This window comes from Condylostylus longicornis, unplaced genomic scaffold (genome assembly GCF_029603195.1).
Source record: "Condylostylus longicornis isolate FDR11 unplaced genomic scaffold, ASM2960319v2 ptg000003l, whole genome shotgun sequence".
NCBI classification, from domain to species: Eukaryota; Metazoa; Arthropoda; class Insecta; order Diptera; family Dolichopodidae; genus Condylostylus; species Condylostylus longicornis.
The window spans coordinates 1,083,733-1,142,500 of NW_026577972.1; the positions used below are offsets into that span (position 1 = coordinate 1,083,733).

Here is a 58,768-nt window from a genome sequence, read left to right on the forward strand (position 1 = left end):
AGGATTCATGCACGTGTTTTACACAAATGGTGCACATAAAAATAAAAAATTATTTAAAAAACAAGAAAAAAAATGTTTTAATTTTTTTTATTGAATTCAAAATAATTTCAATATTTTCGGTTTTCTTTGTTTTTTTTTTTTGGAAATTAAATTTTCAAACAAATCAGTTATATTTATTATTTATATTCTTTTAATTTAAGTTTTTACGATGTTGTTGATGGTGATGTAGTTGAACTTGAACTTGTATACGTACAATATGATGTGGTCTCTGGACATGATGGTGTAGTGGGTGTACTTGTATAACTAGTACCTGTAGAATATGTTGTTGACGTTGTAGAAGTGGGTGTTGATGAACCTGGTGTTGTATCCGGACTTGTAGTTCCCGAATAAGTTGTTCCCGTGAATGTATAACTATATGTCGTTCCAGTTATTGAACCAGTTGAACTTGTAGCACTGGTAGTTGAAGTGGTGGATGGAATGGATGTACTTGTACTTGAAATTGGTGTAGACGTACACATGGTATAAGATGTAGTTGAAGGTATTGTAGAAGTTGTAGAAGTTTCAGTTAATGTTTCATCTGAACATGTTTCAGTTTCGGAAGTTGATGTTGCAGTTTCAGTTGATGTTTCACCTGAAGATGTATCAGTTTCGGAAGTTGATGTTGGAGTTTCAGTTGATGCTTCACAAGAACATGTATCAGTTTCGGAAGTTGATGTTACAGTTTCAGTTGATGTTGCAGTTTCAGTTGTTGTTTCTCCTGTACATGTATCAGTTTCAGAAGTTGATGTTACAGTTTCAGTTGATGTTTCACCAGAACATGAATCAGTTTCAGTGGTTGATGTTGCAGTTTCAGTTGATGTTTCACCAGAACATGAATCAGTTTCAGTGGTTGATGTTGCAGTTTCAGTTGATGTTTCACCAGAACATGAATCAGTTTCGGTGGTTGATGTTACAGTTTCAGTTGATGTTTCACCTGAACATGAATCAGTTTCGGTGGTTGTACCAGATGATGTTGGTGATGTAGTTGAAGGCGAAGTGGTTGGAGGTGAAGTAGAATCATCTGCACATGGTAACGATTCTGCAGTATCTATTATTAAATCAATTATTGTTTGGAAGAAACCACCTGTAAAAACAAAATAAAATAAATTGTTTTAAATAAAAATATAAAATTATTAAAATTTTATTTTAAGAATGGTATAGTATTCAGTATTATTTTTTTAATAATGTGGGAAAACGAATATGTATATTCATTTTATAATTGCATAAATAAAGGTGTTTAACATAAAATGTATAAGAGTTATAAGTTTATTATGGCTTTACTAAAAACTCAAATCTAAAATTCAAATATAAATAAAATTAAAATTTATACATACTGATGTTATTGATAAGCATGAACATGAAATTTCCACCAGAAGCTAATGGTGGAATTTCGATTATTACACCACCATCACTGGTCACTTCAGCTTCCGTTGATGTGCTGTCACTACTAATTGTTGTTGAAGTATCAGTTCCTGATGAAGTAGTTGTTGGGATTGTTGTTGAATCACATGACGAAGTTGTTACAAGAGTAGTCTCAGTATTAATTCCTGTATTTGATGGTGTAGTTGGTGCAAAAGTAGTCGCAGTAATAATTCCTGTATCTGATGATGTAGTTGGTGCAAAAGTGGTTGCTGTGTCTATTCCAGTTGTTGAAGTAGTTTCCGTTGAATCAGGTGCTGAACAACAATGTGCACATTCTGTTGATTCATCTGATGTTGATGTTATAGATGAAGTAGGCGCTGGTGTTACGTAAGTTGATGTAGTAATATAAGATGATGTTTCTTCACTACTTCCCGAAATTGTGGAACCAGAATATGATGTTTCACCAGAACAGTCTGAATAAGATGTACCAGCTGATCCACTAGTCAAACCTGTTGAACCAGAATATGATGTTCCACCAGAACATTCTGAATAAGATGTACCAGCTGATCCACTAGTGAGATCTGTTGAACCGGAATATGATGTTTCACCAGAACACTCTGAATAAGATGTACCAGCTGATCCACTAGTGAGATCTGTTGAACCGGAATATGATGTTTCACCAGAACACTCTGAATAAGATGTACCAGCTGATCCACTAGTGAGATCTGTTGAACCGGAATATGATGTTTCACCAGAACACTCTGAATAAGATGTACCAGTTGATCCACTAGTCGAACCTGTTGAACCAGAATATGATGTTGGATCTTCACCAGTACATTCTGCATAAGATGATCCACTTGAACCAGTAATAACTGATGAAGTTTCTTCACTACTACCCAAACCTGTGGAACTTGTTGATGGTGGCGTTATAACAGTAGTTGTTCCTTCATTACTGCATACAGGTGACGAAGTTGCACCTGTACTACCCAATGAACTCGAGGTAACTCCACCTGAACTACTAATTGGGGCAGTTGTTTCCCCAGAAGCACGTGGCCTTCCAACAGTTGGGTCTATTAACGCGATAACTATATAGAAAGAATTTAAGTTTTATAGAACTATATAGAAGAATTTAAGTTTTTCTTTTTTGTAAATATGCAGGATAATATATTTTTTTTTAATTTGAATTAATTATTTAAATTTAATTTTAAATTTTTTCATATTTGATTAATTAAGTAATATTACTTGTTGCAACTAAAAAAGTGAGCCTGAAGATTTTAGAAATCATCTTGACGTGTCCTGTGGCAAATTTTTTGGTTTATGAGAAAATCTATCATTTACTTCTGTTTTTATATGAATCAAAAAATTTTGCAAAAATTCATACACTCAAAAAAATTTCTATTATCTATGTAAAATATATTTGTATACAAATGTTTTATTGCAAATTCATTACTTAAATTTTATAAAGAAAAATTTATTGTTGCTACGAGTATAAGAAATAAATTTCCCCTGGAAAGTAATTTTTTATGTATTTACGGCATTGTCAAAAAATTTGATACCCGAAAAGTTCTACTAGTGCTATTTTGCTAAAAATTAATTAATTATGACATATATTTCTTAATATTAAATCACAAACACTATGCTGGCAAGTAGTTTCTCGACGAAGGCTGTTAAACATCCCTGAATTTGTAATCGCATACACAAAATTACATATACATGTGCATATATATATTTTAAAAGATTTATATATAAACTAATCCGTACATTTTAATTACTGCTTTGATGCACCTTCCAATTTTTAGTTTTCATCCTGAACGTATGCAATAAAATAATGTTTTTTGTATTATTCAGAGAATAATGTTAATTGAAAAAATGTTTAACGAAACGTTATTATACCATAAATCGACAGAATTAGGTTTATTGCAAAATAATTAAAGTTAAATACGCGGAAACAAGTCAATTAGCTGAAAAATGAGACTTCGTAAATGTAAAATGCGCGTAAACTTTGTGAGTTTTTTACATACTAAATTTTGAGTTTGCATTTTTAGCTTTTTTTAATCTCGGCCATTCCAAAAGTTTTTGAACTAATGATATATGATGGCATTTCCCATTGCATCCCATTTATTAGTAGTTGCCAGCACGGTTTTCTGGAAAAGAAATCAACGGTGACTAATCTAGTGGAAGCTGCTTCTGTTTTTAAATAATATGGAAGATGGGTGTTAAATGGATGTGAATTACACTGATTTTAGCAAAGCTTTTAACGTTTTACCACGCAACTTAATTCTTTTTACATTGAGGTTATATGGTTTTCCCAACAATTTTGTAAGTTTGTTTAACTCTTATCTTTCTGTAAGGAATGCAAGGCCCTTTTTCGTTAATCGGTATCGCCCCCGCTTGTGGCTAGTTCTGGAGTTCCTTAGGGCAGACACATGGGTCCATTGCTTTTCATCATCGCTGTTAATGACGTAGCGTCCATTTTGAATTGCAGTGTAGTGTTAATTTATGCTGATGATATGAAAATTTTCAAGAGAATTCGTTCTGCAAATGATGCAGTTCCTCTACAGAGTGATCTGGATAACTTTTGCAGGTGGTGAACTAGTAACAACATGAAAATCAACGTTAGTAAGTGTGCGCTAATATGTTATTCCAGTCGGACACAGCCCATAATATCAGATTATACTTATGGTCAAGTTATTAGTAGGGTTGATTGAATTATGTACTTAGAGGTTTGCTTTGATAATAAGCTATCATTCGCCAATCGCTACAACTATGTGGTTGGCAAGGCAAGCTCTATGTTGGGATTTATTAAACGCTGGTCAAAGGAGTATATTTGTCTCTGGTTCGTCCTCATCTTGAATATGCCTCACAAGTTTGGTTGCCTTTTTACAATATTCATATTAATAGGATTGAGTCGGTTCAAAAGAATTTTTTGCGATTTGCGCTTCGTTACCTTCCTTGGGAGAATCCTACTTTTCTTCCTCCTTATGAGGACGGGCTCTATGATTGGCTTACCCACTTTAAGTAAAAGACGTGATGCTTAGACGTGATTCATTTTTCAACTTATGAAATCTGATTTGATCTCTCCTGATATTTTTAATAAGATCGTCAACAATTCTAATGTTAGGTCTCCTGATTTTTTTTTTGTTCCGTTTCATAGAACTCATTATGGGAAAAACGAACCTGTCAGTAGAATGTTGAACCTGTGTAACAAGTTCAAGAACATACTTGATTTCACTTTAACAAAGGACATTATAAAAAAAAAACACTTATTTTCTGTATTCTACATTTTAGAATACATATTACATATTCTATATTACAGATATTCTAAAATTACAGTACATATGTGTTGTAATTTTAGAAGATCTGTAATCTTTTGTATTGTTTTTATTTTCTGTAAGTCTAAATATGTAAATTGATATGTATATTATATTGTAATATGTTTGAGCTAAGCATGTAAAATAAAAAAAATAAAAATGAAAATAGCAATGTAAACGAAAAAATACAAAAAAAAAGTTTCCAAAAAATTTGACATTTATGAATTGATGTTCAAGTTTACAGCGCTTGTTAAATGCTAATTTTGGGGCAAACTTATTGTCGAATTTTGTGTACATTTTAAATTTACGAGAACGGGGATATATATTAAGATGTTTCAATGCTCTTCTGTATGATTCAGCGAAGTTATAATATATAACATCCAAGATTAAAATTAGAAATTCATTGATTTTAATTTTGAAGTATTTTTACTGTATAATTTTTTCTGTGTATTTATATAAAATAAAACATTATTTTTAATTTATAAATATTTTTATATTTTTTTATTAGTTCCTAATGGAACATGAAATAGAGAAAATATCAAATTTAAAATTGAAATTTTGTTTGACATCTGTTTAAATATTTGTGTCAAAAAATTATGTTTTTTTCTTCTTTTCATTTGTTTGTTTCACTATATTGACAATTTGATATGTTGTTTTTTTTCATAGAGCAGGAAAATTTCGTACTTGAAAAAAGTAAAAAAAAAAATTTTCTTTTTAATTATATAATTTTTAAAATAGAAGTATATAAAATAGATAATTTTTTTTCTATGCTTATACATAACTAAATACGCACATATACAGAGTATAACAAATAATTATAAACCTGCAAAACACTCATATTTACAAACATTTATATACATGACTTATGTATTTTCTATTTCTTTGTTGAGTAAATTATAGTATACACGCATATATTTACATTAAACGGTTGGAGGTAAAACCTGATGGGTTTGCCAATATACATTCGAACTAAACAATCTCAAGATTAAACCTTTAATATATAAACTAAATAAGTACTTTTATTTACAATAGAGAAAAGATTAAGGGAAAACAAATTTTGTATTTGTTTATGATATATGGCGATAACATTTTGAAATTCATTTAACTTTTAATTGACGAGTATTTATTAACTTTATATGTCTCCCTTTTCTCTCTCTGCCCCTTCATTCTATTTTATGTTCGTGTGATATTAATACTACCCCGAGGAATTTGTAATAATTTCACCTTGCATAGGTTAAAGGTTAAGAACCAGTAAATACTCTGTCATGATAAATCCGGACATAACGATAAGTTGTAATTGCTCAATTATTTAACAATATAACGTATATTCTAGTTCTGATTTGTATTGCAATTAGAATTGATATAACATTTTTTTTAAAGTAAATAAAAGTTTATTTCGTTTATAACATTTTAAGAAATAAGGCTTGTTGATGCTATATATAGGTTGTTCCATAGAGTGAAAAAAGTACCGGTATTTCTCACACAGCCAAAGTTATAGCTTATTTCTGATAAAGTCACAAAAACAATATTTGCCCTTTTTAAACCGGTTCGGAGGGGCCTACTGTTGAATAATTTTTTTCCATGCACATAAGGATCTACACGCTGGTGTTTATGGTAAATGCACTACTGTATGAAATTCCTATATAATAACATGCAAAATCTATCAAACAGAATAATGGATGTAATTGAGTCATCATAAGTACTGTTTGATGATATATTTCTATGTTTAATTTTCTATGTTTTTTTTCTTTGGCATTTCGTTAATAAATTTCTACAGCTTTGTCAACTTCATATCTTCTGTATATAGGTTAATATCTATTGAAATATGTGAAATATTGAAAAGGGTTATTATATGGTTCGCGAACCGGAAGAAGAAAACAAACGGGATAATGTAGGCTATAAAAATCACAACATTTTTCAAAAAATTTTATATTTAATTGAAAATTATTTCTAGTCACACACAATTTTTATTCGCCTAGTTTTGACATTTCTCTTGAAATAATTTTATTTGCTTCGCGAATCATTATACCATTTATCCGAATTCGAGAACAATGGTATTCGCTTGGCAAACCAAAATAACCCGATAGGATTTCTGTTCTCCAAAGTAAATCGATAGCCAATCTTGTTAATTGAGAGGTTAGAGCCTAGATAAAAAATGTGTGGGACGAGGGATGGGAAATTTTTTAAATAAACTGTATGGTAATCTATAGATAACCAAACTTTTTACGCAATATTATGCTTCTTTGAGTTTACAAAAATTGTTTACAGAAAAGCCATTTCTTTTTCTTTAATTTCTCATTCTTTTCCATTTTACTAAACAATAAAAAATTTCCATATTATACAACCAAAAAAGAAAACAAAACTAAAAGCAATAAAGAGTACAAAAAATCGAATCTTCGAAATTTCTAATGTTTACTATAACGAAAACATGTTAGACACATAGATTAAGTATAATAACCGCTTTCAAAAACGTTTTATTTGAATGTTCTTTTTGGATTATTGAAACCATTTACAAAATCACAGTGTAAATATTAAGAAAAGACTCTACAGAATCATAACCTCTATTAGAAAAAATGTAAATTTGACCCCAAAGTAAATGTTCAGGTTCTAGCAAGCACCTGACTCTTCGGCTCTTTGTTATTATTTTATGAAACAGAACTTATATATAAAATTTTAAGAAAAATTATTCATTCATTAAAAATATTCAAAAATGTATAATCGCGCACTGTCATATCGATTCAGTTTCTATGGGATCTGATATGCCACAAAAGTTGATCAATCCATCATATGTCAAAAGAGTATATAGCCCGATATAATCAAAAATAAACTTGGATTTTGTAAAAAACAGTCAAGCCGAAATGCTTAACAATTTGACTGTGCCGGCTACCTGACAAGTCCACAGATTGATAAACAAACCGAAAACTAGCATATATACAGACAGACTGGTAAGAAAACCGCTCAATCAGTAAACAAACAAATAGACAGACGTCTTTTCAACAACGGCATGTAAATCTTTCGTATCATTTTAATGCTTAAATGGTAAAAAGTACATAAATCCAGAATGTTGTCGCATTACCATTACAAACACAGTATAGTTCTTTACACACCCTGTCTAATGCTTTTGAAAACGAAAAAGGGTAACAAGAACACTTACTTTTTCAAAGTCCATTAAAGAATAATTCAAGGACAGTTTGGATTTAATTAAGTTAAATTTAAATTTTATTTAAATTCTATTTTTATGTTTCAAATTTTTATAGAGAAACATGTTTTCTTTCTTATGAGAATTCTGTTCTTCTAATATCGTTCTTTCTTTCAAGAACAGGCAGACATGCCAGTGATTCAGTGTTAAAAAAATTAATCTATAAATTTTTTGGAAAGATCAGGGTTCGGAAACTGATCTGGGGGCCGATATTACATTTTTTACCATATCTACAGAACGAATTGATGGAACTTCTTGAAATTCGATATTTGAGTTCTGGTTGTTACCAGAAATTACTGATAAACTGAATCACTTTTCGTGTAATTCGGACGGCAGAAAATGAAACTCTACTAAAAGCCAAATTAATATTTTTCTAGGTATGTTAACTAAAGGCTTCTTAGTGTCTTTACATCTTTTGAAGTACTTTTACTAATCTAGACAATATACATTGCGGTCGGTTATATGCTGATCACATCAGATTTTTTTTTATTATAAATTAATTTTCAATCCTATGCTTTTTTTAACTTTTTTGAAAAAAATTTTGTATTTAAATTTTGTCTATTACATTAATAATATTTTGTTATAATTAAAGTAAGAGAAAAAATATGATTCTTATGCGTCGTCACTTACCATTTATAGTGAAGTTTGCAACGTGCAACAAAAAACTATTTGGTAATTTTAAAAACTGTTTAGTCGTTTTAATAAATCAGTACTCGCAGAGTGGTCTCCGACATTTTTATTGTTTATAATGTGTAAAACTGATATATTTTTAAGTCTTTATCAATATTTTTTTTTGACATATTTAATTTATTTCATTGGCAAGCGTATATAATATAAATAGTTCAAATCTGTACCAAATTACTAAATACACTTCCTACACATATCATTACACTAACTTATTGGTATAACATAATAATATAAAACATTTCGTTGCGGAGAAAAACTTGGTAGTGCACCCATTTATTAACGTGCTGCATGTGACCTTATATTATTTTACACGGAAGTTTTTGATATTTAAAATTATACAGACGAGGTGGGGTGGTATGTACGAGTATATGAAAAAAATTGAAAATATTTCTTTACCTAGAGAGGATATTATTTACCTCGTAAAGACCGTTCCCAGATAAGAGCGTTTATTTTATCAAAGCGCTCTTTTGCATGTATTATACTTGAAGAGTTATTTAGAATTACATATATATATGCAGTAAAACTTGCGTCAAAACCGGAACTTCTGAAAGGCGAAGACTAATCCTTACTGGAAAAAAATTTGAAATTTTCTAGAAAATTTAAAACATTCCAGGAATTTTGAACTTAAGAAACGCTGGACATTTTATTTAAAATAAAAAGTGTTTATCAAAATTCAAAATATTTATTTTGAAAATGAAAAAAATATTTATATTATTCTTTTGATTAATTTACAACTCACGTATGAATACTGATGTGAAATTCGGAAATTTTGTTTGGTTTTAATTTAACAAAACTTTTGCTCATCAGGCCGTAAAACCGGCGTCTATGGGTCTGAATCTCCGACAGACATGCAAATTTTACTTTTGCAGCTCTTTGATTGGTTATTTATATTTCATACGGTTGTATTTCGTACGTTATCGCACTCAATTTGAATTGAAGCAATAGTTTAGTTGCTTAGATGTGTGCGGGGCAACGATTTTATAACGAAATTGTAAAATTAAAAATTGCATGTCTGCCTGAGCCCTAAGTCGTAAAACTAAACTTTAGTTAGTTTCAATTCCTCCTCTAATAGATTTTACTGCATTTATGTGTAATTATATGGTGTATAATCAAAGGTGATGCATTAATTTTTAATTAATTTAATTTCTCTTCAAATACAATTATAAGCAAATTTTTGCTTTTCCAATGATAATATGATATATAAATAGGAGAACATCGTAAAATAAAGCTATTTTTGTAATTATGTGTAAATGAATTTTTCCAATAATTTTGCACAATTTTCGATTTTCTCATATTATTTCGTGTATTGTGATGATTGGCCTCCTTTTTTTTTAAATTGCGCTATTATTTAATTAGATTTTTTTATTTTTATTATTTTTATTTTTTTTTTTTTTTGGGTTTTAATCAAATAAAGTTCAACGCCACGCTTAAGAAGTTTTATCAAATAATGTGTGTGTGTGTTTTTAAAAAATTATAAAAAACATGTTCAATTTTTTTGCAAATATTTTAAATATGAAATATTTGTCAATAATCGGGACTTAATACAAAAATATTTAATTATTAAATTATTCTTCATGAACTTCTGCTATATATTGCTTTCTTATAACAGCTCTCTGTCTGCTATTCTAATATTGACATATAATGTCAATATTAAAATTAAAGAAAAAAATAGTGTGTACGCGTGTTATACATATGTTAAATATTTTGATTAATATTTTAATATTGGAGTAAGGTGTGTTTCGTATATCCGTAACATCGAAATTTTATAAATTCAGCGCAAAATAAAGCCCATATGCAAACAAAATATATGTAATATGTTGATTAAGAATAAAAATTATCCTTTTCAAATAAATTGGTAATTTGGATCATATATCAAACCAGTTAATTGGTAATTTGATTCTGACTTGTTCGCCGCTTTACACGATTTTCAAAAAGTGCGCTAGCTACGAAGAATATCGGTTCGTATTTTTAAGTATGATTTTAATTTTAACTTGTAAGCTGCAATAAATTTACTTTTAAGTTGTTCTACTCATATTAAGGGTTTTTAAAAAAAATCGTATATCTTATCAATGTTGACATAGATTAAATTGGAAAAGAAAGAAGAAGGACAAAAACTGGTAACGGATTCATGAGAGAGACTGGAATCCTATAAAAATGCAATCGATTAATATAGGTAAATTTCTGCAAAATTGGCACAGAAGTTGAGTGTCCAACTCGGCCATAATAGATTGAATCATTCTAGTATGACCTAGTCAGAGTTTGACAAAGTATTTTTTTTTATGATTATTGAATGTGATGAAAGAATTATGTTATTACCTTCCCGGTTGACATTTTTGTATATGTGGCTGTAACTTATCTTATTATACTAATTCTTTAGATCTTCTGTACATTTTTTTTGAAGCTAATTCTACAAAAAATTTCTTACAGAATGGAATAAATGTGTAAAGAGCCGTTTTAATATTATTGTTATTCCCAAATAACCTAGGATCCACATTGGTTTAGTTTTCTTTACTTTCTCTCTCAACAATATTGTTGAATGTTTTTGATAGGGTTGAGTTTTTCATTACTTGAAATAGTGACAAACTGTCAGTGCATTTAATAAATTTGTCTTTTGTAGTTTTGAACTAGAAAAATTTTATTTCTCAACTTCGATAAATATCGTACAATTTTGCAATAAATATTTGTTTTACTAATATTCCTTGATTTCCAAAATACTGTAATACGGTATTAATACACAAATCAATTTATAAGTATGAATTGCTGAATTATGTAATGATACCGTAGGAATTTTTCTAGCATAATTTGGATGTCATGCCGGAAACTTTTATAATATAATAAATATACAATATTAAACTAAAAGGTTGTATGTTTCCTCACAATTTTAGCCATATAATTTTAAATATTAAATAAACTACGGTTATTTTACACACTCTAATACATACATATATGTAAATAATATTAATAATTTTAATAATAAATATTATATGTTTAATTATGACAAAGAAAAAAAATAATAATGCGTACATTATAAAATTGTATAAATAACAAAAAATATTAAATAAAAAAAAGAATATGCTATAACAAGAATTAATAACAGAGTTTAAAGAGTTCAAATTGATATTTGTATAAAAGGTTACTTTTTAATATGAAGAACAAATATAGTAATATTTTAATTTTTATACAACATTATTATTAAAATAATCAGAAATATAATAAAAATTACGAAGGACGAGAATGAAAAGAAGAAGAAAGAAACGGTGTATACGAGTGTTTACATTCATTCACTATTATCATATAGGCTTTTAAGCATTTTTCCAAAAAAAAGTCCTAAAAATGCCATTTTTTGTCTATTTATATTAAAGAACAATACTGGGTCACAACAAAGTTGAATGTTAAGAAAACAAAATTCACGTTAAATTTTGATCGTTTAAATTAGTTTTTTCAAATTTTTAACCCCGTTTTTCTTCTAGACCATTTAGCTATAGGAGTCTGAAATATTAACAGCTTTTAAATACAAAAAAAAAATTTATTTTGCTGGAAGCAACCCGATCTCTTCTCAAGTTATCGCCTCTCGAAGTTTCTAAAATTAGAATTTGTGGCACTTTATATTTCCAAAGCTGCAAGCTGTTCCAAATTTCTATAATCAAAAAATATAAATAATTATATTTATAAATATATTTATAAAATACGTATAAATTATTTTCCTTGACTAACGTAACTAATCGTTGTATTCATGCATTATGTTATCTCTCAATTTTTTCTTTGTTTTATCCCTAAGTTAATGCTACCTTTTAAAATATTTTGGTAGTGTTTTCACTTGTTCATGGGGAAACTGCTATTTTAGAAACCAACTGGTTTGACTCAATCTTATTGGTATTATAATAGCCTATAATTATGTATCGCGCTTTTCTCATCTCACGTTTTATTCATACTATCAAATCAGAATTCTACTTTTTTCTGTAATAGCTATTTTATTTTTCTTAATAAGAATTAGTCAATTTTTCAATTATTGGATTCTCTCACTTTTTCACAAAAAAATTAACCGATCCTGAGCGTGTGTGATTTTAAAACAAAATGTATGATTAAGGGACTAGATTTTGTGCAAATTTTAGAAAAATGTGACACAAGCGAAAAAATAAGGGACCTAATAGCTGTAATTATTGAAAATTATCTAATTTTATACGACAGAACAATAATGGCGTAATTTACAAATGGAGCCTGAAGAAATAAAACATATTTAAGTATATAATGTCGACCAAAAAGTTTTAGACTATGGAACCTTTCAGACCTTCTTCAATCTTATATATATGCAGGAATTTGTGCGTTATATACAAAAAAACGAACTACGCCAAGAAACAGGTAGATGGGTCCAAAAACAAAAAAAGCAAAATTGGGAGCTCGACTTTGGGAAGTACATGGATTTCAATATATAAATTTCAATTCTATACGAAACTTAACAGGTTTTCAAGGGGTTTCGTATTTCTCACCAAATTACAGCTGATTATTCAAAGTAATATGCATACATATTTGAAAATTTAGTCTATGAAAACATGATTTTTGGTATGACTGTACATACAAATTTTGTATCTTACACATACTTATATATATCTATATACATATAGACATTAATAAAAGCAATGGTCAAAGAGCAGTAAGAATCTAAAAATATATTCATATCAATTAGAATTTAAAGAATCCATTTTCCCTAAAATTTCAAGATTTAAAGTTGTCCTCCATTTACTTAATACAAAATTCTATAATTGTAAGTCAAATTATTAATTGTATACTTAATTTATGTCAAATTTTTGTATGGAATTTAATGTTCACATCTGAAAGCCTTTTTGTATGACAAATTAACCATAATTAATCCTCAAAATTTGCAAAATGTTAATTTTCATAGTTCCCAATTTTTCATACACCCCATTTAGGATTAAACTCTATACTGAACTATTCTAAAAACAAAACTGTAGCAGTAATAGTTCTTCTATATTTTGTGGATAAAATATTGTCCTATGCCTTAATTTAATTGATTATAGCAAATATAAATTCAAACATATTTCGTAGTAAAAATTATTTGGAAATTTTTTAACTCAAAGATTACCCCTAAATTTATGCAGCATTTTATGAAAATAAAAAATTTATTAGATTAGCTTTCATTAGTTAAAGTTAACGTTATATAATTGTAAAACTCTAGACCAGGCATGTCGAATTCATTTATCATCACGGGCCGCACAATAAAAAAACTTAAACTACTAAATTATACTCAAATTTTGATTTTTATTATGAACATAAAAAAATATACAAATAATGCACAGTCATAGAAAAAAATATAAAATAATTTTTAACTCGCAAAATTTTTGAAAAAAAATGGTTATAATAACCACTAAGTATCACTCTGTCCGTCCGTCCGTCTTTCCGTCCGTGAACATGTTTACAAAACTTCTACACCCTTGAAGATAGAAAGCTGAAATTTTATTTGTACATAGAACTTTACTAGAAACTTATTTTTGTAGAAAAAAAATTTTACCTATCTCCACCCCTCTAGAAGTTATACCCGCCAAAACCCTAAACATGCCATTTTTTAACTAATTATTGCAGTGAAACCATAAGCATTTTTCAAATTTTGCAAACGCAGAAAGGCAACGGCTTACTTCTCCTATCGTGGTATACTATAGTTAAACTTATAAAAAACAAAATGGCTGTTAAAATTTACGGTTACCTAAAATCCGTTTTTTTCAAAGTTTTGATGCCGTTTTTCTTTTAGATCTCAGGTTGTAGGAGTCTGAAATTTACACATTAATAAATATTTTATTTTGTTAGAAGAAAATTTTTTTCCATCTCCACCCTCTCTCAAGTTAACGCCTCTTTAAATTTGTAAAATTTTAAATTTTGACGCCTTATATTTTCGAAGCCGCAAGCTTTTTAAGATTTCTATAAACGAAAAAAGCTAACGGTAAATTCCATGATATTAAAAAATATAATCATTTTTCTTAAATCACACTACTAACCCTTAAAATCGAGCATTACCTTTTATTATTAGTTAACCCTTCTTTATATTAATTTTTGCTTTATTTCAAAGACTAGATAAATCGTTCATCCTAAATGTATGCAATCCTAAAAGTAGTTTCGTACATGAATGAAAATAATTTTAATAGTGTCATAGGTATATATAGACTATAATTCAAACATGGCCAAACTGCGGCTCGCGAGCCGCATGTGGCTCTTCAACCAATTTCATGCGGCTCTCGAAGAAAAAATTAACAAATATTTTTAGTGCAGCTCAAGTCGAAAAAAAATATTCCCAAAAAAAAATTTTTTATAGACTTTTTAATTTTGTCAATGCTTACTTAACGTATGGAAAAATAATTTGTATATATTGGTAATTTCTTAAACGTCAAATTTTACAAAATCTGAGTTGTCTGAGTTTCCGAATACTCTACGTTTTTATATTACAATTAATTATAAGCCAGATTTTCAGAAATTTGCAATACAAACCAAGCCACATGCATCAACCAGTAAAGTATAAAAATATCATATTTTTTTTCTTTAATTCTAACTCTTTTTTATTTGTAGGACTAAGACATTTTCAGCCAGATATTACATAATTTATAATTTATATCATTGCGGCTCGCAAAAAATTCAAGATTTTGAGTTTTGGCTCTTACCATGACCAAGTCTGGCCACCCCTGACTATATTAATTAATAACAGTATTTTTAATTTTTTTGCCCTGTTGAAGGAAAAATGCTACAATACAAACCATTAGTTTGACCCAACTTCACTAATATTGATTGAACATGTTGATCTGTTAATCTTGATCTTTTAGTCGTTTTATTTTTTTTTAATATCGATATTAATTATTCACACAAATATGAACTTCTGAACATGCCTAAAACACGCTTGATTGATTTATAGGTAAATAATTATAAAATTTAGTAATTTCTACTTCCCTAAAGTTTTGCTTTAATACAGAATCGCACAGAATTTTTATTTCAATTGTAAATTTGCATCAAGTGTTTCAATGTCAACAGAAAATGGAAAAGTATATAGGTTAAATTCATTTTGACATCTATTAGAATCTAAAAATATTCTTTCAAATTCGGTTTTTATTAATTTAATGGAAATTTCTTCATACAACTGCAGAAGAGATGAATGGTGTAATCAAAAGATCGAGTTAAAGGCAGAGAAATTAAAAAATTTTTTTCCTCCGTTGGACTCAAACCAGTGATCTACCGCTTTCTAGGCGGACGCTCTACCAACTGAGCTGCAGAGGTATGAAGAAATTTCCGACGAAATGTTTTTCACATTGCTTTATACTATAATCCACATGATTACTAAGTATTTGTTTACATTCAGTTACTACATGTAATCTACTATTTAAAACACACAATCACAAGAATATATATATATCTATTGTGCCTATTACACTAATAATATTAACTTAATGGAAAATTCTTCATATGATGATAGAAGAATCAAAACTTATATATTTGCAAAATTTTAAAAAATTAAACTAATCATAAGGTTTTATTCCTCTTGTGAAAATACACACTTTGCTATCATAAACATGTTGCTTTTTCACTAAAAAAACAGATTAAAAAGTCGTTGTGGAATCAAAACTCTACATTTTAATGTAATTAAATGTATCAAAAACCTTTATTTGCAACACAAAAAATTTTTTGTAACAAAATCCCATGTTTGTTTGAATTGTGTTATGTGCAAGGTCAGCAGGATAAATTAAAATTTTCAAAAACCTTAGAATTTGTGATTGATCGATTATTTGTGTTTAAACGTAAATTTTTTGATAATTAAGAAAAAGTTCGATAGTTTTATGTTTATAGAAAAGTTAATGTCAGTAATTGTATGAATTGTGCAGCATTAGAATTAACTCATAATAATTATGAAATTGAAAACTAAATAAATCATGAATCAATGCTTAATTTTAAAGCGCTTATCTGATAAAAAAAGATATAGAAAGACTCAGGAAAAAAACTTTGAATTTTATTTAGTAACTTAAAAAAGGCGGAAAAAGTTTGCAAATGATTCTTCTCTTTTATAAAGCTTAGATAATTTTTAAATCTTAGCATGAAACAAAACAAAAACAAAGAAAACGATTGGTATAAGAATTCGTTTAAGTCCTTGTACTAACCGTAGAAATAAATGTTGGATATAAATGGAACCGAAATGAACATTGTTCTATTTACATTATATTTACGTTCAATTAGTTTCTTATATGTGATAAGAAATGTTAAATGGACGCCTGGTTCAGTTTTCGAAGTATTTTGATTTGTTTATGAAAAATATCTAAAATTTTTGTAAAAGTACTAAAATACGAAATGTTAGTTTCTACAGTGCTATGTTCAAGTTTCAAATTTTGTTAAACATTTTCCTTTAAGCTCTTAATCAGCTTACTATTTAATTCTCTAAAATTACTCCTTACTCAATGACCCTGTTGGCAAAGTACTATTTTTCATGTAACGTTGTAGTATTTTCAAAAGTTGTATATTATGTTGTAAAATAAACTACATATTAAGCCCAGTTTACTACAGAAAACTTACTCATTTATAATTCTGCTACACTAAACCAAATAAGGTTATACCAGCATTTAAAATAAATTTCTTGTACTTAACTTTCTTGCTTATAAAAAAAGTTCATCACAAATTTATAATCTCTTACAACATTTAAAAAAGTTGCAATATTTTACATTTTTACCGACCGTATTGTGTATACAATAGGTAGGTTATTTTATATACCATAACCAAAATTTAATTTATATTATTGTTTAATTTAAATAAAGTTGAACAAATTGACATTTTTTAATTTTTGGCTTAAAATCGAGCATTATGTTAACCCCTCTTTAAATTAATTTTGGCTTTATTTCAAAGACTATATAAATCGTTGATCCTAAAAATATGCAATCCTGGCCATAGTTTTGCATATGAACGAAAATAATTTTAATTTTAGTGTGGTAGGTATACATATAGATTCACATTCAGAGACATAGATTGTCAGTAAAAACAGTATTTTCTTTTGTTGAAGGGAAAAGTGCTACTATACAAACCATTGGTTTGACCCATTTTTATTTTGTTTTTTATTTTTTATAACAAACCAATAAATTATTGTTTTGAATAAAAATGACTCACTGTATTAACATTAAATGTTTAATTAAACTTTATTAATCAAAAATTTGCCATTATAAATTTAAGTGTAGGCAGTGCTCGATCTACCAATTTAATGTAAATAAATATTTGCAACGGACACCGGAAAACTAGGTTTTTTAAACCAGAATAGTCTATAAGACAAGCAGGGGTTCATGAAGACCTGCTAGGGGTCTACGAAGGTGAGAAAAATTGAAAAACACGACAAGTGATCTACGAGAGAAAAAAGTTTCGAAACCTCTGGATTACAGGCTTTAATTCTATGGTCAATCTTGTATAAAGTTACAAGAAAGTGATTTATTGAGCGCAATGGGGATCATTTTTAGAAACTACGTACGGCGTCGAACAAGTCAGAACCGCAGTATAAGATTTTAGAAAGTAAAAAGTTTAGTTTAAGATTTGGTTTCACCGAGTTTGGTAAAAAAAGGTTAAATAAAAGAATAAAATAAATTCTTTTTATTTGTTTCATTTTCTTTAGACAAAATTAGTACTTAAAAAGTAACATACAAAACTTGCACGTATGTAACACTTTTCCTTAAATTTGTAAAAATAGAGCTAAAATTTTTTACTTATTAATATCTTTGTGTAATAAAAACACTTACAATTTCTGATATTATCAAATTTTTTGTACTCGCTCTTAAGAGTTGAAAGTAAACTAAATAGAAAATTTATAAATAATCTTATTTTTAAAATATTGCTGGAGAAAAATGAAAAGGTAAAACTTAAAATTTTTCGAGCTTTAAAGTTATTCCGAAATCCAAACAGATTATAACTAATGTGGATATTTATAAGAAAGCCTTTACTCGGAGGTTTCCTAATCATATTTCTCAGTGCACCTGTCTTGAACATTCGCGAAATTATACTTAAAATTTCAAAAAGTAAAAAAATCGGTCGAAATGGACTTTAAGCCCATGTAACTTCGAACCTGTTGAGCTGTGAACAACGTCTCCATACAAAAATTTTTTCTACTCATGTGGACCTATACAATGGCATGTAGCAGTGCAATTTGTTATGAGACACCCTGTATATTTGTAAAAAAAATAATTAAATTTTATTTAACAAATTTGGTAAAAGAAGCACACACACTAAAAAGCCACAAGCAAACATACTAATTTAAAATTTTGCTTAGTTAATTTATCTTTTCTGCTTGTGCTTTCCCTTATGTCTCAAATAGATTTTGTATGTACAATCATATGTATATAAAAAAATTTTTAATATTCATATGCAAGGTTATTTTGAATTTTTTGAATATATGATATAAAAGAAAAACCAAAAAGCACAATTATGAACAGAAATTGTCATATAAGAATTTTCTTTCACATGAAAAAGCAATTTCTCTGTAACTAAGATTGTTACAAGTATGGTTGGCATTGTTACAAGTATGACAGAAAGCTTGAAAAATTGGCAATCTATTTAAAAATTTCTAAAAGTGGCAATATTACATCACCTTGAAAAATACCGTTATTTAAAAAACAAAACCAAAAAATTTCTAAAATTTCATTTTTAGAATTTGTTCAGTTGTACTATCTGAACTAAGAGAGCTAAAAAATTCGTTGTACACCGTAATGTCCCATACAGCCAAAGTAATAGTCTATTTTCCATAAATTCACAAAAAAAATTTGCCTTTTAGTACCCTTAGCTTCTAAACCAATCCCAACAAAGAAAATTAAAATAATTAATTTACTTCCTATATTATTTCTTCTGACCTGGTAATGTTAAAATTTACTGCCGCGAAATTTACTGTCATGGCAATAATTGACAGTAACAGTAAATGTCGTGACCGTAAATTTCGCGACAGAACATTTTTTTCACCACAAATGTATTATGTGATATTTTTATAATCGATTTATATCTTTTTTTTCTCAAATTAAGTACCAGGCCAGCAGGAATAGTAGGAATTTCACGACATTTACTGTGACTCAATATATATGCGTATATACATATACGTATATACATATATACAAAGTTTATTAAATAAGATGTTTTGTATTGCTAATTTAATTATACACGAATTAAAAAACATTTTTAGCACTTTTCCAAAAAAATTTAAAAAAAAAATGTGTTAAGTTAGTTTCATTCTATCCGTCCGTCCGTCCGAATGTCTGTCTGTCCGTCCGTTCGTCTGTTTTCCGTCCGTCTGTTCGCTCGCCCGTAAGTCCGTCCGACCGTCCTTCCGTAAGTTCGTCTATCCGTGTGTCTATTTATAAAGCTTCTACATCCTTGAAGAAACTTATTTTCGTAAAAAAAACTTTTACCTATCTCCCTCCCTCTCCTTACCTATCTCCTTAACAATTTATTGCAGTGAAACCATAAGCATTTTTCAAAATTTGTAAAAGCAGAAAAATAGTGGCTTCCTTCTTCTATTGCGGCATACCATTTCTTAACTTTAAAAAAACAAAATGACCGTTAAAATTTACCGTTATCTAAAACCCGTTTTTTCTCAAATGTTTTATATACGTATTGTTTTTCTTCTACACCGTACTTTACAGGCGTCTAAAATTTTAGCAGCTCTTAGATATATAGCTTATTTCGTTTGAAAAAAAATTTTTCCCATCTTCACCCCGTTTCAAGTTATCAGCTCTAGAAATTTGTAAAATGTGAATATTTGGCATCCCTTATTTCCAAAACCACTAGCTTTTTCAAATTTGTGAAAACGCTGAAAGCTAACGGTAAATTCCATGCCATTAAAAAACATAATTACTTTTCATAACTGACATAATTAAGCCTTAAAATCGAGCATTATATTAACCTTTCCTTAAATTTATTTTTTCTTTATTGCAAAGACTGCGTTCATCCTAAATATATGCAATGCTAGAAATAGTTTCGTTTATAAATGAAAATAATTTTAATAGTGTGATAATAATTTTAATAAATAGATATAGATAGACTGTATTTAAAAGCAGTATTTTCACTTGTCGAAGGGAAAAGTGCTACAATACGAACCATTGGTTTGATCCAACTTTATTAAATATTGTTTTAAAATTTAAATAAAATTCTCTTAAATTAATTTATTATATTTAATTAACAAAAATTTTGTTAAATGTGATACACTCCAGTTGGAATTTTTAACATAAGGCTTCATATCAAAAAATATAAATATTATATAAATATTAAATACATTTAATTGAATTATATATAAGTGTTAAATTTGTTATAAATAAATAATTAAGATTTTATAATATTTTCTATAGTCGGAACTTAATAACTGTATGAAGTTATATATGAATATAATTCCATTTAGGAAAATTTTAAAACGTGGAAACTTTGGTACGCATGTACAATACATTTACTATTTATATTACTTTTACATTTGCCGTTAATAATAATGTTTTACAAGTATATAAAACAGTTTTTATAATAATATAGATATAAAATGTAAAAACATAATAATAAACATGCTGTCAGATAATTGAATTAACATCGGGTATATAAAACACAATTCTTATTTGAGTGGACAAAGTAAGAGGAGGAGGAGTAGAACGAGTACTATAAATATACTGATGATGGTTTTTCCTTGACATAAGTTATATGGTGGTCTAAGGTGTTTTTTTTTTCTTTTTTATTAATTTGATTGTTATTGATTTTAACACTTTTCAAAAAAAAAATGTATTTATTAGTTCTAATCTGTCCGTCCGTTCGCATGTCCGTGGATCTATTTACAAAACATCCAACACCGTTAGAGATAGAAAGCTGAAATTTAATATGTTAATATATCCTTGCTATAGAAACTTGTTTTCTGTTGAAGACAACTTTTTTATATTTCCTTTCTCCTAAAAGTTATGACACCTTGAACTACTAAAATTGCTATTTTTGACATTCATTGTAACAAAGCCATAAGGTATATATTAAATTTTGCAAACGCAGAAAAGTAATTTTTGAATTTTTGTTATGCGGCGCAGTCTGATTGAATATTAAAAAAAATTACTTTTAAAGTTAACTGTTATTATATTTTTTTTTAATTTTTAATATCGTTTTTCTTCTAAACTGAAACTCAAAGGACTCTGAAATTTAAGCAGATTTTAGATGTTAGTTTATTCGTTATAAGAAAATAATTTTCCACTTCCACCCTCTCTAAAGTTATAAAGTTATCGCCCCTCAAAATTTGTAAAATTAAAATTTTCGGCACCTTATATTTCCGCAACTGCAAACGTTTACTAATTACTAAAATTCAACGTGTAGGTTTTTTATTTTTTTATAATTTATTATTAATTCTTATAAGAGTAACTAATGGCAATTTTTTCATACTATTGCAGAACAGATAGATGACGTAATGAAAGGAACGAGTTTAAGGCAAAAAAATTAAAAAATTTTTCTCCTCGAACTGGACTCGAACCAGTGATCCACCTCTTTCAAGGCGGACGCTTAGACCAATTTGTCGGCAATTTCTTCACACCTCTGTAGCTGAGTTGGTAGAGCGTCCACTTAGAAAGCGGCGGGTCACTTTTTCAAATAGAAAAATTTATTCATTTTTCTGCCTTTAACACGTTCCTTTGATAACGTTTTCCATTTGTTTTTTTATTAAAATGCTACTTTACAAACCAGTTGTTTTGATCCAACTTTATTTTATTTTTGTTTCTATTTAAATGTTATAACCAGGTTATTCCCATGATTGTTATTCATATTATCCTTTTTCGATTGAATAAAAATAATAATTTTTTTTTGGTATTTTAACTTTAGTTTTATATTTCTGTGTGCTTGTTTGTTTTCATTTTTTTCCTATATTTTTGTTTATTGCAATTAAATCAAATGATTATTTTTTTTTTAATTTTTTTTATTCATAAATTTTTTATTTCGTATAGTTTTTTTAAATATCGCAATGTACACAACAATAAACAATTTCTCTGGTTTATTTGATTTTATTTGTTGACCTATAAACAAAAATTATAATAGGTTTGAAAAGAATTACAAATATAATAAGAAAAGAGCATAAAATTAAAAAGTAAGTAAATAAATAAGAAGTTTAAACAAATATAAAAATTAAATTTAAAAAACCAAAAAAATATTAATTCTTATTTGTATAATTTTACTGTTTGTATATTTAAATGTATGTGAATATGCGTGATTTTATTAAATTTTTTATTATTATTGTTGTTATGAAAATGTAATAAGTACGTACATAAAAATTTTTATTAAACTCAAAAACTATTCAAAAGTACAGTTCAAAACAAAAAATAAAATATAAATAAAAAAATTAAAAAAATAATTAATCCAAAATAAAAACAAAACTTATACTTATAACTAATTACTTCTTAATTTTATAACTATAAATCCTATACAATTCATCACCTAAATAGGTCGCTTTAAATTGGAAAGAAGGACCCCAAAAAAGTTCTAATAAACTTCAAAAATTATACCAGTAAAAATCAAAGTATACATTTTTATTTCAATAAATTTATAAAACAACAAAATTTAACTAAATCGTGCTGAAAAAAATTAATTAAATTAACTAAAGATACAACGTAACAAAATTTAACTCAAAAATGACAAACAAAACCTAAAATTAAAACTTATAAAAACCCAAAGGTATCACGAATCAACCAAAATAAAGCTTCAGTTTTGATTGTACAATTTGATTTAATATCAATTTAAATTTTGTGACATTATTTAAAATTGCAGTTTACAATGAAATTTTTGTCGGCTAGATCTCAAAATATTTTTTACGTTATTTTATATATTATCAGCATCTTCAATAATCTCTATCTGAGCATGAAGATATAACCCAGAAGTTTCCAAGCGAGTGATTGTAATACAAAAAAAAAATACAAAATAATTTTTCAATTTACTTTTAAAATCTAAATTTGAAAATATGTTTTTTGCTGTTGCAATGGCAGCAGAATCATCTTCTGGTAAGTGGCACAACGCATTTTCAATTTTTTCAAAATACTGCGCATAATATTTTATTGCACTTAACAATGTCCGTCAGCGTGTTATAATAGATTGGGATGGGAGTGGTGAATCGGGTTCAGTTTCTTTAAGAATTTGTATTCTTGCTGGTGCTTTTGAAAAAATTTTTTTAAACGGAGTAATAACACGATCAACGTCTGGATAGAGGCTCCTAATTGTTGCATATAATCTATGTAGTCCATGGGCTAAGCATGACGGCACTTGATTTTACCATATATGATGCAGAATCTGATATAAAAAGCAAAATTAAATCGCGATTAAAATTGCTGTCCAATGTTTTTATGGAATCATCAAAAAAACGTTCTTTTCAAGAACTGCTGCATTTACTAACAATTTTATTTTACTTTCTTCTAGATATGCATTTAAAACATCAATTATTGTATTAGCCACGAATCTCCTAGTGGTATCAGTAGTCTCATTTATAGAAACCCAAATATAATGATTCCTTATTTTACTTACTATTTGAGAAATTTTTTCCTCATATAAAGGACTTAAGTAGCTGCAAATCGCAAAATAGGTCAAAAAATGCAAAAATATTTAAAAAGGTTAAAAAAAGTGTTAAACCCCGGAAAAGGTTAAAAAAGGTTTTTCCAAATCGATGCCAAACAAAAGGAAATTTTATGAAACGCATTTGTATATTGGCAAATATGTCCTAATAAGCACTACTAAAAATAGGTAAAAACCTAAAAATCCGTTCCCTATTATAACTCATTATTTCTTAAGTTTATTGTTATTATTGCTTCGCTTATCATCAAGTAACTTGAAAAATTTAAACACGTAAGTCAAAATTTAATAAATCTCGATATTATGTAGCTTTTCCAAAATAAAGGAGGTACAATATAAAAAATTCATTTATGTACAAGCCTTATTTAATTAGTCTACGCGTCACTTTCCATTAATTCGAATAAAATTTTAAATTGCTGCCGATTCAGTTACTTTAACTAAACTTCAACTCAAAAAGTTAATTACTACTTATATCTCCTCCATTTCCTTGTAATTTTTGTTTTATAGCAAAATCTAGAGCCGAATGCGCCCTATTACGTATAACTATATTACGAAGAGCCTTGTTCTGGAAAGTTTGTGTTTTTTTGATGTGTGTTTGTTTGGCACAAGTTTATTGTATGATATTTGTTTTCTCATTCTATTCTATTCATCTTTACATATTCTTTCCATCTGAACTTGACATCCAAAGTATTACCTAGGTGTTTCGCTGTGTTTTTAAGCATCATTCAAACTCAATTGATTTTTTTAGCTTTATTTTTCATGTATTGTCCATTTACTTATATTGTCACTTGCTTCCTATAAGTTTTTTGTCGATTATTCAACATTAGGCCCCACTGCAAATATTGCTGCATCGTCGGCAAAGTTACGCCCTCAAAATCTGGAAAGTCGCTTGGATAAAGCATAAATAACATAGCACCCAAAATACTACCTTAACGCACACCAGCATTAATTTTCCTAAGCGTAGAGTACTCCTCGTTCTGATTAATCCAGAAAAGCCTGCCAGACAAATACGACTCAATGAACTCCACTTATTGCAAAGTATCAATTTTCTAAGTTTAAATAATACACCGTCGTGCCAGACCTTATCGAACGCCTGAACCACGGCCAGAAATATTGTCCAACGTGTTTGCCTTTCTTCAAACGTATTTTCCACAATATTTTTTTTATTGTGTTTGGTCAATTGTTGCACACTTTTTTCTAAAACCAAACTGATGGCTATCTGATCAATTTCTTATTTTCTATTATTTGCATCAGTCTTGTTAACAACAATTTTTTTTAGAACTTTTGATATCATTGGTGGCAGAAAAATCGGTCTATATAAGTTGGCCTCATGATAGCTTCCTCTACTTTCCCAGGACTAGGAACTAACCCAGGTTAACTGCTGCATTTATCACAACTTTCAAAAATTTCAATGCCTTTCTCGGCAATTCTCTTAATATTTCAGCAGTAATAAGATAAAAACCTGGTTTATTCGGTCTAAGCGACTTTATCGTTTGGCAAAATTCTTTTTATTAAATAAAGCTATTGTGCACTCATGCATATCAAAATCTTCTACTAAACAAAGACTGCAATTCAGTTCATTTGGTTAAAAAATTTTTTCCCTGTGATTTCGCAAATAGTTTAGCTTTAGCCCTATTGCTTTTTGACCACGTTCCATCTGCTTTTCTCAGTGGGGGGATTCGCTTTATCGGTTTATACGATTAATTCGTTTCTTTATTCGACGATTAATTCGTTTCTTTAGTTGCCCATACGTATATAATTCTCGTATGATACTGATTTAAAATTTTCTGCTTTTATTGAGTGTTTGAGAAAATCTTCAAAATCATTTTATGGTCTTCTTGCCATTCACAATCACTTTATCGCCTCTTGCGATTTTTATCTAGCTGTTCTTTTTTGAACCATTAATTCATTTATGTCCTCAGGATAATTGCTTGATACAGGTTTGAATTCAGAGAATCTTGCATTTTATAGGCAACTTTCTGTGTCAATTTGATAAAACTCGCAACTTCAGAATCTATATTTTACGATAACATTACGTTTGAAGCCTATGCAATCTGTGTTTTTTTTAATAAATGTAGAACGCTCCGTTTATTAGGTATTTTCTCGCCAGAGGTTAATTCTCTCGCAGAGTGATCTGAATTCAAAATAAAATCATCTTCCAAAATTCAAAAAATTTGCTGAAATCCTTTTAGATATAAAAAAGTCAGTAAAATTCGGTAAAAAATAAAACTTTGTAAATAAAAAGCTAGTAGATTGAATGGAACATTTCAACTCTGGAATGGCTTTACTTAGTGCTCTATCTCTAGTTGAAGTCAATTTACAGCCTCAATCCACATGTCAACAGAAGGCCCTTAAAAATATCCTATTTCATGTTACACTATGGCGGACAATATACCGAACCAACATTGAAGTTTTGCTTGGTAGACCGAATTTTATCCATAACAATTATTTAATAAAGCAAATATTGCTTTAATTAATCTTTAATTAATATAGCAATACCACCTCTTTAATAGTTATTAGGGTGAGTTGCATCTATAACCCAGTGTCCAAATTCATTCCCAAGTTTGCTTCTGGCAACAGACATATAATGATATTCTAGCTCTAAGAAAAACTTCCAATTAGTGCATTCTACTTAGAACACCATTAGCGCTCCATGTACCAATTCGTTTTTCAGAAATCGCTTCGGGGTTGCTAGATATACGTTTTTAACATAATTTTGGAAGCCACTTGTGAGTATGTAACACCATTTTTCACTTTATTTTATGTAAAAGCATTAATCGTTCTTGGGGTCCCTTCATGATTACTGTATGGGCCGATTCCTTTTTATGACCATTCACATTTAACTCATTTCGCCCCTCTTTGGTAAAGTCACACTTGACATGATATGTGAGCTACAGGATGTAGGTTTCTGACCATTACTTTAATTATAGTTTCGCCAATTTAGTTTCATAAGTATGCCATTCCAATTTGGCTTTATTAGCAGTTTTATTTTATTTTTAGTTGATCGTTATTCATCATGTTTACTTTTCACGTCAATACTTTCTCTTTGAGGATTTTTAATAGCTGCGTGTAATTAACTATATTACTTACTATTGATTAGTTATATTACTTACTATTGCTGGCACAACGCTCCAGAGAGGAACCATTTCGGGAAGCAAAAAACCCAGGCCGCCGAACAAACCCTCAAGCTTAAAGCCGTTTTATGAAATCCTGAAGAACCATTTAATTGTTGCAGTGGTAGACCAGGCCAAAGATGATGCCAGGATTTCAGCAGAGAACTGATGGAAATTGGAGAGGCGGCTGATAGCAAGCTTCCTTCAGAGCGTGAAAGAGAACCCAGGCCCATATCTCTCGGGCAGAGACCAAGATTGGCATAGGGGATATGTCAAACTTGTGGCTTGTTCTGACAATAGTTCCTTGAACCTTTACGAGAAGGCGATAGCGCGAACAGGGCAACTTTGGTCCGGCACGAGACTCACGACCGCTTACATCAGAAGCAAGCCCATCCTCGGGGTCTTCTTTTATGATGGCCTGAGGAGACTGTTGAAGGAAGTTAATTGGATGAGGTTGATAATTTTTGGGGTTGGTATTACATGGGGGTTGTGACATGTTAATCTGGGAGTTGTCGATGGGTCTTCTTGTCGGTGTAATTCATGGGCTTCGCGTGGTGTCAGGCGGGGTTCCCTTTTCTTACTACTACTACTACTACACCATTTTTCAAGTACAATTTTTGTATTTATCAAGGTAAAAATATAAAATTTTTTATATTTTTACAGGTAAACGATCAACTCATATTTTCTATATTCAAAATTTAAATTTTATTTGGGAAACAGTAAACTAATATTTGTGTCAATTTTTAAAATAAATGTGTGCCATTTATAAAAGAAATGAAATTAATATTTACCCACAAAGCTAATATACAATTTTTTAATACCTAATTTATGGGAATATTTTTTTATGAATTAAATTTTAATGATTTGTGAGTATTGATTTTTTAATGACCTTATTAAATACAAAGGAAAATTCACATAAAATGGAATATTATTTTTCTGTAAAAGCAACAAAAATTGATATTATGTTAGTTCATAAATAAAAAGTATCTAAAGCAGAATTGAAATATAATATATTTAACTAAAGAAGCAAGTGAATTATACACAAAATGAAAGTCGGTTGCTCCTTTACTCCTACAAAATCGAAACTTTTATACTTTAATGCGCTTTTTTCCCTAATAAGCGTTGCACATTCTTTAAAATTGAATGAAAACAACAAGAGTATATTTTATTTTTAAGACTAAAAAAAAATTGAAAAAAAAATGTTTATTAGTTTCACTCTGTTCATGTGTCTATTTACAAAACTTTCACACTCTTGAAGACAAAAAGCTAAAATTTTATAAAAAAAAATGGATCTTTACTATAGAAACTTATTTCTATTGTAGAAAATTTTTCCTGTCTCTCCTCTTCGCCTAAAATTTATAGACCCTGAAAGTCCTAAAAATGAAATTTTCTGACTATTTATTGTATTACACAAAACCGCAAAGATATTTTTTTAAATTCTGCAAATACAGAAAAGTAGTGAATTTGAAATAGTTAGACAATAATAAATTATGTATTTCATTAGAAAAAAATTTTTTCCATTCTCCACCCTTCTCTTCGTTATCGCCTTTTATTTCTGAAACTGCAAGAGCTTTTTTAAATTTCCGGTTAATAATACCATGTAACGGTTAATACCATGTCATAAAAAAATATAACTAATTTTCTTAGCTCATAAATGTCGAATTTAACTACATTATTATGTTAACGTTTTATTCAATTTTTTTCTTATATTTGTCCCTAAAAGTATGCAATAAATTAATTTATTTTGGTAGACTGTTATTTAGAGCAATATTTTACCAATATTGTCCAAGGGAAAAATGCTTTTTTAACATAAAACATTGGCTTGATTAAACTTTATTTTTTCTTTTTTCAATAAATTCCAAATTACAACATTTAGATATATATACATATACATATTTAATTGTTATATTAACGTATGACATTGACCTAAATAACCTTTAAACAAGAAATAAAAATAGAAAAATAAATTAAATTTACCACATAAATATTTTATGAATGAATTGATTGATTTTTACGTTCTCCACTCATGCCTGTACTCGTATTAAGTATAATTCTAACTTTTATAATACATTGTATAACAGTTTTACACCCTTTGAAGAATTTGATAGCGTTTTGTGTTATAAGAATTAAATGCAAAAACTGTTTTCTTTTTTAAATCCAGATCTAACATCAATTAAACTTTCTCAGTTACACCTATTTTATAGTTGAATAAAATTCAGTTTAGGCTATTTTTCATATTATAGGTATATAAATAAAAATGTTTAAAGATTGAACGAACTAATCCGATCAAATACACAATTCTATTTTTTACCGATCGCATTTAATAAAAAAAAGGGGGTTGCTTATTGTGATGTTACCAAATTTCATTTGTCAAGTTTTCAATGAAGAGAATGCAATTTTTAATGAAGATAGGGAATCATAAATAAACTATACTTTTATCAAGACGTCCGCTTCTCTTCCGTTCGCGTTTGAACCTGTGTATCTCAAGAACCTTTATATACTAAGAACCAAAATTGCATTTTTCTATAGTAGCGTGTTAATTAAAAAGTTTGCTTTAAAATTTGAAAGAACAACATTTCAAAAGCATTTTTTCATAATCTTGTGCACTATTCTCATTAAGTTAGACAATATACACGCTGCTGTCGATCAGTGTCACATCAGATTTGTTTCTAATAGCATACTGAAAACGGTTTTTGTTTGAGAAATTTTGGCAATGAAAACTCAATAAGAACGAAAGAATAACTAAAATTCTTTCTAAGAACTAGGTGCAAAATTTGAACAGTTTCCGAGGTATAGGGATTTCAACCAATTTTCACGAAATTTCTGTACTTGCCCAAATTTTTTGCTCATAACGTTATTCCGAAAAGATTGAAGCTCCAAACAATAAGTTTTTGAAAAGTCTAAAGAGCTTGAAAGTAACATATTACTTGATTTTGTACTACATGTACTTTCAATTAATCAGGCATTCGAACTTTCGAAGAAAAAATCAAATTTTTTCCTTCTTTCATTTTTTTAGTTTTCTTTAACCAGATAATGCCGTACAAAATTTTTTGAAACTTAAAATTTTTTTTTATAGAATTTTGCCAATAATTCAACAACAGAAAATTTTTTAGATATTGGTTTTGTTGCTATTGTATTGATAATAATTTCTTTGTAGAAGTTGCGGTAATTTTGTCCTTTATTTTTGTACATAATTCAGGTTTTAAACTCTATATATAATTATTAATTCATTAAATATATGTATAATATATCATTATTTTGATTAATTTCAGATTGATTTCTCATAAGAATAATCTTTACAACAAAAAATATAGCAGTATAGAATTATTTTTTTGTGTTTTGACTCACCTAAATATTTAAATATGAGGGAGAATGAGATATTGAAAATAGTGTAATAAATAGTATTAGATTTTATTTTCTACGTTTTTATACGTTGGCTTTTTTTCAGCATTCTAATTGCAAAAAAAATATTAGCTTATGGCTTTAAGCCACTATGAATTATGTATCAATACAATATCTTAATAAAATTTTAATATCTCGGATACTTTTGGTACACATAAATACGTATTCATGCCGGCTCTAAAAATATAGGTATACCGCCCCTACGTGGTTTCCAAAAAGTGCGTGCTCCCGCTTTCAAAACAATAACCAATATGCAATAAACTTTGCATATAATGGTTAATTGGTTGCTGATTACACATATATATATTGTATATACGTATATATTTATAACTCTGAAGTTTTTGAATTCTAAATTTTTTCACTAAAGAAATTCATTCACATAATATGGTAGACTTTTCACTTTAGTAAAAAATAAATAAAATAAAACTTTTTATATTATGATTTTTTTAATGGACATGATAAGATGAAAAAACATACGTATATAATGAATATATAATTCATGTTTTCTTTTTTAATAATATTTACCTTTAATTTAAATAATATATTTACCGTTTTGTTTTTACTTTTTGATATCGTTTTGTCTTCTACACAGCAACTTGTAAGAGCTTGAAGCAGAAGCTTTTAGGAACATTTGAAATAGTTCATTTGTTAAAAGAAAATTTTTTTCCGCCTCCACTCAAAAACTTGAATTTTTTGCACTTTACATTCTCGAAACTCTAAGCTTTAAAATTAAAAAAAAATACATCAATTTTTCTTAACTCACGCTACTAACCCTCAAATTCGAGCATTATGTTAACACGCCTTTTAATTTTTTTCCTTCTCTCATCCCTAAATACATGCAATATTTTGGTATATGAATAAAAGAAATTTAACATATGTAATAAAGGGTGACCCAAAATTCACGCAATATTTGAATTTTGCGCCATTTGTGCGGAAGTGCTGCCGACAAAAAAAAAAATACAGCGTGACAGGTGAAACTTCAGGGCTATTAAAAATGGAGCACTACATAAAAGAACAACACATTTTTATTGTTCAAAAATATTTTGTAAATAATGAAAGTTTTTTTCGAATAAAATTATCTTCAACGATGAGGCTCACTTTCATCTTGATGGCTTTGCTTATCGACAAGTGATCAAAATCCACACGTGATTGTTGAGAAGAAAATGCATCGACAATGTTGATGCTGCTCGCTATCGCGACCCAGAAACAAATCAATTACTACATGAGTAATTTCCTGGTCGCGTAATTTCCCATTTTGTATGATCAGAATTGGCCGCCTAGATCATATGATTTAATGCCGTTGGATTTTTTTTCTTTCAGGTTTTTGAAGTCTACGGTTTATGTCAACAAGCCCACGATCACACACGTCTCGAAGGGACAAATCGAGCACCATATCAGCAAATTTCAGCCACATTTATGTAAAACAATCATAAACAATTTCAACAAAAGAGTGCGTATGTGCCAGCAATGTGGTTGAGGCCATTTACCCGATATGCTATTCTATACATAACTCTATACTGTATATATCAATAAAAAATTTACAATTTTTTAATTATAAACCTGTTTTTTCTACCAAAATTACTTCTTGCGTGAATTTAGGAACACCCTTTATATTGTTTTCAATAGAAGTATTTTCACTTGTTGGAGGAAAAAGTACTACCTTACAAACCATTTGACCAAACTTTACTTTCAATTGAAAGGACATTTCATTTGTCATTATTAACTAAATAATTTATTCATGCATGTTGTTCATACATTTTAATTTTCATATATTGGTAATTATAATATTATTATGTAAAGAAAGAGAAAGAGAATTGAATAAATAAAAAACTTATATAGTAAGTTATAATTTTCATACTTTTTTTTTTTAATTTTGAATATATTTTAATTTAATTGCACGCAATATATAGAGACGGCTGCGATTGACTATAATAAATATATTTTTCCGTGTCGGTATCAATAAGGAAAAATATTAATTTTTTTTTTAAATTCATATTAATAATTAATATTAATAATTCAACATTCAAATATTTTAAAAAACCTTTTCTAGAACGTAAATATATTTTAGAATTCCAGTATACTTGATATATTTCTCACATAAGGAGAACAATATCTCCGCCGTAGGTATATTGGTACCAGATACGAAAAATTAATAACATTTAATGTTCCTATTCGAAAATGAGAATTTTAAAGTAACATATTCGTATACACATATATAAATATAAGTATTATACTACATAATATCCGCCTATTGTGGTGTTTTAAATAGCAACAATGTTATAGTTTATCATATGAATAAACTATTCATATCAGTTTACAATTATTTAAAAATTTATTTCAACCAAAATTTTTCAATAGAATGCAAAAATTAATAAAAATAGAAAAAAAAATGTATATATAACAGTTATTCTGAGAATAACAGTTTTGAATATAACATAATATGACAGTTTTAGTATTAGAACTTATATAGAATTAGTGTTTATACAATAATGTCCATATTATAGTTATATTGGTTTTAAGTTTTAACCACGTTTACGAATATGCCATATTACATAAAAACTTTTATACTATATTATATAAACTATAATGTATGGTATAAAAGTTTATACTTATATATACTATTTATATATAATACTCTATTAACATTATATTTTTATATTATATGGGTATACACATATCATGTACATATGCATCATGATTTTCAAAAAAAAATAATTTTTCACAAATCATACATGATTTTTTAACAAGTACATTTCTAAAAAATACATTAATGTGAAATATAAATATTTTTTTTCATCCTATAATTTCAGTATTTTACCAAAAAATATAAACAAAAATCGATCATAATTAAAAAAGAAAATGGCGGAAAATGTCAGAGTTATTGTAAGATGTCGCCCAATGAATCAAAAAGAGAAGACATTAAATTGTAAGGTTGGTATATAATCAAATTTTTATATATATTGGAAAAAGCATTATATTAAAGTCTTTTTTATTACAAAAGAGCTAATGTATTCATGTAGTCTATGGCTACTTACGGTTTAAGAGAAAATTTTTCGTTCTTCATATTTTTATAATAATTTATTACCATTATTATCAAAAATTTATTTTATTTTTATTTATTTATTCATTTTCCTTATTTTTCATATAAAGCTAAAACTAAAAATAGTTAAAATAAAATATAGAGAACCTTAAAATAAAATAAAATTAAAAATAAGGATGGCAACAAATGCCATGCATACAAATTTAAATTTAATTTATTTGATCACAAAGATCACAAAGAAAAGATATTCAAGCAATAAAAATTAAAAAAACGAAAAAAAAAATCTAGAAAGATAAGTGATAGCGTAAAATTTAATATAAAATTCAATTTACAATTTTCAAGCTGTTTACAATTCAGTACTAATTTTGAGTTATTAAACACGATCTATTTTAATCAAATCTTAATCCGAATATAATCACTAGATTGTGCATCAAACAAATTTAGCTCAATAAAAGCTCACGTTCTTTGTGGTCGAAATTAAATAACCATTTTTCTAGAGATTTTTCAAAAACTGATAAAATTTGAACTCTTCTGAGATCCAATGCCAATAAATTGAATTTTGGTGCAATTGAGATGTAAAAGTGAAAAAAATTTCATAGTCTAGCTCTTGCAACAACTGCCATATTCATATTAAGTTTAAAGTTATATTTTTTTTTTTGTATAATATTTTTTAGTTATTTATTTATATTTAGCTCAAACATTTTACATAACTTAAAATTAAAGAATGCATATACAGATACATATTTTTTAGACAGAACAAATTTTTGACTTAAAAATTAAATTTAAAAATTATACAAAATAAAACTTATTCGTATTAATACTCCATTGAACAAAATAAACGATGAAAAACTAAAACAAAAATTTGTTAAAATAAGAAGACGCTATACTTTACTATAAATAAATAGAACTTTTTTCATCGTGTCCCACGTCAGTGAAAAGTCAAGACTGTGTGTGTGTTTGTTGCATTCAACGGACAGGTTCATATTTCTCATAATTGGTCGTACGAAAAAAAATCACGAAAAGATCAGGGGAATGAGACCTAAAGTTAGAGGTAGTAACAATTTTATTTAAAATGCCGGTAAAAATTAAGTTAATTTTCTTAAGTTGAAAAATGAATAACACATCCACGACATCACGTCTTTTGCCCAGTGTGGGTTAGTTAATTTATTTGAGCCTATGTTCATAAGGTGGAAGAATGATGGGGTCTTCCCGAGGCAGAAGGCGCAGTGCGCAGGGCGAACCTCAAATTAAATTTTTAATTAAAATAAAATTTATAATTAAAATAAAATCTTTGCACCAAGTAGCCAAATTTTTGTTAAAGATTTAAAAAAAATATATGTGACGAAGAGAGAGAACATTAAAGTACCTGAAAAGCGAAAAATTAGGTACAAATCTATTCTTCCTCAGTAAGATTTTTATATATTGAAATAGGATCCGTCTCAAAAAAACAAGCATATTAAATTATAGCAACAAACAAACTTAGAATTAAAAAGCGCAAAATAGACCATATCGAAACGGTACCAACTTATATAAAAAAGATTTCCCCGCCTCTTAAAGGTTTACGCCCGCCCTTTAACTATTTATTGCAGTGAAACCATTAGTATTATATAAATTTTGGAAAAGCAAAAATATGGTGGCTGGCTTCTTCTACCGAAACGAATATATTTGAACTTCCAAAAAACAAAATGGCCGTAAAAATTTACCCTTACCTAAAATCCGTTTTTCCCCAAATTTTTGATGTCGTTCTTCAACACCCTAGGTTATGAAAATCTAAAATTTTAACAGCTTTTAGAGACTTCTAATGTTAGACTTCTTCTAACGAAATCACAATAAATAGTTCATTTCGTTAGAAGAAAATTTTTTTCCATCTCCACCGCCTCTCAAGTTATAGCGCTTCGAAATTTGTAAAATTTGAATTTTTGGTTACTTATATTTCTGAAACCGCAAGCTTTTTCAAATTTCAATAAACACAGAAACTGTCAAGCAAAACTACTAAAAGAAAGAGAAAAATTAGGAAATTTCAATTTGCGGGATGAATTTAAAATATTGACTTTACATGAAAATATTTTTATTAAGGTTCGTAAAAAAAAGATGATAGAAATGAAGTACCGTCTTCCTCATTAAGTTTTTTTGAGGTTACAGATGTAAATCGCGTGCACACACAGACCGACGGACCAACAGAACGGCAGACTGTCAGATAGACAAACAGACCAACATCTTTCTAAAACTATTTTAATATTTCACTTTCATGTCATGAATAAAAGAATCCCCCCCGAAAACTCGATATGCGAAAGTTGGTGCCGTCACGTAACCTCCCTTATTGTATGCAATGCGGTCGATTTAACATGATACTAAATATTTATTATAACAAATGCTCGCAATATATAGTATTCATTGTATTTTACTCATTTTGATTTTCAAAAATGTTACCTTTTATTAACTAACTTTACTAAGTAAAGATCTAACATTTTACTAAGCATATTCAATTCAGTTGAAATTTTTATTGCTTAAAAATAAGTTTAAGTAATTGCTGATTTAGAACTCACGCAGACGTGCAGTCTGTCATAGCACTTAAAATGTGATCTTTTATATTATATTTAATTTTTCTCTTACTTTTTTGTATACATTTCCCATTATTGAAAAGATTTCCTTCTTTCTTTCTTCTTCTTTCAGAATATTGTTGAAATAGATAATGGAACTGTTAATTTAAATAATCCAAATGATAAATTGGCACCATCAAAAACATTTAAATTTGATAATACATACGATGAAAATAATACAACTGAATTAATTTATAATGATATGTGTTATAATCTTGTTGAAAATGTATTAGAAGGATATAATGGAACAATATTTGCATATGGACAAACTGGCTGTGGTAAATCACATACAATGCAAGGGGAAATTAATTTAGTTAATAATAACGATAATAATAATAATAATAATAATAATAATAATAATAATAATAATAATAATAATAATAACCAACATGGTATAATACCACGTTCATTTGATCATATATTTGAAGCAATTAGTGTTGCTAGTGCCAAACGTTATTTAGTTTTAGTAAGTTATTTAGAAATTTATAATGAAACAATACGTGATTTATTAAAAATAAATAATAATTTTGATAATAATAATCATAATAGTTTACAATTAAAAGAAATACCTGGTGAAGGTATTATTGTTACAAATTTATCAACGCATACAGTACATAATTCTAAAGAATGTGATGAATTACTAAAAATTGGTACAAAAAATCGTGTTATTGGTTCAACATTAATGAATTCAAATAGTTCAAGATCACATTCAATATTTACAATTAGTTTAGAACAAATCGATAGTGAATTAGTTGAACAAATTAATAATGATAATAATAATAATAATAATAATAACATAAATAATGAGAATAATAATGATAATATTAATAATTATGATGATAATCAAGAAAGTCATCAAATATTATCGACAACAACAATTAGAAAAGGTAAATTAAATTTAGTTGATTTAGCTGGTTCAGAACGTCAAAATAAAACTGGTGCTAGTGGTGATCGTTTAAAAGAAGCAACAAAAATTAATTTATCTTTATCAGCATTAGGCAATGTTATATCAGCTTTAGTTGATGGTAAAACAAAACATATACCATATCGGGATTCAAAATTAACAAGATTATTACAAGTTAGTATATATACATAAACAACTTAAATTTATGATAGTAATTAGAAAATAATATTCATTTATATGCATTCAATATCTCGATAGATTTAGATTTAGATTAAGACACATGCAAGTGGCAGGTAAATTAGCAAACCAAATATAACTACTACGTCTAAAAAGTCTAAAGGTTATTATTTTGTGCGACATTATACAAAATAATAAACCTGAAAGCGTTATTACTTTACGAATGAAAGTCAAAGTGTTTTGTTGACACCTCCAGGATTAGTCAATCTATAACAATAATGAAACCATATATTAGCCGTCCGAAAAGCCTAATACCGCAAGTTCAAAGTTTCAATTGCCTCAAAATACGGATATTTAAGTGCGAATGTGAAAATATATGCTTCTTGACAAATAATGGACATCCGTCAGTTATTTTACTGAATAACAGAACTTACACAAGTATATAATTCATAGAAAGTCTTAATTTGGATGAATGATCAAAGCAGAATACAAAGTACAATATTGTAATATTATTCTCATAGCTCTTTGCCGACATTATCCATGCATAACCATATAATAACGCGATTTAATAAAGTTATGAATTCCATCAAATGTAAAAAAATACTCTCAAAATAATATTGGATAAATATTTTATTGTTCCATTTTCATTTCATTAGTGCAAATTGCGCTAAATATTAAATTTACTATAAAAAAAAGTTATAAACAATTTTCAATTTAGTAATTTTGATTGCTTTTAATTCGCACTTGAGTTCCAAATTTCTGACGTAATTTTTTGAACTGATTTAATCTAATTTTTCTAGTTGATCTTTTTTTTTAGATAATAATTTTGAAATTTGAATGTAATTTTAGTTAATGTTTGCATATATTATTTTATCTGAGTCTGATGAAAGTCGTATATGTAGACTCTATTTGACATCAGATTTTGTCTGACATTAAGCAATAGAAATTACTTTATTCTTATTACATTTATTGCATTCAGATCATTTATAATTAAAATGGAGACAATTAATTTTTTTGTGAGAGAGTACAAAGCAGCGATCAGCTGTTTTTTGTTTTGGTTATAATTTTGCCTGGCAAACATTTAACCTCATATTTTTGTCGTATGAATGCGAAAACAGTAACTAACAATTTTTGAATATTACAACTTTTTAATTTTTTTTTTATTATAACTCGTAGGACTCATTAGGTGGCAACACAAAAACATTAATGATTGCATGCATTTCACCGGCGGATTACAATTATGATGAAACATTATCAACATTACGTTATGCAAATCGAGCTAAAAATATCCATAATCAACCAAAAATTAATGAAGATCCTAAAGATGCAAAATTACGAGAATATCAAGAAGAAATTAATAAATTGCGGAATATATTAGAAACAAATCAATTAACATCATCATTATTACTTAATAATATAAATAATAATAATGACAATATTGATAATAATAATCATAAAGAATTAATTGAAATTGAAAAAAATAAATTGAAATTAAAATATGAAGAAGAAGCTGAACGTTTACGTAAAGAATCGGAATTACAACAAAAAGAAAAAGAAGATATATTACATGATATGGAATTATTAAAATTACATTACAAAAATCAATTAAAAGATTTACAAAGTAATTTACATATTAATAATAATAATAATACGAGTAATAATAATAATAATAATAATAATAATAATAATAATGAAAATAATGATAATAATGAATTAACAATATTAAACTCAAATAATAATAATAATAAAATTACACAAGAAGAAGTAATTAATCGTATTAAAATAATTAAAAATGCTTTAATTGGAGGTGAAAGATCCAATGATATTGAATTAAAAGAAAAACGTAATAAAAAGAAAAAAGCAGTTGAACGTCGTTTAAGTGCATTAGCACATGCACTAAGTCGCGTAGAACAAATATCTGATCGAGATTTATTACAGGAACATTATACTGATATACAACAAGAATTAAAAATTAAAAGTGATACGTTAAAATTATATCGTCAACAAATTAAAAGTTTAGAACGTGAAGTAACTGATCTACAAGCGGAATTTCAATTAGATCGTGCTGATTATTTAGAAACAATCCGTAGATTAGAAAGAAATTTAAAATTTTATCAGCAATTATTTGAAAAAGCATTACCAATCTTAAGAAAGGATGGTAAATATTGGTATGTATAAAAAATTATGCCTACATAATACATTAGAATTTATTTATAAACAGAATTTGAAAATCTTAAACATTTTATTCATATATACCAAGGTTTCCCACTTTTAGGGTAAATAGGGGTCGCAACCAGAGGTTTTTCAAAAAACTTCAGGAGCTGCGCATTAATTAAGCAGATACAATTTATGAAAGTTCTATGAAAGAACACTTGAATAGCATATATCTCTTTTCTATATATAAAAAGAACGAAAATTCAAATAACTTTGCTCAGTTTTGTGTGATATCGACATGGAGGTGGTGAATTTTTGCGAGAACATGGCAGAAAAGCGAATTTTTGAGGAAATAATTGGAAAATAATTTGGAGGACGGTGCTACGATCGTGCACACCCACCGACTTGCCTGCGCAGTAAAAATGTTCTATGTTCTAAAACTGCGTTCAGCAAAAATGTTCTAAGCTCTAAAACTGCGTTGTTTTCTAGTTGACAAGCAATGTCTTTTCTGCAACGTGTTTACAATCTATGTACACACTTGCATTCGCCCTTACTCAGATGTTCCTGAATATGTAGATGTTCACTTTTCCATAATTGTTTAGTTGTCATATTATCATAGGACCCGTATTTGGACTCCTCTGGCATATACAATACAAAGATTAATATATAAAGAGAAAAGAGTAAAATGAAAAATACAATATGAAATATGTAAATATGTATATAAATACAATATGAATCTTAGAGAATATGCAGATTATATTATATTCCCTAACTTCTTTATATATTCCCTTCAGATTTAATTATACAGGATGGTCCAAAACAGTTGGTTGGTCGGTTGGTGATATCATAGAGTTATTTCAATTCACCTACCATCAATGAATTTGTTGAATCTTTTTTGAAATATGCATAATAAAAGAGCCAATTCCGTTTACGATAGGTTCACCGAAAGGCTACTGCCTCTTGCCAAACCTGCCCTAAGGCCTGTTCCATAACCTCACTCATGGCATCCGATGCACACCTACTTTAAATCGTATCCAGAAAGATGATCCGAGAGGGAAGACTCCTTGGAGACCCTGCAGTTATTAAAATTTAGGGGCCTAGAGCAAGTTTCCAACGTAAGGTCTAAATCCTCTCCTTTTTCTTTTTATGAGAATAAAAAGAAAAAGGGGAGGACACGAACCCACGTTGCATATGTTAATGTTAGTATGACTTAAATAACTTAAAAGAGACTCACCTCATTCGTTTACATCGGTACTGCCCCCAAACGGTATGATGGGTGTTGGCGTCACATCGCACCAACACAGCTGCACTTCAGAAACTAATGACTTGCCTAATTTTCTTGGCGGCGGCAGATTTTTGCTGTCATAAGGCATGTAGGAGGAAATCAGGCGAAGAGGCCTATCTTTCTTCAAACTTTTCAAACCTCACAGCCGTCGTATTACCGTCACTAAAAATCATATCATCAAGAAATAATTTTTAGGTCTTTCTCAGCTAAAATACATGACCTTATTTTACTTACGCCAGGTTTGCAGTACAAGACATAGTTCTTGAGCCTCAGGCGCTGCACCTTACTTTTCCCATCTAATCATGCTTCCCGTATAAATGGAATGTTATTGGCGCTTACGTGCTATATAATGTTGTCAAAGACGACCCTACTGTGGTGGAGCCCCTTCATTATCGCCGTCTGCACCACCTCCCGATCTTTCCCTTTTGTTCTGGAACTCGCCTTTGTTCCTACACGAAAATTTTTTTTTAAACTTACATGTAATCACCTCATTTCAACAGCTTCAATACCAGTTCATAACCACCACTGTAGTTCAAGAAAAATGTTACCAAACCAACAATCAATCGTATAGAAAGTTAAAGTGATATGACCGCATTTATTTTAAAAATAATGCGGCCATAAAACGCAAATAATACAACCATCTTTTAAATTTCTAGAACTCATAAGACGTATAAAAGTTTTTTTTGTACCGACGCTCCTCCTTTCGTCCATTATCCCCTATTTTTTTACTTAAACGAAGTTTGTTTTTAATTTTCTTGATTTCGATTATAATTTCTACCATTTTAAAAATATTTTAATATATAGGGACCCAACACAAATACAAAATGAATCAATATGGAATGATGATTTACAAATGTGGAAATTACCAGAATATAATATGGCACATTTTAAATTACCACCGGCTAGTAAGTTGTAAGATTAAAAAGAAAAAAATTAAGAATTCTGTTTTTTGAATTTGAAAAATTTAAATTATTATAATTATTTTTTTTTTTGCTTAATTTTAAATTTGAAATCCTTCTAGCCTTATCAATTAATCAATATGAACAACCAATGATTTTAACAATACAAAATGATGATAATGAGGTAAAGATCCCTTCTACATATATTTAATAATTATATGTATTTAGTATAAGTAAACCGTGGCTTATATGATCCCAAATTGTAAATTATTTATTCAGATATTAAAATTTTAATGGCTTTAGATTCAATTAAAATTTAATATTGACTTTGGATTCACGTTTAATTGTATTAATAACTCACCTATTCACTGTAATGGAATGTATAAAAATTTGATGTGTTTTCAAAATGAAGTACTGCGATATTTTGAATATACAAAAAAATTAATGTGGTCAGCACAGAGTTGCGCTTTGTGCTACCCGAATTCCCTGAAATATTCGCCATTTATTTTCGGTAACAACCAGAACTCAAATATCAAATTTCAAGAAATTCCACAAATTCGTTCCATAGATATGGCGAAAAATGTAAAATTGGCCCGCAGATCAGTTTCCGAGCCCTGAATTTTAATACGAAGAATTGAAATATTAAATTTCAAGGAAATCGATTGATTATTTTTCTTTACACACGCAAAAATGTATATTTAGCCCGTAATAAACCTCCAGTTGCTGACACCTGATTTCTTCCAAAAGGAGCTTAAAAGTTCCGCGTACGGTCGAATGAAGCTTATACGAGTATATGAAATTTCAAGTAAATGTAAAACAGGCCCTATAAAAAGTGTAGTTCCCGAGGCCTGATGTATACCAAAAGTTGACCAATCCGTGCCATGCTCGAAATAAACTTATATATAAAATTTCATGAAAATCGGTTCAGCTGAACTTGAGATACACGCGTGCATACACAGACCGACAGGTTTCTAAAATAATTTATTTACACTTCCCTACCATGGAGAAGTGCATTCCCACCGAAAACGCGATATGCAAAATTTACAATTAAATATTTGGAAAATAGCATATAAAATAGAATAAAACGAGAAAAAATAGAGTTGACTTTGTCAACTCTGTGATACCCGTACGAATTGGTTATCCTATGTGCGAATAAATAAGCCATAACTGACTATGGAACAGACAATGACTTTAAGTTGCCGTATTACCATATTAATTTATGCAAAATTTCAGTACTGTGTTTTTCAAAATACTGTGTGTGCCAAACTACTATTGAAGTTGTACGGCAGCTACCAGAAAGAGCTAAGATATTTTAACGAATTTTTTCAAGCACATCGGCCCTACTAATATATTCGCTTGTGTAAAATATCAATATTACAGCTTTTATAGTTTCTGAGATATAGTCAAATAACTTTTGAAGTTGTATGGCAGGTACCAGAAGGAGCCAAGTAATTTCAACAATTTTCATCAAACATATTGGCCCTACTAATGTATTTATTTGTGCGAAATTTCAATACAACAGCTCTTATAGTTTCTGAGATATAGCCAAATAAATTTTGAATTTGTATGGCAGCTACCCGAACCGGTACCCCGATCATGTCCAATTTCAATAGGGTTCTGGCACATACTACAGTAAATCATTTGTGAAAATTTGGTGAATTTAGCTCAATTAGTTTTTGAGTTATCGTTGGGACGGACGGACAGACAGACAAAGCTAAATCAACTCAGAATTCGACGCTGATCAAAAACATACACTTGAATCTATGTCTAAGACCGTTATTTCTCAACGTTACAAACACTAAGGCAAATTTAGTATACCCTTCGAACATACGTTCGTACGGGTATAAATAGAATTTTCAATCAATTATTCAAATTAGTTCACATTTTTTAGTGCTATAAATGTTTTCATAAATTTTGGAATAACTTTAAAATGATAATAACGTTTTAATATCTTACCCCCTGAGCTGTATTGTAGGATATTTTAATATTGGTACTGCATTTTTAGCCATTTTAAAGAGACGTTTACAGTATGAAAATGTTTATATTTTTGTTTTTTACAGTATGATGTTTATGACATCAGAATTGTTACAATCCTGTATCGATACACAATTCAGTAATTTGGACTTATAAGCTGAGTTCTGTATTAATACAGTACTCGTATACAATTTTAATTATTACAATTTTGATCTCAGGCTTATATTCTTTTTGATGGATTACATGGATTTTGACGTACTCGTACGATAATTGAAAAACGTAAAGAACAAACACAACAAAACTTTCAAAAATTGTTTCCTTTCTACCATGAGTCGTTCATCCTTTTGTAATTGAACGAATGAAAACAAATTGTTTCTGGCAGCTTCTATACCATTAAAAAATCATTTCAAATATTTCAAAAACTAATCTCAGAAATTTTGTTTAGCCTTTTCATTATAGATTTTGATTTTATAATCTTGGCATCTAGGCATAGAAATGGAAATTAGTATGTAATCTACGTTAAATTAATTTACACTTACTTAAAAATTGCATCAACACAAGTGCAGCATTAATTCTAATTAAGTGATTTGAAATTGCTGAATTGTTTTTATAGCCATTTACAGTTTGGCCTAATGTCATATATGTATATCTATCAGGCCACCTAGCTCAGAGAGTAAATCAAAAATATATTTCAAATTTATTTCTGGTACAGCTAGTAAATTTCGTCTGAAAAATGTTTTTAAAAAAACATAATCTTCAACATTTCAATTTATGAATATTGCCTAATTACGAATGATTTTCATTTGCAATAGGCAATAACGTGATGATGGACACAATCGTCAAATCTTTGACTATGGGAAACGGTCTTTTACTGAAATTTTGAAATCATAGCTAAACTTAAAATTTTATTTTTTTTTAATTTATTATTTTTATAGGATAGCGATGACAATGACATTTGTAAATCATATTTTCGTTCAAAACGTTCATCAGCCGCTATAATTAGAGATAGTCAAAGAAAAGGATCAAAGAATTGGAAAGGTATACATTACCTACATAAATACATATACAAAAATAATTTTTTTCAGATATTACAAAAAAAAATATGAAAAATTTACAAACAAATCAAAATGGTTTAACAACAAATTGGTTAAATTATAGTAATATTAATAAAAATGACAATAATAATAGTGTATTAGCATCATGGTTACCACCAAATCGAATGTCAGTTAGTAAAACATGGTATGATTTGTCAAGATTATCAGCAAAATCATCATCAGCATCAATATCGTTAGCAGCTGGTGATAAAACAATTGGTACAAATACAAATAACGGATTATTAAATATAAATAATGGAATTAATTATAACACAAATGATAATAATACAAATGATTATCAACATCAACAATTTTTACAACATAATCAATCAAATGAGATAAAATTTAACCAAAGACAATATATATCGGATTCCGAGGATATTATTGATATAATTAACCGAAAAAATCATCATATAAGATCACCAAAATTTACATGATTTTTTTTTGATAATAATTACTGCATAATTACAATATTATAAACATGTTGTGTGCGAGAGATGTAGTTCTTTACAAATGTATTTATAATAATTTCAGCAATCCTTAAACACAATATTATGCATAATCGCACATGTGAGAATCACGACATCATAATATGAGGTTAATAATATAAAATAAATATCAAAATAATTCAGGATATATACCTAAATTGACGGGGGGGGGGGGGGGGGGGGGCGGGGCTATAACTGCCATAAATTATTAACAGATTTAAGAAAATGAAAAAGCAATATAAAGTAGCTTTGCCATTTGAGGCATTACTTAAAAAGTTATTGAGGAAATAAGTCAAAAAAAGAAAAAAATGTTGAATTTTCACAAAGTGACCAATTACTAAAAAATTTACCTATTAAATTTTTTTGTTTTTTATAGTTTGAAATATTTTGAACTAGTTTTTAAATTACATCTCACCCTGTTTCCGAGATAGATCGGTTGTAAACTGGATGGTTCAAGAAAAATCGTTATTTTACTCTAGGTCAAAATTACATACGCTAAATATAGTAAATCGAAGATAAAGTGTAAAGCCATTTAAGGCGATACACCTTTTCGTCGAAACCAAAAATTTTCGACTGGGATTTTGGGGCTTTATTACCTATCTGCTGCCCCATCCGCAAAGATTTGTTTCATGAAATTGTTTCATCTTTCTGCTCCCGAAGATATTATACTACGCTACAGGTTCACCCTAAACAAAACCAAAAATCTCTTTAATGAAAAGCTGTCTCTATATGAAAGATAAAATTATTAAAAATTTTTTTGCTTATAAAAGTTTATGTTATTAGGACACAGATAAATATGAAATTTTTGGTTTCCAACTGTTTGATTGCCTAACTGATTGTAATTTTTGTTTAACGCATTCGATTCGAATTGACGCAATACTTTAGTTAGTAAAATGCGTGTACAACGATTCTACAGTCAAACAGTAATTGCAGAATTGAGTTGATTAATTTGCTAGTTTGCTGCAACACTGATTTTTTAAGCTCAAAATTTGCAATTTTGAGAAAAACTGAATTATAAATGTTATGGGATTTTTTCCGTTATAGCATTTATATTTTATTGTAAGCATCGAATTTCCAGCTAGAGAAATAGTGTTTTTGCACAAAAATTAAATTTTTTAATCGTTTATCTATATTATATATTTATCTATATATAAATAACTCAAACACCGAATTTATTTTTGAGTAATGCCTCTGTTGAATGAAATGGCGAATTGTCTTATAAAGTTATCTCTTGGGTTGCATTGTCTGTCTCGACTAGATTCCACCTTAACGCGGTAAGGCAACTGAAGACGAGGAGACTCCGATACACCTTCTCAATAAATGTGGAGCGTTGGTCCATAAGGGAAGTCCCGACTTGGGTGGACCCTTGCTGGTGGACATGTCGTTGTGGGATATTTTCCCGAGCTCGAATTCATCAAAACTGTGGGTCTCGAGGGTGTATTCTAGGCAACTAGATCAATCTAGTTCGCATAGTCGCAAATTTTCAATCCGACACATGTTTATATAATGTTCTCAAAGACTAAGTACTTCTTATTTTAAAATTGCAGTAATAATTGAAGAAAAAAAATCAACGATTATAGTCAATATAATATAAGATATTCTAGTCTAGATGGCAAATACAATACAGTCAGTTATTCATAACATTAAATTTATTGTTAATTAAACTCTAATTTAATTAGTTAATTCAAAAAATTTGGAGTGTAAATCTATCTTTCTTTTATGAAATGAGTTATATTGTTATGCACATGAAGTATATATATCAGAAAAATTCAATATTTAAACAATTTTTGCTTATTATATTAAAGAAATATATTAATATTTGTAATAAATATTATAATTTTTGAAGTTACTTTTTAAAAAATATATTTTATATTAAAAATTGTAAAAAAAAGCTTTATGAAAATTGAACAAGTGAAAACGTTTCAGAAAAAACGTTAAATTATATTGATGCAGGACCTTGGCAATGTGAGTATAAAAAATTGTCTTTGAAACATTTAGAATTGGCTTTCCTGGTAGTATGGCTGATATCCGAATCCGTCGAACTATTTACGAAAACTTCAATAACAGATGTGTTCTATAGTTGAACACGTGATTGCCAACCTTCATGAATCCAGTTTTATTATTTTTTCGAATTAATAAAATTTGCTTTTGGGGTTGTATGGCAGCTACCCGAACCTGTGCAGTCATGTTATTAAAATTTTTAGAGCTATATAGAAAGTAATTGGACACACGTGTACTTAATTTCATATTGATATTTTTTTAGTTTCTGAAATATTTAAAATAATCTCTTTGAGTTCTATGGCAGCTACCCGAATCCTTTGCACGAATGGGAACAATTACAGTAGGGTTCGTCCTTAATAGAAAGGAAACAACTTGTAAAAGTTTGGTTGTATGTAAAAGTTTGCTTTATTTATTTTTGCGATCAGATGGAAGGACAGACATGTTTAAATCAACGCCAAATTTTACGGTTAATGTACCCATCACGAAGGTGCAGTGTTTAAAAATTATTATAATTCTGTTTACTTACAGATTTTTTAAGAATGATAATTATGGTGAGATGTTGCTTAAAAAAAAAACATATATAAAACTGTATTAAATTAAAATCAAAAATTTTTTTCGTTTTGAATCTTGATTTTTATAGTGAATTTGACAATGAAGATTTAGTTTCTTATTTTGTAATTTGTATAGTGCTAAAGAAGAAAATAAGTGACTTTCAAGTATTCTTATATAATGTAATTCGTTATTGAAATATGTAGTCAATCTTATACTAGTAACCAATCCTCAACATCAAGTTCAACCCTAATGCGTTATTTAATTTAACTTAGAATTTTGCTTTTTCATACCATTTCCTCACTTAACGTTTTTTTATCTTGCTTAATGTAGAGCTAATTGTCTTTTAATAAGCTTGCTTAATGTAAATCTAACTGAAGATTTTGTTTTTTCTAAGGTACATAATGAAATGATTGAGCTTCCCAAAAAATACGAATTTGTTTTCCTATGTACGAATAAATTTGCCATAGCTGACTAGGGGACAGACTACAACTTTAAGTTGCCATATTACCTTGTTAATTTATACAAAATTTCGATCGGTGACCAGACACCTCATCATACGAGACATTTCATCATTGTAACATTTCATCATTGTAACATTTCATCATTATAGCAATTCATCATTGCACATTTCATCATTATAGCAATTCATCATTATTGTATTTCATCACCATAACATTTTATCACTGAAGATGGTCGCCCACAACCAAAAAAGAAGAAGTATAGGGAATTAAATGATAAGATAATTGCAGCTGTACAGGGGTATTACAATGAAGAGGATAAAATGAAGTACTTGAGAATATTAATTAATTTGCAGTAGCAGACCATAAACTCAAAACTTAATCTAGTCAGTCATGTTATTTTTTATTATTAACCCATTTTAACAGGAGTCTATGCACCTGGCGAGTCAGAAAGTTGGAAATATTTTCAAGAAGTGATTTGATACATTTTTGTGTGTTTCGACATTAAATTTGTTTCATGTGTAATGTCTTTGTGTTTTACTGTAATGAATTCTGTTGTGGGATAATAGATATATGAAATAAAGTCAAAAAAAAACAAAAAACAAAATTGCCTGTTTGTGGGACAAGCCTTTACGTGGCAAAAAGGATAAGAAACCAAAATTAGTGAAACCAATATGTCCTTTAATTTAATTACCTGTACAAATTTACTTTACATCCTAATCCTCTTAAATTTTTGTTCCATTAGTTGCACTATGCAACAAAACTGCAAACTGCTTCAACATGTTGCCAAAATTGCTCAGTATGTTAATTACTTAATTACACCTACATGTACTTATGTTTGCAAAATGCACTTTATGCAATGATGAAATGGTGATGAAATACAATAATGATGAATTGCTATAATGATGAAATGTGCAATGATGAATTGCTATAATGATGAAATGTTACAATGATGAAATGTTACAATGATGAAATGTCTCGTATGATGAGATGTCAGGGAACCATTTCGATCATATCCAATTTAAAAATTACGATAATTTTCATTTACGATAATTTTCTCAAAATTTGGTGAATATAAATTTAGCAATAACATTTTTAGTTTTTATAATAGACCATTTTGCCACTTTTTATCAAAAGCTTGTTTTATGTTAATAATTTATTTCATTAGAAGAAAATTTCTTCCCATCTCCACCCACTCTCAAGTTATCAGCTCTAGAAATTTGTATGTTTGGCATCCTTTATTTCCGAAACCACAAGCTTTTTCAAATTTGTATAAACGCTGAAAGCTAACAGTAAATTCCATTTATAATTATAACATAAACCCTGCATATCCAAACATAATTATTTTTCTTAACTCACACAATTAACCTCTAAAATCGAGCATTATGTTAACCCTTCTTTAAATTTATTTTTGCTTTATTTCAAAGACTGCATAAATTGTTCATCCTAAATATATGCAATCGTAGAAAAAATTTCGTTTATGAATGAAAATAATTTTAATAGTGTGGTAGGTATACATCGATTGTATTTAAAAGCAGCATTTTCACTTGTTGAAGGAAAAAGTGCTACAATACAAACCATTGGTGTGACCCAAGTATATTATGCTTACTTTCAAGTCTATTTCTTGTTCTAAGAAATCTCTAAACCCATTTCAATCAGATCTTCTATTCTTCAGACCTTGTGCAATAGAAGGTCATACAAGGTCATATCAATGAGCTTTATTGTACATTCATATGGGTGCAAGAATAAAGAGAGTTCAATGTGTAGGCTTCACTATGGCTGAATAAAACTCAAAAAGGAACTTGCCTTGCCCACATCATATTTGTGATGGCTCAAAAACGATAGTTTAAAGTCGAAATAAGCTCCCAGGTCTCTTATAGCAAAAACCTTTCTTAGACTATCACAATTAAATGAATAATTTGTCATAAAAGGGCGCCTTCGTCGCGTGTAACTTTATTGCTATTCCGGTTCCCTGCGTCATCATAAAGAGTGCAGCAGATTTCCTTACATTTAACTTCAAAATGTTGAAGGAACACCATTCATAGAAGTTATTCAAGTCATTCTAAAGTACTTGGGAATCAGCTGATGAAAAAATCTTTTCATATCATCGATCATTTTCATATCATAGATCAAAATTTTCATATCATCGGCATAAATTATGACCCCACAGTCTCTCAACATCGAAACGACATCATTCATAGAAATCATGAATAACAATTGTCCTAAATGGCTGCCCAGTGAAACCCCGAACTTGCCATAAATGAAGACGAGACAGATAAACGGAAAATTACCCTATATGACCCCCCACAAAGTATGATTTTATACAATTTTTAAAATTGTTGGGCAACCCCAGTAGTCTTAACTTTAAAATAATTATTTTGTGAGGAAGAATACCGAAAGTTTTACTGAAATCAGACTGACGTTATTTTTACTGATTTTACCCAGCTTCCATGTTATTAGTAAAAATTTAAGTTGCTGAAGCAACTGGTTGAAACCATATTGGTGACCGGGGATTTCTTTTAAAAATTTGCTCTCCTAAATTCAAAACGGTAGGAATGAGCCTCGTCGATATGAGGTTGACTGTCTGTTCTATAAGAAAAAAAAAAGATATGGATGAGGAGGCGTCAATATTAACCAACGGATCAGGATATTCAATGGAAAAAATATACCAGTCAGAGGTAAAAATAAGAACAGTTGTTTGGATTGATAATTAAGTACAGAAGAGATCTGCTAAAGCCCTAAGTTGAGTAAATCTATAAAAGACATTTCGAAGTCCGCAGCACTACGTATCGGGACTAGATGAGGTTACTCGTCATGAGCACTTCAATTCAACCTGGGAATATTAAAATCCAAACAGACAATAATCTCATCAGTAGCGTAGGCAATTTTTCATCGCAAAAGAGAGTCGACAGACCGACAGGTTGCTAAAAATAGTTTACTTACACTTCCCTACTATGGAGCAGTGCATACCCACCGAAAATTCGATATGCAAAATTTGTTGCCATCACATAACCTACCTATTGTATACACAATACGGTTGGTAAAAAAAACAATCGCATGCCTAATTAATATGGAAAAACAGTTCGGAAGAAACCAATAAGTTGCCGAAAGTTACAAAGCATTTATGCGAAAATGCGGGAGCCTAGGCCATATGAAAAGATGTGAAATGGGCAACCAAGATGAATGATTCTTTTTATCACATCATGCAGTTATAAAATGTATATGACATGTATAAGAAAAGCGTGCTTGATTTTTTGGTTACCCCATTTACTTTTATTTTACGTACCCACTATATATAGAACGCATTTAGGAAAAGTGTACGATGTCAAGAACTTTTACTAAACTTTTTGAAATGTGATACTTTGTACAGTTTATGTCGTAACCGTATTATTGAGGTCACGGTGTATCTTTGAAAAGATTTAGAAAAAAAATTTAAAAAATTATTAAATTAACAAACGAATTTTTTTTTGCAAATATTTACAATTTTATTTATTACTACAATATAATAGTTTCTATATTAAATTTTAAATTATAACTAATACTAATTCAAGTATTAATGAATAATAATTAATACAAATTCGAAAAAAAAACAAATGAAATTTTTTTGTTTTTTTTTTTTTATATCTATTAACCCTCATCTGGTATCATGAATTTTTAATAGTATTTTCATTTGATTCGAAAACATTTTTTTTGTTTGTTTTTCATTACATTTTTTAAAAAATGTCATCATATTTTTTGTTTTTTTTTTGTCTTTTTTTTTCATGATATTGCAATTACATCTTAACATTTAAATTTAAATAAGTTTTTTTTTTGTTTTTTACATACAAAACTATATTTAATTTTTTATATTTAATACATATTTTTATATAAATACATATAATACATATACTTTTATATATAATTTTAATAAATACATTTGCCGTATCCAATCAGAGTTACTTCATATTAACATTATAATATTACTGAATTTCTTTTGTTTTATATTATACTTTATATTTTTTTATGTTTCATATCAGTCCGTTCAAGGGTTGTATGTAATAATGTAAATACATTTATAAATGTTTTTTGTATGTATACTTAAATGTGTATATATGTATATACAGACATACAAAATGTAGTAAAATTTACAAAAGGTGGTTCGGAGCTTTTGTTGAAGTTCTCTAGTAGTAATAGTTTAAATTTTTGAAGTCGAGAGCGAGGGATTTAAAGTCTTATTTATTCAAAAATTTTTAGTTTTTGTTTTCTCAAAATATCATGTTTAGCCGTCTATACACATTAACATTATATAGATTCAATAAAAAAAAATTACTATGTAATTTGGTATGTTACCAACCATAGGTTATGCGTAGTTTTTTCATTTTCAATTTATATTTATTTTAAAAGAATATTTTACGTACATATTAATAAAATTCATACATACTTGTATTAATCTAATTCTACAACTAAAAAAAAAATATATATATATATATATATATATTTTGTTGTGCCTAATTGTGTACCACCATGGATGAAAATTGTATTTATTGAGTAATTTCTCACCCAATGAGAAGGATTTTCATTTGCGTTACGTTTCCTTAAAAAAAAATATATAAAAAATTCAGTTACCATCATTCGTCACTTTGTACTTGAAGGTGACAAAAAAAGTTCTCGTTTAAAGCTATAAACGAAATTGAATCATACTGCATTGGAAACGCAGTACTAATATTTTGATAAGAAACCATTAGATCATCCAAATTAGAAAAAAATAACAAGCACAAACTTAAATTGAATTAGGAAAATAACAATGAAATTAAGACTTCTAATTTCAAATTGTCAAAAAGTATGTGGCTGGAAAGTGGAGGTACACGATTAAATTTAATTAATATACTCAAATTAAAAATGGTAAAATTACTAATTAATAACTTTTATAATGCAATTTCAATTTGAATTTATTCAACTACAAATGAGAAAAAAATTATCAAATGGCATTAAAAAAATTCTTGGAACCGATCTTTGGATTAGAAGTGATTCTTAATTCAAAGAATAGTTTTAAACAGCAATAAAAAATTATTAATTAAAAACAAAAATTAAAAAAAAAAGTTAAATTAAAAATTTGAATAAAAAATATACCCAGTGTTGAACAATAAATGAATAACAATGTTAAATTAAGCAAACTTTCTTGACATTTTCTATTAAAAATGCAATTATTTATCTTTTCTATTACAAATAAAGAAAATTAAAATATCGTCACCCCTAGATTCTCTTTATTTAACATAAAATAAACACAAATAAATTCAAAAAACATATTAAAGGACAACAGCCTACTTAGCACTTAAATTTATGTTAAAAAAATATGTTGAAGAACAACTCATCCAGCAACATCTATATATATTCGTATATTATCTATTTTTATTTACAGTAGTAGTCTTTAAATTTGGTTCATTTTGAATGTGAAATTTCTGAATTAAATATGAGTAATACGATTCTGGGAACGTATTAACATACGATTCTGAGAACGTATTAAGGAATGTGAACAAAAATATTACATAATTAAAAATTAATGCGTTTCTTTGTCAACACAGTTCTGAATGCTAAAATTGAACATATTTCAATGAAAACATATTTACAATTTATATTTTATTTGTATTTAAAAAAGCATTTTATTAAAAAAGAAGAATAAAACATAAAAATAAACTAAATTGTATGATAATATATCAATTGCTTTTTCTTTTAATCATTTCTATGACGTGCATAAATTTACATACGTAGTCGATTTACTTTTATTTTAGGAAACATTTTTGAATAACGTGTAATTTGAAAGCTTTCTCCAAAATTATTTTAATATGTACGAAATTTGAACTTCAACTGTTATTCTAATATTTATTTGAATTTGATAGAAAAACTAGACGATAGTTTAAAAGACACACACTTTTTTCGTTGTTAAGTAAACTGCATTACCCACACCTTAAAGCAATCATAAGCGCACTGGCTAAAAAATAACCTACGCCTGAATATTTTGAGGTTTAATCATGGCACTTATAACATACCAAAAATGTCAAGTTAATAGACCTCACTCCCATTTATGGAATGCTTACCTTAATTTTTGCAGTTTTTGTATATCTCTTTTATAAGTATTGGATTTTCGTACATCCATTTTATAAACATTTAATTACTTAATTTAATTTTTTGATTTTTTAATAATTAATGTTTATATAAATAGATGTACGTAGAATATAAAAGAAACAATAATTATTATTGTTTTAAGTATAAAATTAATGCCAATTTTTTAATTTTTAAATTAGCGTAAAATGTTAATTAAATTAAATCTAGCCCTTCATTTTTACAATAAATTCAACTATTCATATTTAATGAAATTTAATTGCCAACCAATTAAAAAAAGATAAGAAATTAAAGCAAAAACCACTTTTAAAATTTTAAGAGCCTGTAATACTTATTTTACTAGCGACGGTGTTTTTTCAGCAAATTTTAATTTTTAATTTGTTACGTAAAAGTTATTGAAAGAAAACATTATACTGAATTATAAAGAAAAGTATACATTATATTGAATTATATTTCAAATACATTAAAGGAAAAGCATTAAAGTTTGCATATGCATGTTTGCATATTTTTGAAATTTTTAAAAATAGAAAGTGAAAAATAACCATAATAACACAATAAAATTAAAAAATAGATAAAATCTTAAATCTTACCTTTAAGATTTCAAACTAATTTTCTTTTCTTTGAAAGCAAAAACTAAATTAACGAATTTTTTTTTTTACTATTTGATACGATATTTTTATATATGTATTAAGATGAATATATGTATTATTTATGGAAAAGTCACGAAACTGCATTTTGGAGAGTTTTGAACTATGTATATAGAAAAATTCAGAATGTTCTAAACTATCTTTATAGAAAAGCCACGTAACTCTAACATTAGTAATTTTGGAAAAGTAACGTTGTAAATTTTACGCGTATTTACAAATTGACAAAAAAAAAAGCAGTATCTTGAGTTTTCCATAATAGTCATATTATTATTAAATGATTTCAATTCAATTTACAAAATTTAAATGGTTAATATAAAATAAATATTTCATAAGACCTAACATAAAATTCATATTTCATTGTTACGTACATAAAATGTTTAAAAGATGAAAAAATTAAGAACCATACGTGATATGACAACAACAGTTTATGATTTAATAGTATGTAAGTAATAAAAAAAGCAAATTTTTTAATATACCTTTGAAAAATTTTATGAATTTAAGATTACTTCAATTTTTATCGGTAAATCATGCACAATTTACTGACATTTAACGATTTGTAATAACGAAAGTACAGAAAAAACATTAATTTGAAGAAAATTTGATAAATTCTGTAATATACGAAAGTTCATTTTTCCAACAAAGAATATAAAGAATATAATAAAATGACTTTTAAACAAAAATTAATTTTTGAGATATAATTTCCATACAATTTTTACAATCAAATTCTAATTTTTATACATGTACTAAAATATATATACATGTACTAATAAACATCTATATATATATATATATATATATATATATATATATATATAGATTGTTCGTAAATAATATACATAAAATATTCAATTAATTGCTCATAGTTAAAATAAAAAGTAAATTTTTGATAAGATTTAAATTTTAATGGTTAAATTTTACATATTAGAGACATTCATTGAAATAATTGTTATACATCCGTATTCTCTTTTCGCATCAATTGAGGTGATGAAATATTTTTTAAAAGCAGTATGTATAGAATATGAAATTCTGAAATTTACTTTTTTAAAAACTGACAAAGTTTTTAAAAAAATATCCCACCACTTCAAGTTATGGGCCCTAGAGAATAAGAATAATAATTATTGTATCTGTATTTCTTTATATTTTGTATTCTTCTATCGACAGAGCTTAAATTAAATAAATTCTATATTGACAGAGCTTAAAAGTTATAGCATGATAAAAACCTTTTTTTTTTATATATATTGTAAATGAATATTTGTGCAGGCTTCGTAGAAATTTTTCTTTTTTCAATTTTGATATATTAATAATAGTGGAATTTTGTTTTATTAAGATTCAATTATTAAGATTTCTATAACACAAAGATTTAACAAAAATGTAACGATAATTAAAACCGACAATGATTTTCTCTCAAAATTTTTATTCTATAATATTATTGTAAACTGACATTGAATATTATTAAAAAAAATGTAATCAGTTAGGTTTAATTTAAAAATTGTAAAATAATATTAAGTAAATAAACAAATATGAATTATTGTATAAACATGGAGTTTATAAATTTTTTTTTAAACTAACTATGAGTTTTATTTTATTACAAAAATATTTTTATTTTTTTTATATATGTTAGTTTTTCTTCAATTTTAAATTATTTAAATTTATTCAATACTTAAATAGAATTTTGAAATTTCTTTAGAATTCGAAAAATGAATTCAGAAGATTCTTTTGCTTTATGATTTATTTTTTTTATATATTTTGTTTTTTTTTATACATTAATTTTATATATATTATATTTGTATATTGTAACATGTATTATTTCTCTATGTTTATCATACTCAGGAAAATCATTAAATTTTTTTTTGTTTATTTTTAAAATAACATTAAATTAATTATATTTTTAAAATTGATGTAAGTATTATGCAAAACAAACACTTAAACGAAAACTAAAAATAAAATTTAACTAAATCTATTTTGTTATTGATGATTTTATCATACTTATGATTATATATAATACAATATTTAAATAAAATATGTAGAATTGAATCCGCTGGAAGGAGAAAGACGAGTAAGCCACAAAAAAATTAGTAAAAGAACATCTTATATTGTGCCTGTGTTTGTGTACTATACGCTTTATTCTTTTTTCAGAGTTATTCTGTGTTACCAATTCTAAAAAAAACGCAAAAAATAAAAAAATCAAAATAAAAAAACAAAAATAATAATAAGTTAAAAAATAATTGTTTTATAAAATTAAATATAATTTGATAAAATTATTTAAAAACATTTCAAGTTTCCCATTTCAAGTTGTTTTCATTAAACTAATAATAGTTATTTTGAAATTACTGAGAGAAATTCTTAAAATTAATATAATTTTTAAATTAAAATTCATATGTTATATTAAAGAGAAAATACATACATAAATTCTATATTTTTTATATTAATTTATATTAATAATATAATGAAGTCTTGTCATCATTTTTCTTATAGCTCACATTTTGGTAAAAAATTAGTGATGCTCTTGGTGTCATTATTAAAAAATTAACTGTTAAAAGTATAGATGCAGCTGTTTGTCATTTCACTTGTATTTTCTTTGATGAAAGGTATAGTATTTGTTTTTCACTCATTTTTCCTATTATTCACTTATTTGTGATAGTAACGACAAGGTAAAACGATTTTTGTGTTTGCATTGATTTTCGTTAAACGATTTTTGTATTTGCATTGGGACTACCCTGCCATTTTTCTGAATACGAAAATTGAACTACATAGTAATGCCAAAGATTACCCCTGACTATTATATTGCAACATATTAGACGTATTTGTGTTATATTAAATAAAACATAATTTTGCTTACAAAAAATGTTCTTTCTAAAATATTATTGTTAAACATACTTATATATATATAGAGGTAGACCAAGAACAAGGTAAGTCGACGATGCCAGAAAGCTGGCGGTCTTAAATTGTAAAACATGAGCGAAACAAAGGGCAAGTTGGGCGCAAATTGTGCAGAAGACCAAAGCCTATTCCGGGCTGTAGTGCCAAATGATGATGATGATGTATATAATGCATAAATATATATTTTTCGCATATTTTAAAAACACATATAACACGTTTTACTGGCAAAAATATGGGAGATACGAGAAAATGTTATATGGGTTAACTTTTAAATCTCACTGTAACGCATCGAAAAATCAAAAAAAATATAATAATAATACAAATTTTCGAAAAATTTCGAAATATTTAAAAAAAACCAACTTTGACGAGCTCATGGCTTAATTAACTCAAAAAACATGGCTTAATTGAGCAAGCAATCGCCAGTGCAACCGACCCCCGGCAGTTACTTAATGTCGCATGATTTCGAAGTTATAAGCATTTATTTACATGCAAGAAAATTCTTCTACCTTTTTTTCAACAAGCTGTAGCTCGAAAACGGGTATGTTTTCGCTAGAAATTGATCAAAGATTCATCCCTGGAATTATTTGCCACTTTAAGCGGAACATGTATAGATTTAAATAATTGTTTATAAACTGTTATTTACAACAATATTGTTTTTGGCTAATGATAAATTGAATTAATATAAATAAGTATCGATGGTTACGAGTTTAAAAAGAAAAAACCCAATGCATTTATTTAATATTAAATAATATCTTAAATCATTATGGAAATATATGTAGATTTTGAAAAACGTATAGAAAAGAATAATTTTGTATTTTAAATTTATGCCTTAGATTGAA

At 27.8% G+C, this 58,768-nt stretch overlaps 3 protein-coding genes across 13 annotated transcripts in view; 1 reads left to right on the forward strand and 2 right to left on the reverse strand.

Annotated features, from left to right (window-relative positions):
- Nucleotides 1-203: 203 nt before the first annotated feature.
- On the reverse strand, nucleotides 204-3,519 carry LOC129607236 (serine-rich adhesin for platelets-like). The gene is made up of 3 exons (XM_055518076.1): nucleotides 3,423-3,519; nucleotides 1,374-2,486; nucleotides 204-1,123 (listed from the first exon to the last, which is right to left on the reverse strand). The coding sequence occupies exons 1-3, from the start codon at nucleotides 3,517-3,519 to the stop codon at nucleotides 204-206; spliced, it is 2,130 nt and encodes a 709-aa protein (XP_055374051.1).
- Nucleotides 3,520-20,941: 17,422 nt separating this feature from the next.
- Nucleotides 20,942-45,444, forward strand: LOC129606013 (osmotic avoidance abnormal protein 3). Of its 2 annotated transcripts, XM_055516073.1 has the most exons (9): nucleotides 20,942-21,021; nucleotides 21,121-21,295; nucleotides 33,488-33,608; nucleotides 36,391-37,395; nucleotides 38,575-39,566; nucleotides 41,642-41,742; nucleotides 41,859-41,920; nucleotides 44,646-44,748; nucleotides 44,796-45,444. In XM_055516073.1, exons 3-9 carry the CDS (start codon nucleotides 33,537-33,539, stop codon nucleotides 45,239-45,241), a joined length of 2,781 nt encoding a protein of 926 aa, XP_055372048.1. In that variant the 5' UTR covers nucleotides 20,942-21,021; nucleotides 21,121-21,295; nucleotides 33,488-33,536; the 3' UTR covers nucleotides 45,242-45,444. The 2 variants fall into 2 exon arrangements, with proteins under 2 accessions (XP_055372048.1, XP_055372041.1); XM_055516066.1 differs by lacking the exons at nucleotides 20,942-21,021; nucleotides 21,121-21,295 and adding an exon at nucleotides 22,480-22,693.
- Nucleotides 45,445-56,656: 11,212 nt separating this feature from the next.
- The window catches only part of LOC129606187 (lysine-specific demethylase lid), a 28,723-nt gene continuing 26,611 nt past the window's right edge, over nucleotides 56,657-58,768 (reverse strand). For 9 of the 10 annotated variants that reach the window (XM_055516354.1, XM_055516406.1, XM_055516397.1 and 6 more), the window contains one exon: nucleotides 56,657-57,206. In XM_055516354.1, coding sequence (XP_055372329.1) covers nucleotides 57,198-57,206 — 9 coding nt within the window. In that variant the 3' untranslated portion in view covers nucleotides 56,657-57,197. The remainder of the gene's footprint in view (nucleotides 57,207-58,768) is intronic. The other variant, XM_055516388.1, reaches the window with a different exon arrangement.

Coding starts and splice junctions, on each gene's coding strand:
- LOC129607236 (XM_055518076.1), bottom strand. CDS start 3,519: ATGGGATGCAATGGGAAATGCCATCATATATCATTAGTTCAAAAACTT. Junction 2,487..3,422: donor AAATGCAAACTCAAAATTTA/GTATGTAAAAAA, acceptor CTTTCTATATAG/TTATCGCGTTAATAGACCCA. Junction 1,124..1,373: donor CATGCTTATCAATAACATCA/GTATGTATAAAT, acceptor TTGTTTTTACAG/GTGGTTTCTTCCAAACAATA.
- LOC129606013 (XM_055516073.1), top strand. CDS start 33,537: ATGGCGGAAAATGTCAGAGTTATTGTAAGATGTCGCCCAATGAATCAA. Junction 33,609..36,390: donor AGAAGACATTAAATTGTAAG/GTTGGTATATAA, acceptor TTCTTCTTTCAG/AATATTGTTGAAATAGATAA. Junction 41,921..44,645: donor TACAAAATGATGATAATGAG/GTAAAGATCCCT, acceptor TTATTTTTATAG/GATAGCGATGACAATGACAT.